The sequence below is a fragment of the Neomonachus schauinslandi genome, chromosome 1, assembly GCF_002201575.2.
Source record: "Neomonachus schauinslandi chromosome 1, ASM220157v2, whole genome shotgun sequence".
In the NCBI taxonomy this organism is placed as follows: Eukaryota; Metazoa; Chordata; class Mammalia; order Carnivora; family Phocidae; genus Neomonachus; species Neomonachus schauinslandi.
In genome coordinates, this window is record NC_058403.1 from 109,172,595 (window position 1) to 109,244,683 (window position 72,089).

Here is a 72,089-nt window from a genome sequence, read left to right on the forward strand (position 1 = left end):
AGATTTTATAAACCTCAAAGGAGAAATATAACTGACTCCAATGACATTCATTTTGTTCTCATTTGTGATAGTCACAGATGTTTTTTTTACTCTTTAGGTGTTGAGCTGAAGAAAAACAGCTCTTTGCACATACTTTCTTTCTACATTAAAAAAATATGAAAAATATGTATGAGTTTGTGGACTGTTGAAATTGTCATTTTTAATTGTCTGCTGAAAAATGTAGGTTTGATATAATGTCTGTTCTTTATTGAACAAGTTAGATATTTCAGTTGCTCTTGGGTCAACTAGCTTGTAAATTTTCACTACCCCTACCACACACATAGAGATACACAGAAATTTCTTGCTACATTTTTAACTTCTTAACTTGATTCAACTGGTTATACTTAATATCCAAGATTCATACTACTGTATTACAGGTATTTTTTTCATAGCAATAAATCTTTAGTTTTAGTTTATGATTTCACTCAACAAAAGGCTTGTAGAAGTGATTTATCATTTGGGTAAAATGACATATTTGACAGTTTTTTGAAAACCTTGTTCACTCCATACTGAGCTGGGCTATATTGTTGAATTCATATTTAGATTAGAATGAATTATAATGAATTATAATGTTGATCTGTTGCCTTTTTAAAACATAACATTTGACTGAAAATGTGAAAAAAAAGGTCTTCCAAAAGACATCTAAATCCTAATTCCTGTGAATGTTACTTTACATGGAAAAAAGACAGGTATTTGTAAATGTAATTAAATTAAGGATCTTGAGAGGGGGATATTATCTTGGATTACTTTGGTGGACCCTAAATGCAAACACATGTATCTTTCTAAAAGGGAGGCTGAGGAAAAGGCCATGTGAAGATGGAGAAGAGAAAGATTTGAAGATGCTAACTTTCAAGATAAAATAATCTGGCTACACCAAGGAATACTGGCAGCCATCAGATGAAAGAGGCAAAGAGCTCCATCTAGAGCCTCCACAGGGAGTGTGGCTCTTGCCAACACCTTGATTTTGTGACCCCCAGAACTCCTGAGAGAAAATATTTCTGTTGTCTTAAGCCACTAGATTTGTAGTAATATGCTACAACAGCCACAGGAAACTAGTACAATTACTTTGTAATTTTTTTTCTTTATTTTTCCTTTTCCCACGCACTATTGCAATTTCTGTGCCTGCCTGGAAACTATCTTCTCTAATTTGCCAGTAACCATTCTTATTTCTCAACTTTAATAGGGATCGGTCCCTAACGGGACCAACATAATTATAATCAACTATAAATGAAGGGATTAAATGCATTTTACACCTGCAGGTTCTGTGAATCAGAAAAATTAACTAGTTCGAGGACATACAGTAACTGTTATAACTGATTTAAATCTAGATTCAGAGAACACAAATGACATTGTTCTTTGCACTACAACTACAAAATATCACAAATTACAATCCATTGCCTGATGGCCATATATATTTTACATATACTATATTTATAAATTATTTTCCAGCCAACTAATATACATATCTCTTATCCTGAAACCTAGATGTAAATACATTGATGATGCCATGAATGATAAAGCTCCATGGATTCCATTCTCAATATGGTCATGAGTAACTTGAACTCCAACATTTCGAAGTCTTGAAACATACATAAATCTATCATCCTTCAAAAGATCATATTGATAAGTAAGAATATAGGTTGGTGGCAAATTCTGTAACCAGGAATCTTTGGCTAAAAAGGGTGAAGCTCTGATATCCATAAGTGCTGGAAATGAATAATTGTGTCTTCCAAAAATTGGTTCAGTATAAACATAACCCTTTCTAAACTTCTTGGGTAAGAGAGTACTCCAGTTAGCAAACTTAAACAGATGTCTTGATCCCAGAGGCATATGTTCATTTTTCTCATTGCCTGGAGAAATGCTTCATTCTTGTTGAAATATAAACTGATGAGTTTTATGGCTAAGTCCCTTGTTAGAACTATACCATTCTCATTTTCTTGGTGAGATGACACATAGGAATCAATTAGCTGTAAGCTAGGGTAAAGTAAAGCTTGTATCTTGACTTTATGTTAAAATTCAAGATCATTCTGCACCTGAAAAAACATAAGATGTCTTATAAGCAAAGACTTCCAAAACACCAGGAGGAAGAGATTGAATTCTAATAATTTAAGCAATCGTGTGATAAACAAATCTACAAAATGGATGCGATATTATAATTATTTTCACAATATTTATAATGTCTTCCAGTGGCAGGAAAAAAGGTCAAGCTCATTTCAACAGTAAAGTTTTAAAAATATTGTTTGTGTGTGTGAGAAAGGGAGAAAGAGAGATACACACTCCCAGTCATAAAATAAGTCATGGGGATGTAATGACAGCATGGTGACTATACTTCAATAATACTATATTGTATATTTGCATGTTGCTAAGATAGTGAATCTTAAAAGTTCGCATCACAAGAAAAACAATTTGTAGTCATGTGTGGTGGTAGATGTCAACTAGATTTATTGTGCTGTCAGTTTGCAATATATACATATATCAAATTATCATACTGTACATCTGAAACTAACATAATGGTATATGTCAATTATATATCTATAAATTTTTTAAAAAACAGACATATGGCAGGAGGTGAGGCACAGTTGGGCTGTACTCAAGAGCAATCTGAGAGACTGGGAGCAACAGACACAGTGAGCTCCTCAATCTGAGGCAGTGACAGGAGGAACAGCAACCTGGCTTCATAACCACTAGTCGCACAAACCCTGCTAGATTTGCTTTAGCAAGTTGATGGTTTATCATCAATTGGCTTGGTGCATAAAATGAGTTCAGTACAGTGGGCAAAGGGGAAAAAAAGAGAGAGACGGGGAGAGGGAGATACATACATATAATGATGCTTTTGTCAAAAATCACCAATGCAAATAACCTGAATAGTATATTCCCGAGGGAAATTGACAGTATATATAAATTTGTAAAAATTCTTGGCTGAAAACAACCACAATGAATGGAAGAAATACATGCAATTATTACAATAATATTTTATCTTAAAGTTTAAAAATTAAAATATTAATATTAAAATGAAAATATTTTAAAGTTTAAAATAATAATATTTGGCTATTAAGCAAGTTCCCAACATCATACTATAAATTTTAAGAAACACATTTAAATGTAAAAGTACACAAAATGATGTACTGTATGTTGGCTAATTGAACATAATAAAAATGAATAAATAAATAAATAAATAAATAAAATGTAAAAGTAGAGAGACAAAAAGAAAAAGAAAAAAAAGCCAATTGATAGGTAACTTACTTTCTGAAAGAATGGTGATATTTGGGAAACAAAGGGATGAAATTATTTTAAAAAAAAATTTGTTGATATTTACAGTTTGACGTGCAAGGAGAAAAATGTGAAATATTTGATAAGGAGCCCTTTTTTCTTTCCAGAGGTGAAGGGTGTCCTGAGGTTCACCTATGACCCTGTGGACCGTAGGAGAGAACCTCAAAATAATCTCCAATGAGCAAGTGTCTTAGCTAGAGCATCACATCTGAGACAATGACATCTAGACAAATGAAAAAACCTGCTACTGCCCCAAGTGAAAAGCTCAGGCCTGGAGGTTGTACCTATAAGTCAATCTTTCACCACAGTGGCTGGATGAACCCAAAGGATGGAATAAACTGAAATCCAAGAGGTACCTCAGAAAGGGAAATAGTATCCCACCACCTCCACGATGCTCTCTGAAGGTGCTGGAGGCTTCACAAGGTTAGAATGAAAATGAGCCAAAACAATATTCCCTGACAGAAACTCCCAAATCTTTTCCAAGTGCCCTCAGGAAGATGATTTATTGAGCAAAAGTTCACCATCAACATCCCACTGCCAAAATCCTAAACCTAGGGGCGCCTGGGTGGCTCAGTTGGTTAAGCGACTGCCTTCGGCTCAGGTCGTGTTCCTGGAGTCCCAGGATCGAGTCCCACATCGGGCTCCCTGCTCGGCGGGAGTCTGCTTCTCCCTCTGACCCTCCCCCCTCTCGTGTACTCTCTCTGTCTCTCATTCTCTCTCTCAAATAAATAAAATCTTTAAAAAAAAAAAAATCCTAAACCTAGACAAAGAAACAAGCTGCACCACAAACACAGGGACAGGGCAAAAGGAACCCACCAACATCCTGATCTGGCCCTAACTGCCCTTTCTGGAATGTCAGATGAAATAAATTATTTTCCCACAAATGTGTCACTACTTACCACCTCTAGGTCTCTATTACATCATTTGTTGCTTGGTCATTCAATGCATCTTCCTATTTCTCGGTCATCCTTTGAAGCTCATTTCAAAGTTAACCCCTTTCACAATATTGGAAGAGAACCTGCTGGTCAGATCCTCCAAGTCTGGCAGTTTTGCCCTAGTTTTAACAACTATGTTATCAGTCCGGTATGAATCTTCTCAGATGTTTTCTACACATTCTATATATATTTATAAATATGTATGTGTGATTATGCATGTGAGTACCTTTACTTCTCAGATAATGAAGTGTTCAGTTGAGCATTAAAAAAAGTAGAGAAATGAATAAATCAATATTGCTGCTCAGTTTATAATGCTCTTAAGAGGACGCTACCGTTAAACCAGAAATCACAGGATGTAAGAAGCAGTAAGAGACATATAACAAATAGGTCCCAACAGTAACACTGAATTATTGAATTATCTATAACTTTGTTCTTTCCTTCTAGACCCACATAGACTCAAAGACAGCTAACTAATCAGAGCACAAAGGTCCAAATACGCATTAATATTGATCCATAAACATTACTGCTGGAAGCCCTGAGTGGACCATCCTATAATATAAATGTGACTATCACATGAATGGATATGTATTTCTCATTTCATGGGCAACTCATATGTACCTGACTGCCAAAAATGTATAAGACATTTATTTATCTCAGGACATTATTACTCTGAAAAGAACAAGAATGAAAATACAAAGTCAAAAAAAATTTTGAGATAACACACCTTGCTTGTTATAATATCTTTGAGGTTTAAACACTGGTAACTGTTTCTGAGTTGTCATTTAAATTTTTCTTATTTTTCAGTATAATAAAGACCTTTGGGTAACCCAGTAAAAGGCTATGGAATATGTTCAACAAAGTACATCCTTATTCTTAATCCTTTTCAATAATTAACATTATTTCAATGAGAACACAATGGATATGAGGCATTTGAACTTCCCTTTTATAATTAAGTAACATTAATCCTAAATTCATGAAATCTAAAAATAGAATTCTCTCATATAAACTATTCCCTCTGCTCCTCTTTTATTAAACCATGTAATTTGAATCTCTAACTGGTTTTTCAAGTCATGCCACTATATTATTGTTATCATGAGAGTAGTTTATCCACACCATGGTAAAGATTGGTCTCCTAAATCTACATATTTGAGAATGAATCTGGAACCAGTTCATAAAAGGCTTCTGTGTCATGCTAAAAAGCTTGGAGTGACATGAGGGTCAGAACTATTTTCACTCCTACATTAATTCCTTTGTTTACAACCAACCCCCATGAGTTGGGAATGGTGGCTGAGGCTGATAGCAAAGTCAGAGAAAAGATGCTTCATGACTTTATGTCCTGCACAGAGAGGCCTGTATCAGTCTACTGACTCCACTGCTTTGAAGCCCATTCAAAGTCGTTGTCCGTCATGGATACCTGTGCCTGACATAAAGCCTGCTCCAGACAGTCTGAAGCATTACTGGATCCTCTCCCATTCCCCGGATGTCCCAAGACCATCTGTTGGGGCATGGTGCTTTCCTAGAGAGAGGTAGGTTTTGCCTGCCAAGGGCCTATATACTGCAGTTCCTGCCTTGAGTCCCTCATTATCCACTGCCCCTCTCAAACCAGTCACTGGTTCGAAGGGTCCCTACCATCTAGCCCCCCTGGTTTGGATGTGTGTTATCTAAGTTCTGCACATCCACAGCAACTTATCCATTGACTGTCATCCACAGAAGTATAGATGTATACAAAAATTAACTTATATGTAGAATTCCTACATAACTAGTGCTAAGTCTTATTCATCACACTTAGCAGATCTACTATTTTCAACCCAGGAATCCCAGCTTCATAGCAACTAGAATTGTAACTCCCACTAATTTTCCTTTTCATTGGCCACCCCACTCCACACCACACCCAATTTCACCAATATACAGATAGCCAGTGCGTATTTGGGTGAACTCTGAACCATCATGAAGGAATTCCAATATAAGAGGCCTTTTGGCCTCATCCTAGGGTGCATGTTCCAACTACACTGGAAGCTGGAGAACTCCCACATGGAGCCTTCTATAGTCTGAACATTTATGTTGCTCCAAATTCATATGTTGAAAATCTAATGACCAAGATGATGGTATTAGTCAGTGGAGTGTTTGGGAGGTGATTAGGTCACCAGAGTGTAACATTCCTGAATGGGATGAATACCCTTATGAAAGAGGGCCCAGAGAGCTAGCTTTCTCCTTCCACCACATGAGGATATAATGAGAAGCTTGCATCCTGGAAGAGGACCCTCACCAGACCATACTGACAAGCTGATGTCAGACTTCCAGCCTCCAGAACAGTGAGAAATAAATTTCTGTTGTTTATAAGCCACCCAGTACTTGCTATTATGTGATAGCAGCCCAAATGGACAAAGAAAGGGCCCTTCAAAAAGCCCAAGATGATCAACTTGCTCTCCTCCTTAAGGATTTATCCTGTTCTTTCCTGCTCCTTATTCCTTCCTTGAAATCGCACTTCCCATTTTATGTCCTAAAAGTAGGACAGTGAAACAGAGTATATGACTCAACAGTGCTGGATTCATGAGATACCATGTCCACGAACAAACCTAGTAACTGGGGAAGAAGGGCCTGAAATCAGTATTGCTCAGTGGTTAAGCTTTTCATATCCAAGTTTGAATCCTGGATTTATATTAACTCTATGACCTTGGACAAGACATTTAACTTTGTAAGGCCTCCATTTCCTGATCTCTAAAATTGATATAAATTAGTAATACGGCATATCAGTTTTGTGCGGGTGAGACAAAGCATTTATAGTATGGTTCTGGGCATTTGGTAAGCACTCAGTAAATGATAGCTATCCTTCTTATTGTCATGGAGTCAAATGTAATAGAAATCCAACAGCTTATCCTTGAAATGCTTCAGAAAATGTTTCTTGGGGGCGCCTAAGTTGCTCAGTCGGTTAAGTGTCTGCCTTCAGCTCAGGTCATGATCCCGGAGTCCTGGGATTGAGCCCCAAGCCTGGGTCCCTGCTCAGCAGGGATTCTGCTTCTCCTTCTCCCTCTGCCCTTACCCCGCTTATGCATGCTTTCTCTCTCTCAAATAAATAGATAAAATCTTTAAAAAAAAAAAAAAAGAAAGAAAGAAAGAAAATGTTTTTTGATCTTCCACTGAGCAAACCATAGGAAATATTGGCTCAGCTCCATTTTTGTTTGAGGGTGAACCAGTGGTGTCTTATCTGGACAAAAGTTGTAATAACTCTTGTGCAAACCCATGGCTCAGACCACAGAAGTCTTCGAAAAAACATACCCTCTCCCCAACCCTATTTAAGTAGTACTATACAATAGAGGAGCATTGTCATAAGCTTCTTCTTTTCACTGTTTCAGTCACTTGCTTAATCTGACCTGTTACCTAATTCTCTTCTATTTTCATTTCTCTTATTTTTTTTTTGAGTAGACATTTTTTGACCAGCCCCACCTCCACTTTTAAACACAAGCATAGCTCCCAAAGTTCATTTTATATCAGAATCTATCTACTTTTTAAGAAATCATGATTGCTAATACTCTATGAGCATTTGCTACAAGCAAGACATTCTGGGTAGTGTTTTACATTGAATTTCTTCTTGTATACATCACAAAACATTCAAACCCACTTCCCATCAACCATACTTGACTTTTTATTCATTATCCCCCAAATCCAATAGTTCCCCAGGCCTGTCAATTTCACCTCTTTTTATTTCACCAATCTAGCCACTATTCTCCATTCCCGTTGTCACTATCCTAATCCACAATACTGTCTTTGGTCATCAGTGTACTGCAATTCTTTCCCATGTTCTCCTTCCCACTCTCTCCCATCTTCTACACTACTCTCCATTTTGCAACAGTATTTTTTTTAAGTTTTTACTTAAATTCCAGTTAGTTAACACACAGTATAATGTTAGTTTCAGGTGTACAATATAGTGATTCAACACTTCCCTACAACACCTGGTGCTCAACACAGCAAGGGCACGCCTTAATCCCCACCACAGATTTAACCCATTCTCTCCACCACCACCTCTACCCTAGTAACCATCAGTTAGCACTTTATAGTTAAGAGTCTTTTTCTTGGTTTGCCTCTTTTTTTTTCTTATGATGGTTTTGTTTTGTTTCTTCAATTCCACATATGAGTGAAATCATATGTATAATGGAATACTCAGCCATTAAAAAAAAATGAAATCTTGCAATTTGCAATGATGTGGATGGACCTAGAGAGTATTACGCTAAGTGAAATAAGTCAAACAACAGTATTTTTTAAAATACAAATGTGATTAAAATTTTTCTATGACTTCACAATGCCCCTGGAGTCAAGTTAAAAAAAAAAAAAATTCAAAAGGCCCTTGTATGATTTGCCCCTGCTAAATTGTCTAACATCACTGTCCACCATACTTTCCTCTGATGTAATATCTATGAACTTCTTTCTTTTGGGAGGGGGGGTAAGATTCAAAGAAACAAAGAGTGCATAAATAGGGAGGGGACAAAAATGAATCCATCATGCTCTTCTCAGTCAAACAGCAAAATCAACTTGATTCCAAAGACGAACAATCAGTTACTGCTCATTTCAGCCATGTGCAGAACCAGTGTCTTTATTTAATCTCTAAATTTTTCCCACAAAAACATGTTGAAGATAATCTGTAAGACTGTGCTCTGTTACACAATGGGACAGATTACAGGAAGCTGCTAAGCAGGTAAAACAGGCTGAAGAGAAGCAAAAGTCAAATCTTGGAGTATTCTGAAGGGTAGAGGAAGAAGGCAGGAAGAGGACAGGTATGATGTCAGGGTTTGGATACATAATGATTTAAAAAAAATTGTTGTTTCCAGATTCCAAAATACTTAAGAGTCTAGTTGGGAAAATGCACATGCAACAAATAATAGAATAATCACTATACTCTAACTGTGTAAAACTGCTTCGGGTAATATAGAGGAGGTTTGCCTGTGGGAGTTTCTAGAGCTTATAGAATATCCAGGTGGGGAAAACTGGATATATGTGTTTTGAGCTCATGACCGTGGCCTTAGTGGGAGACATAACTTTAAGAGCCTTCAGCAGATCAATCAGAGCTGAAGCCACAAGGCCAGGCAGAGAGTAGCATAAAAGGCAGAAGGACCAAAGGTTGAGCCCCAAGGGATACCAGATGTAAAAGAGTGTACAGACCAGGGCGCCTGGGTGGCTCAGTTGGTTAAGCGACTGCCTTCGGCTCAGGTCATGATCCTGGAGTCCCGGGATCAAGTCCCGCATCGGGCTCCCTGCTTGGCAGGGAGTCTGCTTCGTCCTCTGACCCTATCCCCTCTCATGTGTTCTCTCTCTCTCATTCTCTCTCTCTCAAATAAATAAATAAAATCTTAAAAAAAAAAAGAGTGTATAGACCAAAAGTTTGTCTCACATAACACTGGTTGGAAGAGAAGTAAGATGAAGACAGAGAGAGTGCTATTACAGACCTCATGGGAAAAAGGGAGTATTCTAAGGCAAAACCCGGAAAGAGTTTTAAGTGATAAAAGCAAGTTATATAAAAAGAACAACAATAACAAAAATGCCCTTAAATAGAGAAATAATGAGATCCCTGACAAATTTAGCCACAGCAAGTTGAAGAAATGGCCAGGGGGAGAACACAAAGGTGATGAACTGAGGAAGGTATACATTACGAGTATGTAGAAGAGGAGCATAATTTGCTTTTAATTCAACGGGGTACAAAAAGAAAGCCTTGTGATAGAACAGAAGGTTGGATAAAGGATTAAGAAAGGCTCATCAACTTTGTGTTTCTTTTTGTTTTGATTTGGAGATGAGGAGGCCCAGATATGGTTATATGCTGAAGTAAAAGAGCAAATAAGGTTTGAGATTTTGAAAATACTGGAAAGGAAGAGAATACTTCTAGATAAAGATTCCTGAGGTGGCAGGAGGTGGGAGGGAAGTAATCCAGCAGAGGTGGTGGGATGCTTTTGAGCCTGAGAAATACAGGCTTCTAGTTATAGAATGAATAAGTCACAGGAACAAAAGGCACAGCACAGGGAATATAGTCAATGATATTGCAATAGTGTTTTATGGTGACAGATGACAGCTACACTGGTGGTGAGCATAGCACAATGTATAGAGAAGTTGAATTATTATGTTGTACACCTGCAACTAATGTAACATTGTGTGTCAACTATGCTCAAATTTAAAAAAAATTAAAAAATAATTATAGAGGCAACTAAATAAAGATTTCAATGATGACCATCCAAACTGGAAGAAAGAAAAAGGAAGAGAAATGATCAACACATAAAAATTAGCTTCACTAGTAATAAAAAATGGAAATTAAAATACCGTTTTTAACCATAAAAAAACAGGGGAGAAGACATGTAAACATATATAGCGGAATTTTGTTTGATGTTTGGTTGGTGGATTTGTCAGTTGGTTTTGGAGATAATACAGGATTTAAAAGAAGAACATATCTGGTGGCCATTTGCCCATTATCTCTTTAATAAAATGTGTTTCAATTCACAGACAGTAGATTTATAACTAAGCTTGTGAATCAAAACTAATTTCAAGTTGGAGATCTCTTAGAGGAGAGAAGAAAACCAGGGAAAGAGAAACAGAGACAGAGAGATAAGTAGAAATTCTTCACATAACATAAATATCTGGCTAACATAAATATATCTTACCCTTAAACTTCCTTATTAAAAATAATAATAATAAAATAAATAGATAAATAAAAAGTCTGGCTACTTAAGGAAAATAATACCTCACTAAAAGCATCCTCAACATAATCATGGACCAACTGGAATCTAAAATTCTATAGCATTGGGGGTGCCTGTGTGGCTCAGTCATTAAGCGTCTGCCTTCGGCTCAGGTCATGATCCCAGGGTCCTGGGATCGAGCCCCACATCGGGCTCCTTGCTCAGGGGGGGGGCCTGCTTCTCCCTCTACCACTCCCCCTGCTTGTGTTCCTTCTCTCACTGTGTCTCTCTCTGTCAAATAAATAAAATCTTTAAAAAATAAAATAAAATTCTATAGCACTGAAACAGATATAGATCCTTCATCTTTTGAGTTCACATCAAAAGGTAAGCATGTAAGTCAGTGTCAAATTAATTACATAATTTCAAACTATTTTTCCCACTGATGAGGAAAACAATTAACCCAAATCCAAAAAAAAAAAAACAAAATTATGATAGTTGAATATCTGATATTAGGCTGAGGCAAAACAACTTTCTTACCAACCAAATTGACCTCCATCTGTAACTCCAGAGTAAGGCAACTTTGTTGTTACAGTGTCTCAGGTAAATAGCTTTCAAATGTTGAAAGGTAATAATGTCAAAGACAGATGAATTTCAGACTTAACTTGCACTATTAATAAAGACCTTTTAGTTCTACAGACTGAAAAAGTTAGCCAATCTTTTATTTAATCTAGCAAACTTACTGAGACATTTCTTTCCCTGAGATAAAGATGTATATCCCAAGACAAGTTGCCTTTCCTAGACATATCTTCCACTTGACCAACACAGGGAAAGAAAGAGCTATTGTTAATGGACCGGTAATAGAGGAACGGAGGAATTTCTCTAACTCTTAAGCGAGGGATACTCAGTTTGAGATCTAACAAATGATGACAAAGACTCTCCTGAGACTACATAATGGCTTTTGCAATTCATCTTGATTCTGCTAGCATAGATGGATAGAGGCTCTCAGAGCAATGGTGATGCAAAATTCAAGTTAACAGAGGACAGGTATATCTGTTTCAAGGGATTTCGGGTAGTCTGTGTGACACTGAGATGTTGGGATTACATAGATAGAAATAAACATGGCAGAAACTAGTATACCTACTGCTAAAAATATCCCAGGTCCAAGGGTGCTGATTGTCAAGTTTTCTTTGAAGCATCATCATTAATTACAGTCTCTAATTAATATTTACTATTAAGACTATTTTGTAAAGAAAAATTTAAAAATATTTTTAAAGAAGTGTCAAACATACAAGACTATATATGGCCATAGAAATATGATGTAGAGATGCCATAGAAATATTGTTATAAATTGGATCACAAGGTCACATGACACCTTATGACAAATGAGACAAATTAGTAGGAAAGGTATATTTAGAAATGCCCAAACTATAAACTTCAATAAATATAGATATCTAATATTACATATTCCTTTTTTAAAAGATTTATTTATTTAAGAGAGCATGAGCAGGAGGGGCAGAGGGGGAGGGAGAGAGAATCTCAAGCAGAGTCCACACTGAATGCAGAGCCGGACATAGGGCCCAGTCTCAGGACTTAGAGATCATGACCTGAACTGAAACCAAGAGTCAGACACTTAACCAACTATGCCACCCTGGTGCCTGTATGGCTCCCTTTTCAAATTACCTATATGGAAACACATAGTTTTTAAAAATTGAGAAGAATGGAATTTAATAATTACTTCAAAATATCAAATCAATCCATATTATTTTCTAAAATTAAGAAGACATTTATGACCTAAATAAATAAAAATAATGCATAAATTACTTTAAAATAAAATTGGATGAGCTGACCATGAAATTGCATTTAGATGCTGAGATTAAATTTTTAACAATATTTGTTCCTTTAAATTAAAAATTAAGAGACTATGCCCAGAAAAGATTCCTTGACTATAGTGATTATCCAGATCATTGTGATTGGCCAGCAACATTAGTGATTTTAGGATACATTATATGATGTTGCCAGAAAGTCTCAGAATTATAGGGGAAATATATTCATTTTCTTTTCAATAATTAGAATATAATTGAAAAATAAACAAAGTCCACAAAAGAAAATTACAGGGACGCCTGGGTGGCTCAGTCGGTTAAGAGGCTGCCTTCGGCTCAGGTCATGATCCCAGGGTCCTGGGATGAAGTCCCACATCGGGCTCCTTGCTCAGTGGGGAGTCTACTTCTCCCTCTCCCTCTGCCTGCTTCTCCCCCAGCTCGTGCTCTCTCTCTCTCTGACAAATAAAATATTTTAAAAAAGGACATTACAGAAGAATTTATTTGACTTCTTAATCTATGAGAACATCTTTTATTTTGTGAATTCTGTATATTTTTTTTTTGTATCCACATAGGAAAAACAAATCTAATATAGCCTCTTGAAGTCTTCTCAGAGTATAGAACACTATTGATCTCTCAGTGATACATTCTTTTGAAACTGAGTTTTTCAGGCCATAAATCTATAACATACTATTAAACACAGGGTCATGAGACTTCGGGGGAAAAATGGGTTTATAATACTTACAAAGTAAAAGTTGATTTTGATGACCCAGATAAAAAATAAACCTAGTATGGGGAATAAAACTTTTTGATTAAAGTATAACTTATGTAGAAAGTTTAGCAGACTGTGAATAAGTAACTTAAAATATAGTCATAAAAATAAACAAGAAAGGGTAAAGGAAGTCACCTTTTTTTATGTTATTTAAGCATATTGAGTTCTGATATAGTATTTTCAGTTGTAACAATTTCTTTGATAAGGTATATCAGAAAGTTAAACAGATGTTCTTGTATAATTAACTAATTCAAGGAAAAGGATGATTGTCAAATTTTAATTCACTTCAAGACAACAACTTACACTGCCCCACAAATTCTACTGAAAATTGCATCTGTTTTTGGTGACTATGTTAATATTTAGGATTGCCCTGCTGGAAAGCAGTAAGATACGTCTTCACATTTTGATGAATCTCTATGACTACATCTGTCATCATTTCAAAAGCTTTCCTCATTTACAAAGCCTGGGAAATATTACAATATGCAAGCAGAAATTACGGGTGTAGCAAGGTGCTTCTTGATTGTTATTGGGTAATTACTGGACAATTTTCAGAATTTCTATATCCATAAAACCAGTTTTAGATAAAATTCAAGATTAGATTGCTATATGACTTGGCATAGCAATGAATATAGTAATGTAAAAGAGGGGATAGTCTCCAATTTTCATTCCCCACCATACTTCCCACCCCATCCCAGCAAGATCTTTCAAATAAGTTGGTATATTATTTCAAATACACAGCAAATTACTTCAGGTTGTAGGAGGCCTCAGGAATCAACAAGTCTAATGGTTTGCAAATTTTCTTTTTGGTAATGAAATTCTCTTTTATTTTTTTCCACTAAGAAAATTTATATAGAACTCTAAACATGAAGCGGATTAAAGTGGACCATCTTGGGTTGAACGGAAGCCCAGGGTGCAGATCAAAGGTGAAGCTTTGTTAACTGTTGCCATTCTGGCTCTACAATAGGGCTTTGTATGTGTATGTCGTATTACAGATTAGTATATATGCATATGTATATGTACACATTCATACATATGTATCTCTATATATATTTGCATGTGTGTGTATATATATATATATAAAATATAAATACATATGTGTATATACTTTTCCTGTAAGTGCTCTAACTTGAGTATTTTATTTTCATACTTAAAAGGAAATTTTTTTTTTAAATGAAGGAGATTCTGGGTTTGCAAACACATGGAAATTTGGGAAGAATGGCACACCTGGAGAGGGCATTGGAGCTCTGAGCCCTTTTCCCACACCTTGCCCTACGCATGTCTCCCATCTGGCTGTGTCTGAGTTATATCCTTTTTTAATAACATGATAATCTAGGACCTTCTCCCTCAAGGGTTGGGCATTGTAATGAGATGGCCTCTTGTGCTGCAGCTTGTTATTCCAAAGCAGAATATGCTAGATTTCTACACTACAAAGGAAAAAACAGTTACAGATTTTGATGGCATGTACCATGAAATTGAAGCAGAAACAGATTGAGTGAATCTGTTCATTCTATTACACACCCAGGTGACCAGAATGAATACAGGCATTTCCTCCGTACTCATTAATTTATGAATCTACTCCCCACATGTGTTAAATCTGTTATAAACCCACCTAGAGTTACTAAAGTGCTCACATGAGATCAGCTACCAGATATTGAGTATCAAATCAGAGAAATAATTGTGCAGTTCATCATGCAGAAGAATGGATTTTTGGCTGTTGCCCTAGCCAATACCAGTCTTAAAAACTCAGATCACTGAAGCTAGCTAAAGATGTTGATCCTCAAGGTCTGAGGACCCCTGGAGTCATCACCAAACTAGATCTTATGGATGAAGAAACAGATGTCAGGGATGTCCTAGAGAACAAGATGCTGCCTCTTCGCAGGGGTTTCGTGGGGATGATAAACAGAAGCTAGAAGAACATAAATACGAAGAAGGACATTAAGCCTGCTACACTGACAGAAGAGAAATTGCTTCTCTCACATCCAGCTTACAAACGTATTGCTGATCTAGTGGGGACCCCATTCCTGCAGAAGTCCCTTAATCAGCAACTTACCAACCACATTTGAGATACTCTGCCAAACTTCAGGAACAAACTATAAGTTTGTTGCTCTTCACAGAATATGAAGTAGAAGCCTACAATAACATTAAGCCAGAAGACCCTACCAGGAAGACGAAAGCATTGTTACAGGTAGATCAACAATTTGCTGTGGACTTTGAGAAGAGAATCAAGGGGTCAGGGGACCAAGTAGATACCCTGGAACTCTCAAGGGGTACTAAAATCAATTGTATTTTCTATGAAGGCTTTCCTTCTGAGATAGTAAAGATGGAGTTCAATGAGAAAGAATTGTGAAGAGAAATAACCTATGCAATCAAAAACATACACTGTATCACAACAGGGTTGCTTATTCCAGACATTGCAATCCAAGCAATAGTCAAAAAATGAATTGCAAAGCTGAGAGGGCCTTCTTTGAAGAGTGTAGATTTGGTAACATAAAAATTAATCAACACTATCAAGAAGTGTACCCCCCAAACTGGCAAACTTGCCCAGACCCTGAAAAGAAATGGAAAGGATTGTTGCTAACCATGTTTGACAGCAAGAAGGCAAGACAAAGCATCAGGCTGCTATTGATTGACATCCAAGTCTCCTACATCAACACCAAGCAGGAAGATTTCATTAACTTTGCAAATGCTTAGCAGAGGAGAAGTCAAGTTCATGAGAAAAACACAACTAGAAATTAGGTGATTTGCAAGGAGCAGGTAGCCATCAACATCACTGGCATCATGCAAGGAGGCTCTAAAGGATACTGGTTTGTCCTGGCCACTGAAAGTTTGTCCTCGTACAAAGATGACAAGGAAAAAGAAAAGAAGTATATACTTCCCTTGGACAACCTGGAAATTTCAGAAGTGGACAAGAGCTTTATGTCCAGCAAACACATCTTTGCATTCTTTAATAAAGAACAGAAAAATGTTTACAAACGTTGTTTTCTTGAGCTGGTGTGTGATTCACAGGAGGATGTAGGCAGCTGGAAGACCGCTCTAATAAGAACTGAGGTTTCTCCTGATGAACCTTTAACTGCAAATAATGAGAATAACCAAGCAGAAGAGCTTTCCACAAACCCAGAAGTGGAGAGTCAAGTGAAGACGATTCATAACCGAGTAAGCTCTTACATGTCTACCATCCATACATGTGTTGACATCAAATTCCAAAAATGATAATGCACCTTATAACCAATAAGGTTAAAGATTTTGTGACTTCAGAGCTCTTAGCATAGTTATATTCTTTAGAGGACCAAAACACTCTGATGGAGGAATCACCAAGATGAAATGTTTCCAATGTACCAAACTCTCACAGAAGCCTTTGTGAGTACCGATGAAATCAACACTGTCACCACCTTCACCCCAGCTCTGCTTCCTGTGGATGACTCCTGAAACAGCAGTCCTGCAGCTCACCCCCCCCGAGACTCAACCCAAAGGAGGCAGACGTTGAGTGCTCCTCCCCTGGGGCCCCCATGGCCCACAAGCAGCCAAAGGTCTGCTCCTGTCATCCTGCTCCTAGACCCCGGCCCCACTGGGGAGCTCCCCCAGTTCCATTCCAGCTGGCCCCTCACCTCTTTTTCCCAACAGCAGCAACGCACTGGAGCACCTCTACAAGTTCCCTCTCAGCCCACAAGGGCCCCTGCCAGTGTCCTGAATCATTCCCACGGATTTTGAGTGAGGACAAACCCACAATTCTTATGAGTGTCTCTTTGCATACCTAACATCACGCTTTGGTGCCACGAATGAAGAAGCTGCCAAGCCTTGAAGACTTGGGCTCAGGAAACACAGATGACTAATTGACTTGTGTGATTTCTCCACAATCACATACTGGAAACAACCTGACTTACTCCCTCTTCAACAGCCCTCGAACAGTTTGATTTTTAGAAACTGAGTGTCATTTGAACAAATGAGGAATTTGTGTTGCGATTTCTGAGTTCAGGTATGAGCTTTCTATTATCCTCACCATTCTTCTCCTTTAAAGAATAAATAAATTTATGATTCGGTATTCTGAAAAAAAAAAAATAGAGAAGTTGGAATGCTTCCCAAATGATTGAATGAGGCCAGTACAACTGTTATATCAAAACCTGACAAAGAACTTTTAAAAAATAGAAATCAATCCCTCAAATCTTTAATTTTAGCAAATGGAAACCAGTAATATATAAAAACTTAAGTCATCATGACCAAGTGAGGCTCATGTCTGGAATGCAAGCATAATTTTACATCTGAAAACAAATTCACGTAACTTAACACATTAAAAGAAAATGGGATACAGATCTGTGATTCAACAGACTTGCACAATTCACAGATCTGTACCTCTGAAACAAATAATGCAATATATGTTAAGAAAAAAAAAAGAAGAAGATAGCAGGAGGGGAAGAATGAAGGGGGGGAAATCGGAGGAGACGAACCATGACAGACTATGGACTCTGAGAAACAAACTGAGGGTTCTAGAGGGGAGGGGGTTCGGGGGATGGGTTAGCCTGGTGGTGGGTATTAAAGAAGGCACGTTCTGCATGGAGCACTGGGTGTTATGCACAAACAATGAATCATGGAACACTACATCAAAAACTAATGATGTATGGTGATTAACATAACAATAAAAAAATTTTTTTAAAAAGAAAAAGGGAGAAAAATCACATGGTCATCTCAATAGATGCATTAAAAACATTTAGCAAATTTGGGGTGCCTGAGTGGCTCAGTCAGTTAAGCATCCAGCTCTTGGTTTCAGTTCAGGTCCTGATCTCAGGGTGGCTCACCCTCAGCACGGAGTCTGCTTGTCCTTCTCCCTCCTTCTCTGCCCCTCTCCCGCCTGCTCACTTGCTGGCGATCTCTCTAAAATAAATAAATAAACAAACAAACAAACAAACAAATAAATAAAATCTTAAAAAAACATTTATCAAATTTAATACCTATTTATGGAAACACTATCTGCAAACTAGGAACAGAAAGGATTTCCTCAACCAATAAAAGCTGCAAACTAGGAATAGAAAGGACTTCCTCAACCAATAAGAACCAACTATGAAAAGTTAACATCATATTTATTTGTGAAATGTTGAGCAATTTCCTCCTAAGATTCAGAGCAAGACAATTATATTCAATATCATCCTGAAAGCCCTAGCCAGTGCACTAATTAAGAAAATTATAAAGATTGGAAAGAAAGAATTAAAACTGTCTCTAGTCATGGAAGACATGATTGTGTAGAAAATCCTAAACTATTAAAAATATACTAGAATCTATAAGTGAAACTTTTAAGGATATGATTTTTTTTAAAAAAATGATATGATTATAAAAGGTCAATGTAAAAATCAAATGTGTTTCTATATACTGTCAAAGAAACACTTGAGAAATATTATTTTACATGAAAATTTTCCAAAATAACTCAGGAATAAATTGAAGAAAGATTTGTAAGATATCTACATTGAAAAAGTAAAATACTACTTGTCAATTTAGAAATTGACAAGATATCCCAACATTTTAATGGAAAAGATCTAGAGTAGTAGGAACAATTTTGAAGAAAAGACAAAGCTGAAATCAATGAAGTATCAATGGAACAGAAGAGAGGATCAGAAATAGTCATATTATGGTCAACTGATCTTAGACTCAAGCATTGCTGTAATCCAGTGAGAAAGGATGATCTTTTCAACAAATGATGCCAGAAGAACTGATTATCTGCACAGGAAAAAAAAAAATGAGTTTTGACCTCATCCTCTCAGAATAAAGACAAAACATACCTGTTGAGTCACTCTTGTTGCCAAATTGCCCCCAGAACTGTCTCCTGAAATACAGATTTGGGTGGGATTTATTCCATATTTTGTAAGAATTTCATCTTGAAGAAAAAACTTAACTGCAGTGAGGCAATCTTCATATGGAATTGGAAAGTGGTGTTGAGGAGCTAGTCTATAGCTTTAAAAATGAACAATTCATTTAAACAATTTTTTAAAGTACCATTTACGGTTGTATCTTTCCATGTAGCTTTTAAATACCAAACAGATACAATTTAACACCAGTCTCTACTGTTTAATCTTCCAAAAATCAAACTTGAGTTTCTCCACTAACTCCTTATTATTTGAAAAAAATGAAAATTGGTATAAAGGTTTTTAACCTTGTATCTAAGTTCCCTGGATAGCATTGTGTGTGAGGAGTAGGGGATATTATGAACTCCCTAAGACTGTAAGTATAATTTTTAGGTAAAGCACATTTTGGATTGGATATACTCTACAGCTTATATCATCTTCTCAATGTAACTGATGATCCAAACATTAAATATATATATATATGAAAAGCACCATGGATTTTTGAAGGCAGCAGATCTAAGAGAATATTATAGGCAAAGTATTATATTTTTTCAAGGTCATTTAGAAAAAAATTCTACATGCTTGCAATGTACATATCTCACCATGGATAATCCCCAGGAGTTGATTTTAGATGAAAATTTTGAAGTATAAATAACATTTTGAATATGGTAGGGAGGTCGATTGTTTCTGATAAATTCATTTATAAGGCAAACTATCACACCACACTTTTAATGGATATAAATGGACTTTTCTCCCTATACATGTGGACCAGTAAAAATAGAATAATTCTATTAGCCTGTTATCTATCAGGGCTAACTTTTTCTTTTTGCTCTTTAGAATAATAAAATCTGTAAATATATGTACTTAACATTAAATGCTGGTGATATAATACTTAAAGTTTTATCATAAATTATTATTTAGAAAGTCCTAAACAAAATATAGGTTAAACTCACCCCAAAGATGTTGGTGTCTATACTTTAAATGCAGTAGATTTAGACTTTTTAGGGCAAAGAACAACACAAATCATAAGGATTTGATAGGATATATACGCCACACACAAACATATCACTATATTAAAACAGATTTAAAATGAGAAGGTTTAGATTACTTCCCAAAAAGCTATGAAGGTAATGGATGTCTGGATGGCTCAGTTAGCTAAGTGTCTGACTTCAGCTCAGGTCATGATCTCAGGGTCCTGGGATTGAGCCCAGCTTCAGGCTCCCTGCTCAGTGCAGAGTCTGCCTCTGTCTTTCCCCCTGCTCATGCTCTCTTTGTTTCTCTCTCTTTCAAATAAATAAATAAAATCTTAAAAAAAAAAAAAGCTATGAAGTTTAAAAAAAAAAGTAATGTCCTCATATTATAAATTAGAAGTATCCTTGAAAATAGGAAGTTCTAGTTATTGTAAGTAACCATAATGACAACATTGTCAATCACTCTTTAGATGATCAAACTGTCACTTTAGTTGTCTCTCTAAATTTTCATAGCTCCCTAGCTAAAAAACAAACAAACAAAAAACCTATGTCACCATGTCCTCTAAGAACTATTGGATTAGAAGTCTCTAAGTATGTTTTTGTTACTATGGACTAGGGAAGAGGGGTCAAAAAATATTCCTCTTAGGGATGTCAGCTTCAGAAATATAGACTGTACCCATCTAAGAAAATATTGAACTGTCCTGAGACATTCTGATATTTTCTAGCAAAATCCAGAATATAAGATCACTTCTCCTGAGAGTGACTTAAAATTCTTAGCTGATCCCAAACTTTATCTCCTACATTACTCTAAACAAGAATTGTTATAAAATAAAATATTTTATCCCCAACCCAAACACCACCTACCAACCCAAATGTGTAATAATTTATTTCTTCCTACCTAGCTATGTTATCTGGGACACTAGTTGGGACCTAAGTTTTATGTGTCTAGAGCAAGTGTTTCCAAAAATGCTCACTCAAGGATGTCATTCAGAGACTCACAGAATCACAGAAGAATATGAGATAGTGGACTCTTTGGAGGAATGGTCTATGTTATAATGGTGACAAATAAAATAGAGTGATTTTTAAAGAATTATATCTGAGGCATAGTTGACTTGATTTGGAAATCAAACCTCTACTTGGTGAAGGCAAAATCATAGTAACAAAAGAAAATCATCTCTTACTCCACTCCTACAACAACAGCATCGAGTTTCTTTGCAGTCCATCTATTCAGGGCATCAAAAGCCATATTCTCTGAAATGAAGAAATAAATGTCGAAGTACTCTCTGTAATTAAACAGCAACAGAAATGCATACAGCTATGAACTTGGAGAGAAATGTGATTTGTGAGTGTTATAAAGGAACCTATATTTCCCATTCCATTTTTATGCAGAGGGACCAGAATCAGCATGACACACTCTACAGGAGTGTCTCCTCAGTCACTGTCTCCAGAGATGAAAAGAGGACTTTGCAGATTGGTGGTTTTGAGGAAGAGAAACTAGGCTCAGCCCATTCTAATTTTTCTCTTTTCATCTGCTGCCTGTCCACAAGGATCCTCACTCCCACGAACCTTCTGTGGCGTGTTGCATTTTACTTTGCTTGTTCCTTCAGGCAGCAAGTTTCATAGGGAGACAGTGTGTGATTGGTCAGCAGGGCCAGCCACTACAGATGAGTTAATCTAACTCAAGAGTGTCATAACAATACCCTAAATACACATTCTCCAAAGCCTTCTTTAGAAATAATGGTTATGTTTTGACTGTCATTTCCTTGAATTTTGTGTATAATCTTCAACTGATTCAGAATTCAGGGGAGAAAGTAAGTAATAGATGTACTGACTCTCTGAAACCACAGCACTCGATAATACGGTTCTTTGAACTTCCAAATTCTTTGAATATGCCACATTATAAAATGTTGCAATAACCTTGGTATTTAAGACAGAGTCTAAGGAAAAGCAACTAATTTTGAGAGAGCCTCTGGCAAGTCAGTATGCGGACTTGGATGTACATATCCATTTTGGCACACATGGCACACAAGCCATCGTCCCTCTCCCCAGTATACACACGTATCTCATCCCAGGTACCTCTGAATCCAGTTTACCAATGCCCTAGCCACAAACCTTTGGCAACTCTGTGATATCTGCTATTACTTTATTTACCACAGGATCCTAGATATTCAGAGAATTCTAGAGCCGTGATCAAATTCCAAACATTTCCAAGATGTCGCCTGCATGTTAACAAAACTTCAAATTAAAAACTAATGATTATGTTATGTTAATCACCATACATTACATCACTAGTTTTTGATGTAGTGTTCCACGATTCATTGTTTACATATATCACCCATAACATAATAACAAAAAAATAAAAAATAAAAATAAAATAAAATAATAAAAACTAATGAAATACTGGGTGTGTGACTACCATGAAAATAGAAAAGTAAGTCAGGTAGTTTTTTAGGTAGAAAAATAATGTTTTCATTAAATATTGAGTTGATAATTTGCAAGACAAGGCAATGGGTAGATAAACACCAAAACGTACAAGACATAAGAACCGTCTAACCCTCACACTGAAAGCCCCTCAGTGATATGTTTCAAACTTGTCTTCATTTTTATTTCCCAATACTTTTCACTTGTCTCACAACAAAAGTCAGTTTAAGTTTTCTGTTTCCCATTCTTAATCTCCAGCTGTCCTAACTCATGATCTTTGCTGATATAATCTGTTGGCTCATGTTTTTCTCTATGTCCAATTATTGAATTTATATCACTTGAAGAACCCAGACAGAAACAAGAAGATATTAGGTTAGATGTCAAAAAACAACCACCACAGTTCTATGTAAAAAAGTCTACTAGAGAAATATCTTCCTATATTTCTTAGTTCTCAAAGCAACTTCAGCAAGTTTAAAGGAGAAAAAAAAAAAAGGAAGCCTAGGAAACAAAGAAAGGAAATTGAAATTAATAAATACCAGAGAATAGTTATAGTGTCTATGTCCTGATTTGTCAAAAAATAGAAGGTATCTAAGTCTTTTATAGTTTATTTATATAAGTTCTGATAGATCTATGAACAAATAATGTCCAAATATAAAGTCAAGACACAGAAAGAAGACACAACTGAAATTCAGCTGAACAAGAAATTGGAATGTGTGTCCTGAATAATAATTCACACATTTTTAGGAATTACTGATCATAATCTTTGCATTTGTCAATAAAGGGGAAATCAATCTGATAATCAGGAACACTTCTAATTTATTTTTCAAACAAAGTGATAATTTCCCATCTGTGAACATGTCTCTTGTGCTAACTGAAGTCCCAGGTAATATGTATATGGATACTTGGATATTTCATAGACCTTATAAAAACCTTAATGGCATTAATACATCTCTTTAGAGACAAATGAGGTCAAATTGGTATTTAATTTATCTTATATATCTTATCTTATAATGTATTTTATAAAGGAAGCAAAGTATTCCAACCACCCTAATGCCTGACATAAATTAAATTATAGGTGAAATCTAATTTATTGAAAAGATTAAGGAGGTAAAAAAGACATAAAAGTACTGGGAAAACATTTTGACTAGTAATCCCTCCAGAGAACAATAAAATTTCCTTTCAGTCATTCATTTGTTTTCTCAGAAGACATTTATTTGTTGAACACTCATTGTATAGAAAATGCTTTGGTAGATGCTAAGAAGTGATTCCACTTCCTGGAGAGATGCTAAACCAAACATGCAACACAATTATAAAACAAAACAAGGATTGTTGCCATCAGGTAAATACAAGTTGCAATGAACCATATAGCAACATTGCTAAAGTCTTTTAAAGCCAGAGAAGACTACACACACACACACACACACACACACACACACCCTCACCCACAAAATGATGCTTTTCATGAACATAAAAGAGTGAGGAGTTCTCTTGAAGTAAGATGGGAAGGACATTCTAGAAAAGCATAGCCAGGTATAGAAATAAGAATTCACAGAGGGTTTGGGAACTAAATATTACAGCTCAGTATGCTTGAAACAAAATCATGAAGGGAAGCATTGGCAAGAAAAGTTAAAAATGTAAGAACCTGGAAATCTGAACACCATGCTAATGGATTTAGATTTATTTTATTATGTGATGAAAGTCACTGAAAAGTTTAAACAAAGAAATCATATAACCAGATTTGCATGTTAGAAAGATCCAGTACACTAAATGTAGAAGATGAAATAGAGTTGAACAGGACACAGGCAGAGACATCAGAAAGGACCATCTTTAAAAGATCATGAAGTACTAAATTGTGTTAATGAAGTCAAAATATTCAGAAGTAGAGTGAATGGGATATGGTAATTTGATGTAAGCACTAAGGAACTATAAATAATTGACCATAATTGCTATTTACTGAGATCTTTCAGATGTTGGTTTAGATGGATGGTGGTTTTTTGGTTTGTTTTCTGAGGCCATTTGGACACAAGACAATAAATTGTGTTTGGTCCTATTGAGTTTGAGATGTGTGTGGTTTGTCCAGTTGTAAATGTCTAAGTGATAGCTGTATATATGGATCCAGGACTCAGGAATACTATCAGGGAAGCAGATTCAGGACTGGATGTCAGCAGCACATGGATATTTGGAGAAGAGAAGAGATTGGAAAAGAGAGTGTGTAAAGTCAAAACCCAAAGGTAGGGAGAGAATTCTGGGGGGCAAGAATATTTATAGGGGAAAATGAAGGGGGGGAATCGGAGGGGGAGACGAACCATGAGAGACTATGGACTCTGAGAAACAAACTGAGGGTTCTAGAGGGGAGGGGGGTGGGGGGATGGGCTAGCCTGGTGATGGGTATTAAAGAGGGCACGTACTGAATGGAGCACTGGGTGTTATATGCAAACAATGAATCATGGAACACTACATCAAAAACTAATGATGTAAATGTATGGTGATTAACATAACATAAAATAAAATTTTAAAAAAGAATAAATATGGAAAATCTGTTATTTTCTTTGGTTTGTTTTTAAAGATTTTATTTATTTATTTGTTTGTTTGTTTGTTTGTTTGAGAGAGAGAGAGCATAAGCGAGGGGAGGGAGAGGGACAAGCAGACTCCAAGATTAGCAAGGGGTCCAACTCGGGGCTTGATCTCATGACCCTGAGATCATGACCTGAGCCAAAACTAAGAATCGAAGCTTAACCAACTGAGCCATGCAGGTGGCCTTGTTTTGTTTTTAAATGAGAGATGAGAAAACAAGGAATGACAGAGGAAATCTAGGAGATACTTCTTTCATAGAAACAGGGAGGAGCAGTGCATGTCAAAAAGGAGAAAAGATTAGTCTTCATCAAATGCAGTAGACTGTAGAGATCAAAGAATTAATTAAAGGTGGGAAAAGAAAGGAGTAGGGAAGGACGAGAGCTTGTAGGGCAAAGAAATGGGTCTGAGAAGGAAGGGAAAATGAAAGGGACTGATTACAGAGAGGAATTCACGGTCAAGTGGAAAAAAAAATTTTTTAAGATGAGAATGACCATAGGGCATCTGGTTGTCAGAAAGCTAGGGAGAAGATAACTAAAAAGGCAAAATTGCAGCCTACCTATTTTAGCATTTTGTATATTAATCTGAGTTTTTGTGCCTCATTAATTTTCCATGCTAATTTTCTCTATGACTAGTCCTCATAACTTATATTTGATTAAGTGTAGCTTGCTATATTGCCCATATCTTTATAAGGTTTTCAAACTATTTAGAACAAAATGAGGCTTAGAGAAAGGCAAAAGGTAAAAAAAAAAAAAATCATTTATTACCTGTTTATCTGTCCTCGGGTCTATTCATTTGTTTAACTAAATAGAACAGTGCCTCCTCCTTATATACCAGCACCACTGGATCATCAAGTTTTTCAAAGTTCTCATAAAGGGAAATGTATTCATGTTTGTGTTTTGAATCTGTTATATATGCCTCTTAGAATCATTGCCAGAGATAAATAGGGAAACTATACCTCATAGGAAGAGTTTATTTTTTTTAAGATTTTATTTACTTACTGGACAGAGAGAGAGAGAGAGCACAAGCAGGGGGAGCAATTGGTAGGCAGGAAGTACCCTGGGATCATGACCCGAGTCGAAAACAGATGCTTAACCAACGGAGCCACCCAGTATCCCCAAATAAGACGACTTTATTATAAAATAGGTCTATTTTGTGTTTTCCTTTAAGAATCAAGACTAGCTACCATTCTAAGATTTATCACTGTTAGCATTATTGTTATCAGTAACTACAAACTTCACCTTGTAGCCACCAACAACGTAGGACTCTGATTTACCATTTAAAACATCTGCCTCACTTCAATGCTTCTGCTCCTGAATATATTCTGATCCCAAAGAAAACAAGTTATACTAATTGATTCATTCATACCCTACTTTCATTTGATATGAGTTCATTCAATATAAAAGCTGAGAAAAAAATTCTTAGCAAAACCAAACAACCAAACCAAACAAAAGCAGAAATAATGATCTCCATGATATTTTTTACCAAACATATGTCTGTGTCTCTCTCTCTACTAGATATCTAATATTTATAGCTACATTTATACCTATTATACATATAAGTATGCATATTTATATTAAAAAGTTCTTATATCAAAAATATACAGCCAGTTATAGTTTTTCCTTATATGATGAACTTACTGAGACTTCCGAAAAAAAAGGCACCACCGTGAATATAGATTACAGCTCATCTTGAGGTTTCTGACTTTCTCTTTGGCAAGTACAAACATACTGGAATGTCAACAAATTCTGTATCCATCACTGTGACATACTCATTGGAAACTGGCTGGGTATGGCCCAGCCTCAATATCATGGAAATAAGCTCTTCTCATAATACCCATACTGTCAAAATACATAGCCTATAAAAGCAAACAAAATTGAACATTTTCATCTTTAATATCAAATGCATAGAGAAAATTTAAAAAACATAAGCAAAATAAACAGAAATAGAATGTTTGTAACAATTATTTCCAAATAATACTGCATAGATCTTAGTCTACAAGCTTGTTGAAAATCTTAAGTGTTCTGTATTTCAGATTAGTAACTGTGTCATTCAACAGCTGTCAGTTTACCAGCAGTTTTTTTTTTAATGTCCATCATAATTCTTTTTTTTAAAGATTTTATTTATTTATTTGACAGAGAGAGACACAGCGAGAGAGGGAACACAAGCAGGGGGAGTGGGAGAGGGAGAAGCAGGCTTCCCGCGGAGCAGGGAGCCCGATGCGGGGCTCGATCCCAGGACCCTGGGACCATGACCTGAGCTGATGGCAGACACTTAACGACTGAGCCACCCAGGCGCCCCCATCATAATTATTTCTTAATTGTAAATTCTTATCTGAAAAATGTCCAGGTCTTGTACCATGTTTTCTTTTGTTTTGTAGGCATGCTGTCACATTTTTCTTCTTTATGGTTCATTCTATTTAATCCAAAATTTTAAATGTTGTCTTATGACCACACTATTAGTTATTTAAATGCCTTGGTTTTCAACTCCAAATAGATTTATGTCCTTCGCCCCCCAACCCCGTCCCCCAAATCCCACATTTGATATCACTGAAGAAAGCTCTCCCTGGTATTTCTGACAACTTTTCTAGGATCGTTGTGACATTTCACTGGACAGTTTACTCAAAAGAAGAACCTTAAAAATTACATGGTCAATAAATAGTACATTAAGCAACCTTTATTCCTACAATTATTTCCAAGAGTTTGAGGTAGTAAAGAACATCTAATACCTATACTTTAATGATGCGGAAGCATGCAGAAGCTCTTAAATTGCAACCAGGAAATGTCAAAGCCAAATCTGCACCCATTTTTCTAGACCAGTCTCTTAGACTATCACTTACTGACTATATGACTGGAAGCAAATTACTCTCTACTTCAATTTTTTAAATCTTAATAATAATAATAATAATAATAATAATAATAATAATAAATAAACCCCTCGGTGGGTTGTTGTAAGACTCAAGTGAGTTAGGACTCTTAATGTACATAGAAGAGTGCCTAGCACATGTATGTATTCAATAAAGCTTGTCTTTTATAAGTATACTTCGCTAATAAGGATTCTTAAAGGGGCGCCTGGGTGGCTCAGTCAGTTAAGCGTCTGCCTTCGGCTCAGGTCATGATCCCAGGGTCCTGGGATCGAGCCCCGCATCGGGCTCCCTGCTCCGTGGGAAGCCTGCTTCTCCCTCTCCCACTCCCCCTACTTGTGCTCCCTCTCTCTCTGTGTCTCTCTCTGTCAAATAAATAAATAAAATCTTTAAAAAAAATAAAAATAAGGATTCTTAAATAATTTCATGCTAATTGAATATAATCAGGTAGAGTATCCCTTAAAGCAAGTTTTTGGTAAATGGGTAAATTACACTAATATTTCATTTAGTGAATTGAATTTTAAAAGATTTTTGGCAAATTGCCTTGTTTCTCATTTCTCAGATATTTTCTGTTTCTGAGCAGATACTTAAGTATGTTTTGAACAATAACAAAAGTACCACTTTAGAGATTATTTTGTGCTCTTCTAGCATATGTGATCTGTAATTCACAGAGCAATCCTGAAAAGTATTTATGATTAGTATCCTCATTTTATAAGTATAAAAAAAGGTACAATGAAGGGCTAAGGACATTTTTCAAGGTTGGACATGCTCTTCTACCAAACTCAGCCTTCCAATTTAACATATGATAGACATAACAATGCATTTTATTTATCAAGTTTACTTTCTCAAGAACTTTGATTTTCACTTCCCTTTCATATGTTAAAGAATTAATTTTTCTTCCTGGTATCTCAGCTTTGATTTACAAAATTCAGTATTGAGAAGAATAAAACTGTTTTCTTTAGAACAGCCAACGACTGTTAATTTTACTAGCATAATCTTTAAAGTAAATACACGGATGCTTTTCTTATTATCTTTTGAAAAATAAAGAACAATCCATATACAATATCAAATCTATAAAGGGCATAATTTTATTATAGATGGGCAATGGTGAGAATAATTTGTAGTTGAAAAAGGAAAAGCCTTTATGGAGCCAGTACTTGCTTTCACGTTATGTTAACTCCAGGGGGAAGAGTGTGGCGGGAAGAGAGAGTTCCGGAGAAGGTGTACCTTGAGAAGTAACCAGAGAGATAAGTATCAGGACTTAGCAGACACAGACAGGAGCTGGCTGTGCTTTCACAGAACTGCTGGCTGCTGTACAACGTACCAGGGCACAGCCTGTCCCTCTGAAGCCATAGATTGCTCTCTCTTCTCTGATCATTCCCTGCTGCCATTGTGTCCTTTCAGCTTCGTATCGCTTCTGTCATCAAAGAACGTTTCTGGGAGCCTTTGTTTGGCAGAAAGAGTATGAACTTTGAAATGAGGTATCTGTGGATTCAAATTCTGAAGTTGTCGCTTTCTAGCTGTATGAGCCCCTCTGAACTTCTTTGTCCTCCTCTATAAAGTGATACAAATAATCAAAAGGTAGTGGGGCTGCACAGAGGTATATATTATAGAAAGCCCATGTATTCTAAAAGCTCAAAAATGCTAGTTTCTAGTCATATCTCCCCCTCACCAAGGAGCTATTTTTGCTCGAATTCATAATCGACCCACATATTTCAAGTCAGACAATCTCTGAAACCTAGCAATTTAGAATTAAAGATAAGCAGTGGAAACCATTGAGATAGTGAGAGTCCTAAATTAACATCCAGTGGGTACAAACACCAATAATGTTTATCTGTATAATATATATAAGTAAAACCTAACTGAAAACTCAAATGTGTCAAATATAACTCAAATGTAAGTTACCAAGAAAACTTCAAAACTTTTCCCTTCAGCAATACCACTTAATGCATATCACAATAGACACAATCTTTACATTTAGCTATAAACTCCTGGGCAGCAAGAATTCTACCTCACTCTGCACAGATGCAGATGCAGCAAGTTTTATTTACTTACTTTTATGTAATTGATTTATTCTAACAAACAAAGAAGCAATGGTTATTTCAAAAACAGTAACTACTAAAAAGTTCATAAGCACTGATTTTTAGTCAACAAGGCGCTCCAATATCCAGAAGAAAAAAATGTTAATCTTACCATAAATGTGCAAGTTTTAGCAAATATATCTAAGGCCCCTACTTTTCAGTATTCTTCAATGTTGCCCGGTATGGTGATATACATATGAGAGGCAAAGAGAGCACAAAACAGCCCCAAACAGAGAGCTTTGAACCCCATGATATCCCTTTCTCTAGCCTCTTCACAGTGCTGACATTAAAGTGTTTCCACAAATACTAACTAATAAGTAGCAGAACAACTGTAGATTGGGAACGCTTTTGGGTAATATATGATCATCTTAGCAGCATGAAGCTAATTTTTAATTCAAAAGTTATTGCATCAGTAATGACTCATTTTTGAAATACACAGATTCTGAGACAGATATTATAACACAACAGTTCGTGCCTATATTATAATAAGACAGTTAACAACTCCCACAGTGTTTCTTCACCCTGTCATACTGTTGTCATGTTAAAGCAACTTAGGTGTGAAATCAGAGCCTACATCAGAGCTCTTAAGATACCACAAAGTAAAATTTTGTGATTGGTTTTTGTAGGAAAAGAATTTTTAAAAACATTAGCTGATACTTAGTCAAAATGCAGGCTCATGCAACTTGCATGGATTACTATGTTAATAAACCCTGCTTGTTGTGGTGGACCAAACTTTGGGCCAAAAGATAAGGGGTGTGGAGACTTGTCCATATGCCATTATTCATCATGCTAGAACTATAATAGTCTGAAGTACCACAGGGCTCAGTATAAGTATCTCAGGAAACACTGTTTTTTAAATGATTACACAGTGACTTTGTTCTTATGGGTTAAATGGTAAATCTTTAAAACCAATCTATACCAAGTAGCCTAGTGTGACAATATCAAGTGCAAATATTGGACTTCTGCTTGCTGCACCCTGAGAGAGACCCTGTCCATAAAGCTGATCATTTTGATGTTCTTTAGAGATGCAAGGAACTGGAGATTTTCTGTCTGATATGTCAGGACCTAGGAAATAAAAGAATAGTCACAAATCAATAAACCTGTGATTCTCAAGCTCATTACCAGAGATTGGTACTTAAAGAAAGTAATTTTTAGTGATAGAATTCAATCCAATCAGGGGTCTAATATAAGTCTATATTGGGCCTCTTGAAAGCATAAGTATTAACTCCAAAGTCTATCCTAAATTTCATTATTAAAATTTTTATTTTTATCCACTTACATTGCAGTCTTCCCTGAATCCCCCAGGGCATAACTTAGTAATATCATTTGTTATTCAAACTACAATACTATTGCAAGTGAAAGAGACACTATTAATAATGCACATAAACTGGAACTGTCCTGGACAAACTGATACTAACAGACTTACCCTAATCATATAACTCTTTTATCAAATTTAATTTGTGTGCCTGCCTTTCTCAGTGTACTGTAAGACATCATACATTTTTTTTTTTGTCTTTGCAACCTCTAAGAAATCAATGCTTTGCAGGTAAAGGTGCTAAATACATATTTTGAATAAATTAATGGAAACCAAGTTAATTGATTAATTAATGCTTAAGGATATTAGTAAGGGGGAAATCTCAAATCTCAAATCCACCATGAAGTTTGAAAACTAAAATCAGGAGTGGTCACTGATGACAAAGACTGAGAGAAAATTAGAGTTAAGATAAAGATAAGCAGAGGTATCTTATGTATTTGGAAAGATAAACATATTTGGAAAGATAAGCCGAGGTATCTGGCATAATGACTCAGTTTCTCTAATCAGATCCTAGCAGTTTGCCTAACCCGTGGTAAGCAATCACGAAAAATTACCTGTTGTTGTTGTCGTCATTATTACTAACTGTATTATTTTCAACATTATTGCTGGGATCAAAGAAAAGAGACAACTTAAAAGTATGGAATCCTTCAAGAAGATCCAGGTCTATGTAGTGAGGTTACAGGGGGACGTTAGACCTCTGACTGGAGTCAAAGGTTAAAACATCTGAAGAGCTAGAGAGAGGGGTACAGATAAAGAGAAAATAGCCCAAAAATTTGTCTCACTTTGCAGTTCCTTAGGTTCAGCCCTAGGTTTCTGAAGATCTCCAACTTTTGCAATTTTCCATGTCCCTTGGGTCACCATTGTTAAGCATAGAAGGAGAACAGATCAGATGTATGACATGAACCCGGAATAAAACTGAGACCATCTTTTCCCAGACTCAATGACTGTGGGTCTTTTCTTACTTTACAGAGCTGTCAACACCATTGCTTTATGTCTCTTTAAACTTTACCTTGTTTTACTCACTAAATGAAAGAAAGGTAAGCCTTTTGTGCACACCATAGTGTTTGTTTGGCAGTTTTTGGCCTTTTGCTTGAGAGGTTATGAAACACCGTGCACTCAGTTCAGAGCAAAGTTTACTTGTTTTATTTTCCCCACAGTTTTCCACCACATGATATCATTATCAGTCAACTAATATTTGTGGAGTCTTGGATGCGCCTTCCCACACCTCACTTCTATCCAGATCAGACAATCTCAAACATCTTTATATCTTTCCCATTCCCTCCAAGATAAAAATCCAAATTTCTCAGTAGTGCACTATATGTTTCCAGTCATCTTCAGAGTCTCTCCTTTGACCCTACAAGCCAGGCCAACTTCAACTGCTGGAAGTTACCCTATAGCAAAAAGCCATTAAGCCCTCTGGAGCTTTCATCATATCTCTTCTCCCAGAATGAGCCCCTCAAGTTCTCTCTGATCCTACCTGCTTATCACACACTTTTCCGGCTTTTAATTTCCAGCTAAATCACTTCCGTGTTTCTTTTTGTGATCTCTAACATAGAAGGTTGATCGATTTCCCTTTCTTTACACCCTCCTAAAGAAGTATAGACTTGTGCCATCATCCCAGTAAGACCAAACTGAATTTACATAGTGGGTATGAATCTTGATCTCTTAATGGTATGTGGCATACAAATATTTCTTTAAATCCTATAATGGACTGAATGTGTTTTCCCAAAATTCATAGGTTGAAAACTTAATGATCAAAGTGACTGTGTTAGAAAATGAGCTCTGGAGAAGGGATTAGGGCATGAGAGCAGAGACCTCATGAGTGGGACGGTGCCCTTATAAGAGAAACCCCAGACGGCTCCTTTGCCCCTTCTGCCAGGTGAGGACACAGCAAGGAGATGGCTGTCTATGAACCAGGAAGAAGGCCCTCACCAAACAGTAAACCCGCTGAACCTTGATCTTAGACTTTCCTGACTCCAGAATGTTTGGTGTTTAAACTATTTAGTCTATAGTTTGTTTTTTTTTTACAGCAGACTAAAACAAACCCCAAACAACATTAACATTAATGCATTATGCCAGTTAGGCATTACCAATAAAACACAAATAAATCAGTGACAAGACAAGGATCCTACTTTCACTGCTAGTACCTATCATTGTACTGGAAGTTCTACCACTATAGTGGTAGTAGCACTACCAGATAAGAAACAAAAATTAAAGTCGACCAGATTAAAAGGAAGAGGTAAACTATCTTGATTTGCAATTGACATGATCTGATGTATAGAAAACCCAATACGGGAATATGTAAGTTGAGCCTGGAAAATACTGATACAGCAGATTGCAAGGAAGATCTCAATGACTTTCAGAGTAATATCAAGAGGACTGAAAGGAGCTTCCACTGGCCCAAAGAGGGACTACTGAACTACTTTAATAAGAAATTAGTCCAGGGCACTTCAGTGGCTCAGTTGGTTAAGCATCCAACTCTAGATTTCTGCTCAGGTCATGATCTCAGGGTGGTGAGATCGAGCCCCTCGTCGGGCTCTGTGCTGGGCATGGAGCCCCTCCCCTGCAGTTGCTCATGTGTATGCTCTTCCTAAAAAAAAAAAAAAATCAATAAAATAGGCTTGAATTCTCAAGCCTGTACTGATATATTATTTTTTAATTAATTGGTTACATTCTGAAGATAACAGGGAATTATTTCATTATCTTGAAAAGTGGAATTAATAAAAGGACATAATAAACATTTTATCTTGCCTTTCTTATATGAAGTATGCCATTGTTTAACTAAATAATATATGATGGTAACCATCTTGTATAAAATTTTCCAGGTAATATATAAAAGCAAAATTATCAAATTAAAATATCATTTTTCAATCTCCATTGAATTAATGAATCTGTATTTACAGCCTCAATGGCTTTTAACCTCACATAAAGTGATAAATATGTGCTTCATGATCAAATAAAGTCCCATCATGTATATTCTTGTCAAACAGATTGAACCTAAGTCTGATCAAACCTCTGGATTCCAACTGATAATTCACAGGAAACACAGAGGACAGAGGAGCATGGTAAACTGCAAAGAAATGTGCAATCAGAAAACGTAGACTTTAGGAAACCCTGCAAGCCCAGATCTTCAACAGATAAATTAGGAATAAAGTGTATTGTAGATGAAAAGAAATTTTAAAAAGACATACCATGTTTTAAACTGTGAAGGAATAGGGGTGCCTGGGTGGCTCAGTCATTAAGTGTCTGCCTTTGGCTCAGGTAATGATCCCAGGGTCCTGGGATCGTGCCCTGCATCAGGCTCCAGGCTCAGTGGGGAGTCTGCTTCTCCCTCCTCTCCCACTCCCCCCGCTTGTGTTCTCTCTCCCTGTCTCTTTAAATAAAAATAAATAAATTGTGAAGGAATAAACCAGAGTTTCTAGAGATTCATAGATGGGTGATAATATTATACAGAAATGCAGTGAAGTTATTACTATAAAATTCAGGACAGTGGTTCCATTTGGAAAGAGAGGAAAGCTGTGATTTAATTTTGGCACAAGGATGAGTACATGGGTGACTTGGCAAAGTTGAATTTCTTAACCAGTGTGGTGGTTAACATGGGTCTTCACAGTATCATATTTCATTAGCTATGCACTTGTTTAATGTGTTTATTATATTTGTATTTGATTTTACAGTAAAATGTTATTTTTAAATAAACATAGTCTGACATCATATACAAAAATTAACTCAAAAACCTAAATGTAAAACCTAAAACTATTAAACTAGAAGAAAACATAGTGGAAAAGCTTTAGGACATTGGATTTGGCAATGATTTCTTAAATATACACGATAAGCATAGTCAATGAAAACAAAATAGATAAATAGGAATACTTTAAACGTAAAAATTTCAGGGAATCAAAGGAGAGAATCAACAGAGTGAAAAGGCAACCAATGAGAAAATATTTGCAAATTATATATCTGATAAGAAGTTAATATCTAGAATATATAAAGAACTTCTACAACTCAACAACAAAAAGCAAACAACCTTGGAACACATGGGTGGTGAGTCAGTTAAGCATCTGCCTTCAGCTCAGGTCATGATCCTGGAGTCCTGGGATTAACCTTGCATTGGGCTCTCCTGCTTGGCGGGTAGTCTGCTTTTCCCTCTGCGCCCCCCACCCCCTCTCATGCACTCTCTCTCACTCATAAATAAATAAAATCTTTAAAACAAGCAAACAACCTCATTAAAAATTGGGCAAAGAACTTGAATAAACAATTCTCCAAATAAGACATACAAATGGCCAAAAAGCACATGAAAAGATGTACATCACTCTTCATAGACAAATGTCAATCAAAACCACAGTGAGACATCACTTTACAGCATTTCAATGGTTACGATTCAGAAAAACAAAAAGTAACAAGTGTTTGTGAGGATGTGGAGAAACTGCAACTGGTGTAAATGTAAGATGGTGCAGCCATTATGGAAAATAGTATGAAGATTACTCATAAAATTAAAAGGTAGAAGCAACCCAAATGTCAACAGTAGATAAATGGAAAATGAAAATATACATATATTCGAATATTATGCACCCTTTAAAAAGAAGGAAATCCTGTCACATGCTACAACATGGATGAAACTTGACATTATGCTAAGCAAAATAAGTCAGTCACAGAAGAGCAAATTTTGTCAGATTATACTCATATGAAGGATCTAAGAAACAGAAAGTAGAAAGCTATTACCAAGGACTGAGGGAAGGGAAGAGAGGGCATTAGTAGTTAGTTGGTATAGAATTTCACTGCTGCAAAAGAAAACAGTCTAGTGATCTATTGCACAACAGTGTAAAGATATTTAACACTACTACTGAACTGTACACTTAAAAATGGTTAAGAGAGTAAATTTAATGTTACGTATTTTTGCCACATTTTTAAAAATGGGAAGTAGTTCTTACGAATATAACCACAATAAAAGTTGTTTAACTATAGCTTCAAAATAGGGGTGCCTGGGTGGCTCAGTCACCCAGGTTGAGCATCTGATTCGTGATTTTGGCTGAGGTCATAATCTCAAGGTTGTGAGATCAAGCTCTGTGTCAGACTCCACGCTGGGTGTGGATCCTGCTTAAGATTCTCTCTCTTCCTCTGCCCTTGCTACCCCCTCCCCCTTCTTACAAGTGCTCTCTCTCTCTCTCTCTCTCAAAAAAAAAAAAAAATACAGATAGATATAGATAGCTTCAAAATAAAATAAATATAGTCTGATAGGATTGTTAAATATCTATCCATGTATTTGTCACAAATATCAAATAAAATATAGTACACAAAAATATTGGCATTTGGTATATGACAAAGATATTTCAAGAAATTACTAACTAAGCTGGCATGGATATATTGCTGTTAATCAAAATAGACTCAAGGCAAAAATCATTTCTATACATAAAATCACTAAATAATGATAAATTTTATGCACCTAGAGGACAATCAATTCCATACTCTAATAAACTAACCTCAAAATAGGAAAGAAAAAAACAGAACCACAACTCAAAAAGAAATTGACAAATTTATTGCATTAATAGAATTTGAATACATCTTTCCTATAATTAAGGGATCAAGTTGAGAAAAGTCTCAGAAAAAAATGTGGAAGATTTATAGAGCACACTAATAAGCTCAAGCTAATGGTATAAGTAGACTGTTTTATCCAACAATTAAAGAATACATATTCTTTTGAAGTGTATATGGACATATACACAAATTGATCACATGCTATGCAATAACCCTAATCTCAAGAAATTTTATAAGATTGTAACATACTGACCATATTCTCAGGCCACATCACAATTAGGTCAAAAATTAAAAAAAAAAATCTCTAAACAACTCAGATATCAAAGAAGACAAAAAAATGAAATAGAAAATATTTAGAACTAAGAAGATATCAACAAGTGTAGAAAGTCTTTTAGGGGCGCCTGGGTGGCTCAGTCGGTTATGCGTCTGCCTTCGTCTCAGGTCATGATCTCGGAGTCCTGGGATTGAGCCCCACATCGAGCCCCCGCATCGAGCCCCGCATCAGGCTTCCCACTCAGTGGGGAGTCTGCTTCTCCCTCTGCCTGTGGTTCCCCCAGCTTGTGCTCACACTCTGTCAAATAAATAAATAAAATCTTAAAAAAAAAAAAAAGAAAAGAAAGAAAGCCTTTCAAACAACAGGGAAAAATGAAAAAGAAAATCTTAAAATTTATGAGTTATGCATATACAGTAAACTCTCCCTTTTTCCTAGCCACTAAGGCAATATTAAGGCATTATTAAGGCAATAAATGAAGAAACAGCTATAAAGAGACAATCTATGCATATGAATGTACATGCATGTGCATTTGGATGCGCTTTTTTTCTCTTTATTTCAGTGGCGAATTCTACTGCGAAAGGGTCACAAAAATGTATCAAAGAGCAGTTGAGTATTTCTTAAGAAGTGGATTGAAAGCTGAATGTGTGCTTCTCTGGTGTTTGGGGAGTGTAAGAGTAGCACCTTCCTGGCAGAAGGAAATCAGGCATACGAAACATTTTGGTTTGGTTGCCTAATTACATACGGCAGCTAAGGATACCAAGAGAGATAGGCCTGGAGACAAAGACAGGTTTCATAAGCCAAATATAGGAGTTTGAGCTTTAGGGAGGGAACTGGGGAAATGCTCCATGCTATATAGAGTGATCCTACATTCCTCTTGCCTGAGATCATCACAGCTTATTTCCCTTCACCTTCACAATTACCTTGTTTTGTACAATAAATTATTTGGTCATCCATCTACAAAGGTGTTCAGGATAAACACAAGTCTGACCTGATAAATAGGGGAGAGGTATTAGAAAAAAATGCCCAAACACCCACAGAAGATCTGATGACACAGAATTGTGTGTGATGCAAACCTCAGCAAGTACAGTAATTGCTCTCCTGTTGCTTCATAAACTTGAGACCAGAAGGCAGAAATTCACAAACTAAATCCCCAGAGTCATGATCTTTTTTTTCTTAAGGTTTTATTTATTTGACAGAGAGAGCACAAACAGGGGGATCAGCAGGCAGAGGCAGAGTGAGAAGCAAGCTCCCCGCTGAGCAAGGAGCCCGATGCGGGACTCAATCCCAGGACCCTGAGATCATGACCTGAGCCGAAGGCAGACGCTTAACCGACTGAGCCACCCAGGCGCCCAAGTCATGATCTTTTACTTGGAACTATAGAACCATACCTGGAAATTTCAGCAAAGAGGAGAAACAAGGAGGAGAAAGCTAAAGCCTTAGCTTGATGAGAGAAAAATTCTCTAAAGGCCTGATATTTAAGAGAAACCATTTAGATTTCTTTCCAAGCCAGCATGACTGTACATAAACTTTGTTCAAACTGAAAGCCTGATTTATGGCCATATGTTTTGTGTATTTGCTTTGTGAATGAGTAACCTGAAGGAAAACCATCTTGTCCTTACGATACCGATCAATGCTCCAACTCCCTGCATTCCTTGATGTTAAAACTCATGATTCCTGTCTATAGGTTAATCTAAATTCTTCTGAACTTTTCCAAAATGTACAAACTGTACATTCTCTGTACAAATTCTTCATTCTTTGGAACACTTTCTTCCTTGTGAAGATCGTATTTCCTGGGCAGCTGTCCTAACGGGCTCAAATTAAACTCTCTTTCTTTTAGAGATTCTAAAAAGTTTGTTCATTTTGCGTCAACAAGCCCATCAGAAAGCAAAGTGGCCAAAAGCTTGTGCCAATAGGAAAAATGCTCTTACCCACTGAGTCTGGAATGAGGAGAGGTCTGCTCTATGTCCTTCTCTAAAATTGGCAAAAGCTCCCTGAGGGACCATAATAGCACCCAGGGCTGAGCCATGGAGAACTACAAAGTTGGTCGAACTCTTCAGGTGTCCTCTATCCCACTTTCGGCAGCTTCTCCCCCAGTCACCTTCAAAGGTCTGAATCCCCCCTGTGGCCGCCCCTTCTCAGATCTTCCCTTCCCTGTAGGGCTTCCATGCTACCTAACTCAGGTCTCATTCTCTCCTTCTAATCACAACTTCTTTTCCTTTAGAGAAGCTGATTTGATGTGTTATGAAAACATTAACAACAACGACAAACTAAAATCAAATGAACATGTACATGTATCAGGTAAACCCGCACGTTTGGATTAAAGCAAACACAATATTACTTTGCACAACTCCCAGCCTTCTAAATATCTGATCGTTAAGTCTCAAAAATATGATATCCCATTTTTGAAATACTTCACTTCCGATTGCTATTTCATTGTTGTTGTTGCTTTAACAAAATATCTCCTAGAGCTCTTCAATTAGCTCATCTATCCACCTCTATCTACCTACAGATACATTTTACCTTGTGGTTTGAAGAGTAGAGAACTTTATCTTCTACCCTGTCTTTCCTTTCACTATAGAAAAAAATGTACCTCAATTAAAAAAAAAACAAACCTCTTATATTGCCTAAAAGACACTCTTTAGGTCATCTGTATACATGTCTAGGTTACCTGAGCCTAGTCTTGAATTGTTTTTGAAATATTTTACAACTATGCATTGCCTACATTAAGCACACTCTCTACTGCTCATTGTCTTTGAGCTGGTTTTATTATATTGGTCCTTTGGGTTCTCTTCTAAAGAGGTTATAACGTCTGCCTGGTTTCTTCACTGAATGAATTAAAATACAGTTTTTAATACGTATTCATTTTTCTATCTGCATGAGTCATAACTTTAAGATATCTAAAAGTTATCTTTAATAGCACAGACCTTTCCATGTTCTGGTTAATCACTGTAGTATTTACACATCAATATGGTGGTTTATAATATTCATAGCTGTAGTACTTTGATTTTATTTTATATTAAGCTTTGTAATTCTGATGTTTTAAAGAGGTTTATTAAATTCTTATAATACCAACTTCATTCTGACCCTACCAGTAGTTTCATATGCTGAATATTACCTTTTATATAGATATTGTTACATTAATACTCATGATGGTATAAGTTTGAAAATGATGGGCCAATGAATATATTTCCTAGGTTTTGAAACTTGGTCCATAAGTTTAGGACATGGCCAGTAGCTTTGGTATCTGAAGAGATTCTGGGAAGTGACTATGGGGGAAGCGTCTCTCTCTCTCTCTCATTCTGTCTGGCTCCAAAAAGAATAAGTATTGGAATAAGATGTTTGTCATCTGCCATCTTATATTAACATCATTTGGTGCATTAGTTTTAAAGTTTTATCCCTAAGCCAGATGAGCTAAATCAGCATGTATTTCATCCTGAAACCGTATTGCTTTCTACCAGCTTTGTTCTTAAGCCCTCAGAACTCCATACAGCACTACAAGAATGATTTGAAATTGGCTCCAAGAATTCAGCAATATTTTAAAATCCTTGAATAAGAAACTGAAGTCCTTTCCCTAATATCCATTTTCTTGCTATGATTTTCCTCAGTTCAGAGTCAGTCTTCTCTGCTCCCTCACTCCTAAATATAAGAGACTGAGAATTTGCTTAGTACTGCTGAGTTGATGGCTTTTGGGGACATCACACAAAGTATCCTTCCCTCTGGCCCAAGCTCTTAACCAGATCCCCTTATAAATACAGCTTGTGTCTTTGCAATAGACATTGCACTAATACATTGGAAAGGTTCAATGACCCGAACGTTGAAAGAGATTTCCATCTTTGACACATTCTAAAATTATAGTCAACAAACATGACCAATCACCATTCATTCCCTATAGCATCTATTTGATGATTTTTAGTTTGTTATTTAAAACCTTCTGTTACTCAGATTCCTAAAACTTTCCATTGCTGGTGCCATTTCAGGCTAGAAACTCTAATATGTGATTAGGGCATTGGTCTCACTGTGACAAACTTCAGCTGATGAACATTATTAGCCTGCCTTCCCTTTCCCAGGCCCTGAATTCCTCCCTAGGAGCCTAGGACAGGTTGCAAAGTATGTCACCCTCAGTGGTATAAGGAAAAAAACGATGATCACATAAACCCCTAAAAACAAAAAGAGGAGAGAAGATTCCACCACACCTTTCTCAGGGTAACACCAGAAATAGATACCCCTAATCCAAAGATGAGTCGGCAGATTCTGCTTGTTCTGAGGGAATGCAGAGTCCATTATTCAGCCTTGTCCCTTGTCCAATTATACTGAAATACAGAAATTTGGAAACTAAATCCATAGCAGTGTTTTTTTTTTTTTTTTAAGGCAACAAGACTAGTTTTCCTAGTAGGAATTGCAAAATACCCGCCCTCACCAAAGTAGCTGACATACCAAATGAAAGAATTAATTGAAGTATCAGTGGCACCTCACAAGAGGAAATGATATCCAGCCAACTCTCAAATGTACATTCAAGGTATAGTAGGTGCCATGAGCTCAAAAAGAAAATGAGGAAAGAGAAATTTCCCTAACAGAATCTCTCCTAGGACCTTGATCCCTCCCTAGTACCCTCAAACAGATAATTTGCCAGAAAAAAAAAAATGGATCATCCCATAAGATGAGTGGAAGAAACAACAGTGATCACATAAACAAAAATGAGGTAGGGGTGCCTGGGTGGCTCAGTCAGTTAAGTGTCTGCCTGTGGCTCAGGTCATGATCCCAGGGTCCTGGGGTCAAGCCCTGCATCGGGCTCCCTGCTCTTCAGGGACTCTGCTTCACCCTCTCTCTCTGCCCCTGCTTGTGTGCTCTCTCTCTCTCTCTCTCTCTAATAAATAAATAAAATCCTTTAAAAAAATGAGGCAGAGAGATTGAATGGATACTTTCTCAAGCTAGCAGAGGTGATCCCACAAAATGAGTTAGCAGTTTCTGCTGATTCTAAATGTATGTATCCCTCTGCTTATGCTAATTTTGTTCCATAAAGGAAAAATTATGCAAAAGGACAGTAGGTTGATTTTTTATATATGCCACTTCATAGTTTAAAACATAAGGCCAACAAAAATATTATAACTGAAATAAAATGATTCTTTTGTGTTAGGATTATAGTATATATGTACTATAAACATATATAATGCATTAAACATACCAGTTGAGTCACTTTTGCTGCTACCATACCTCCAGAACTATCACCTGAAATACAGATTTGGGAAGGATCCACTATATATTTTGTAAGAATTTTATCCTGTTGAAGAAATTTGACCACAGAAATGACATCTTCATAGGAAAGAGGGAATTGATATTGAGGAGCTAGTCTATAGCTTAAGAAAAAAAGAGAAAGTGACCAGACATATATGATTATACTTCGGTTGCATGTATCCAAGTGTCTCTCAATTTAACCAACAGGTCCAGTGAGCCAAATTGGCCCTACTTGGAATCTTTTATTTCACCAATCAAGCTTAGATTTACTACCAACTTCCATCTTTAAAATAAAAAGTAGATTCTGGTATAAAGATTTTAAAATGTTGACTCTATGGGGAGATGAGAGAGATAAGGATTATGTCTTCATCCTTGTAAAATTATATGTAAAATTTTCAGCAAAAAAACAGTTAGTAAGGGAGATGCTCTGTAGTGTTCATCAGATTCTTGATGGAATTAGTGACTCAAAGTTTTCACAACCATTGTTGAGAGTGCACAAGAGATTTAAAAGCAGCTCATCTGAGAGCAGATGATTTGTGGGTATATTAGAAATTTATTTAGGTAGAAAATCTTCAAGATGGCATATCCTATCTTATATCATGAGCACTACCTGAATTCTTGATTCAAAATAAAAGCTTTGAGGGGCGCCTGGGTGGCTCAGTTGGTTAAGCAACTGCATTCAGCTCAGGTCATGATCCTGGAGTCCCGGGATCGAGTCCCGCATCGGGCTCCCTGCTCAGCGAGGAGCCTGCTTCTCCCTCTGACCCTCCCCCCTCTCATGTACTCTCTCTCATTCTCACTCTCTCAAATAAATAAATAAATCTTTAAAAAAAAAAAAGAAATGAATATATATGGGGCGCCTGGGTGGCTCAGTCGTTAAGCGACTGCCTTCGGCTCAGGTCATGATCCTGGAGTCCCGGGATCAAGTCCCGCATTGGGCTCCCTGCTCGGCGGGGAGTCTGCTTCTCCCTCTGACCCTCCCCCCTCTCATGCTTTCTCTCTCTCATTCTCTCTCTCATTCTCTCTCTCAAATAAATAAATAAAATCTTAAAAAAAAAAACGAAAACAAAATAAAAGCTTTGAAATATAAATATTTAAGTATAGTAAGGGATTTGGCTCAATGGTCAGAAAGACATTTGTAAAGCAAATTATCACACTACCCATTAATGCATACGTATATGTATATGTGTACAGATATGTATGTGTGTGTGTATATATATATTTTTTCTTTGAATATAAGAGCAACCTCTATTGGATTGTCTTATTTTTTTTTAAAGATTTTATTTATTTATTTGACAGAGAGAGACACAGCGAGAGAGGGAACAGAAGCAGGGGGAGTAGGAGAGGGAGAAGCAGGCTTCCCGTCGAGCAGGGAGCCCGATGCGGGACTCGATCCCAGGATCCTGGGATCATGACCTGAGCCGAAGGCAGACACTTAACGACTGAGCCACCCACGTGCCCCTGGATTGTCTTATTTTTTTATTTCTACCTATACTAGTAATCTTACTCTCCATAAAAATTGGTGAATTAACAATGTCAATACTAAACATTAAATACTGACCATATGGCCCTTGCATGTTTGTCATATTGTAATCTATAGCTAAAATATCTGAAATATAATAAGATACAAACAAAGTAACATATCAGAATGTAACTGTTACTTTAAATGCTCTTCAGGGCAAAGAACAAATATCATAAGTAACTGATGGAGTTCTCAAGCCAGATACAATACAGACCACCATTTCAGAAGTATATTTAAAATGATAAGGTGGTCTATTAGGTTAAAATTATAGCGTGAAAGGAAGACTATCCTTTTAAATGATAAATAATAAATATCTGTGAAAACACAGGGATTCTTCTAGTTGCGCTAAAGCAGCAACTATGACTAGGGTAGCACTGGTTCCACTTGCTTAAGTTCTCACTTTACCAAGAAACCCCACCATGTACTGGGTCGAAGTCTCCAGGTATATTCTGTACTATGTAATGGATAAGAGAGATGGGAAAAGAAAATTCTTCGTACTGACGATGAAGTACAGAGTACCTCTGAATAGGTCAGAAAGTCCTTGGCATTTACTAGTCTTTCTGGTATATTGTTGAAAATTCAGGCAAAAATCATGAGCAACTAAGATCTCTCCTTTTGACAATCACTTAAGATTCCGAGATGCTCCCAACATTTGCCACCCAATGTTCCTCCAACCAAGAATATCTATAAAATGAATCTTTTTATTACCAGCTCAAACAAGACCCAACAGCTCAAATGTATAGTGGGTAATTAAGCACTTAGACAGTCCTAGAATTATCACAGCTGTGTTGCCAAAAATGCTCACCCAGCAGCTCTGAGAGGTCACTACGCTGGCAGAGACAAGAAGCTGGGCCCCCTTGGGAAGGGGTGGATGATACAACAGTAATAAAAGGTATTGACTTGAACCCCAAATACCTATCCCGGTTTTTCTGAGGGTTGGGTGCCTTCTCTGGAAATCAGTCAATAAAATATACCGTCAATAAAAAAAATGGAAAACCATCGACACTTGTGAAATGTGATCGAAATATGATTAACTGGTGGAATCCCTATATTCTCACTTTTTCTGTTGCCATGTGGAGATATTCAAAGATAAAAGATTTGATGACTGCCACCAAATGGAGAACGTCACTGCAGAAGACAATATATTCAAAGACAACGACTCATGACAAAGCATAAAAAGCTCAGGGAAATAAATGTTAAATACAATTGAAATAAGAATTTGAAGAGGAGTAGGGGTATAAAGCAAAACCACAAAGGAAAATAGTTGGTGATACAAATCTGGAGGTCCACAGGTGGGTAGAGATGAGTAAGGTTGAAAAGTTTGGAGGACTAAATAAAAGAGCATGAATGTCAAAAACTACAGAAAGGAATACTGAGAAACATGAACACTTACAAAGAGTAAAGACAGAGAACTTGTTTTTGTGTGTTGGTGTTTGTGTTGTTTTGAAGAGGGAGGTGCAGATGAAGGGAAAGGGGAGGGGCAAAAGGAAGTTTGAAGAAATTTGTTTCATAGAACGAAGGGAGCAGAGAGTTTCAGTGAAGTAGAGGGGAATGGCCATTCTCAAATTACACAGCTTAAAGAATTATTCAAAAGAGGAAAACAGAGTTCACAGTGTATAGAAATGAGTCTGAGAAAGAAAAGAGAACTACCTAGAGAGAGGGACTTAGGAACAAAGTACAAGTGGTAACATGTTAGGAGTCAATTGGGAGGACATGTTTGTAGGTAGAAAAATGAAAGAGAAAAACTGGTAAAACCAAATAGTAGGAGGAAATAGCACAAGTGAAGTGGAGAGATTCAACTTTGCCCAAAGATAAAAATGACTTTTCCAAGGACATAAATAGAAAGAAGTAAAGCTAAAGGACTAATATGGTGCAAATAATTTTTTAAAGATTATTTATTTATTTGAGAGAAAGAGAGAGAGAGCACGAGTGGCGGATAGGGACAAAGGGAGAGGGAGAAGCAGATTTCCTGCTGAGCTGGACTCAGGGCTCCACAAGGGGCTCTGTCCCAGGACTCCAGGGTCAAGACCTGAGCAGTAGGCAGATGTTTAACCGACTGAACAACCTAGGCGCCCCTAGTGCTAATAATTTTTAAGGGCATGTGAGGTGGGCCGGGGGAGGGGAACAGTGTCGGATTATGGACATATGTCCTTGATAGCTCAGGGAGGATGAACTGAGTCTTAGAAAGTGTGCCGAAGGTTAAGAAGAGTCATCGGCATGAAGGAGAGGAACCAACTACATGTAAGGCACAGCATCTTAAAGCCACATGGGGGGCACCGATGGGGCTGTTCACCAGTGGTGTGAGGGTGAGTCCTGTGGGTCCTGCTGGCAAGGCTAGTTTTGGCTACTGGTTCCACCACTTACTAATAGTAAGACTTTGAATAAGTTACTTAACCATTCTGTGTCTACTTCTTTCTCTCTAAAACTGTGAAAATAATACCCACCCTAAGAACATGCTTACCTATGAAAATAGCCAAAAATGTAGTAAAAAAACAAAATGGAATTAAAAATATTCAAATAATCCAAAAGAAGGTAGGAAACAGAGGAACAAAAAGTAAAGGGGCTAAACAGAAAACAATTATACACTTTAGATCTAATTCTAACATATCAAAGATTATATCAACTACAAACACATCAATTAGGAATTTTCAAAGGATTTTTTAAAACCTCAAATATAAGGGCGCCTGGGTGGCTCAGTCAGTAGAGTGTCCAACTCTTGATTTCAGCTCAGGTCATGATCTCAGGGTTTGGGGTCGAGCCCCACATCCGGCTCCACACTCAGTAGGGGGTCTGCTTGAGATTCTCTCTCTCCCTCTCCTTCTGCCCCCTCTGCACTTGCATGCTCTCTCTCTCTAAAATAAAATCTTTAAAATAAAACTCAAATATATGCTATGTATAAGAAACTCACAAATATAAAAATATAATGATATAGATAGTTGAAAGTAAAGGGACAAAAAATATATAGCATGCAAACAATAATTAAGAGAAAACTATAGTGCTTATGCTTATATCAGAAAAAGTGGACTTCAGACCAGGAAAAACTACTCAGGTTAAAGACATACATTCCATAATTATAAAAATCAATTCACCAAGACAATAATGCAAAATGAGTAAGTGCTTATTAATAGAGCTCAAAAATGCATGAAACAAAACTGATGGAATTGCAAAGAGAAATAGATAATCCACATAATTATAAACATCAAAACTTTTCACTTGGTAATTGATGGAAAAAATAGAGAGAAACTCATTAAAGTTATAAAAAGCCTGAATGACTTTATGTGACATTTGTAGCATACACAAAAATGGAAGAATATACAACCTTTTTGAATGCATATGGAATTGTCACTAAAATACACCACATTCTGAGCTTTTAAACAAACTTGAAGAAATTGAAGTCACGGAAACTATGTTGTCTGACCATAATAGAATTAAACTAGGAATCAAGAATAGAAGATGGAAAAATTGTCAGATATTACAAAATTAAAAAAATATTTTTAATAAAAATCACATATATTTAAGGTATACTACATACTGATTTGATATGCATATAGTGAAATTATTACTATAGTCAAGCTAATTAACATATCTATCTCCTTACAGTTATCTTTTCTTGTGTATGTAGTGAGAGTACTTGAAATCTACCCTCTTAGCAAATTTCCGGTATCCAATATGGTATTATTAACTATAGTCATCTTATGGAACATTAGATTCTACATAACCAACATCTCTTCATTTCTACCACCCCACCTCTTTCAACCACCATTCTACTCTCTGCTTCTGTGTATTAGACTTTGTTAGATTCCATATATAATTGAAATCCTGTAGTACTTGTTTTTTTCTGTGTCTGGCTTATTTTACTTAGCATAACACCCTCTGGGTTCATCTATGTTGTTGCAAATGGCAGGATCTCCTTTTTTAAGGCTCAGTGATATTCCACTGTATATTTGCACATTTGATTATTCACTCATCCACTTATGGACATTTAAGTTGTTTCCATGTTTTGGCTATTGTGAATAATGCTGCAATCAACCTGAAAGGGCATATATCTCTTTCATGTTCTTTGGGTATATACACAGAATAGTGATTGCTGGATCATAGGATAGTTCTATTTTTAGTTTCTTGAGGAATCTCCATACTGTTTTCCACAGTTGATATACCAACTTACATTCCCACCCACAGTGCACAAGGGTTCCTTTCTCTCCACATCCTCACCAACACTTGTTATTTTTTATCTTTTTGATAACAGCCATCCTAACAGGTGTGAGATGATACCTCTTTGTGGTTTTGATTTGCATTTCTCCAATGATTAGTGATGTCAAGCACCTTTTCATATACCTGTTGACCATTTATAGGTCTTCTTTGGGAAAAAAAAAAGTCTATTCAGGACCTTTTTCCTCTTTTTACATTAAAAAAAAATTTTTGCCATTGAGTTGTATGAGTTCCTTATGTATTTTAGATATTAGCTCTTATCAGATATTTGCAAATATTTTCTCCCATTCTGTAGATTGCACTTTCATTTTATTGTTTCTTTTGCTGTGCAAACACTTTTTAGTTTGATGTAATGCCACCTATTTTTGCTTTTTGTTAGTTGTGCTTTGGTGTCATCTCAAAATATCATTGCTAATGCCAATGTCGAGGAGTTTTTTCCTTACATTTTCTTCCAGGATTTTTCATGGTTTCAGATCTTACATTTAAGTCTTTCATCCATTTGAAGTTTATTTTTATGTATAGTATAAAATAGGAGTCCAGTTTCATTCTTTTACATATGGATATCCAGTTTTCCCAACACTATGGAAGAGATTACCTTTTTTCCATTGTATATTCTTGGTAACTTTATCAAAAATTAATGGAGTATATATGCCTTGGTTTATTTATGGATTTTCTGTTCTGTTCCATTGGTCTATGTGTCTTTTTATGCCAATACTATATTGTTTTGATTACTATACTTTGTAATACAGTTTGAAATCAGGAAGGGTGATGCCTCCAACTCTGTTTTTCTCTCCCAAGATTGCTTTGACTATTCAGGATCTTTTGTGGTTCATTGAATCTTAGAATTGTTTCTTCTATCTCTGTGAACAATTTCATTGGAATTTTGACAGGGATTGCATTGAATCTGTATATTGCTTTGGGTGGAAGTCCTAGTTAGTGCAACAAAGCAGAGAAAGAATAGTTTATGTGGATCAGAAAGAAAGGAATAACAGTCTCTCTCTGTTTTCAGTCAACAGGTTATCTAAGTAGAAAATATTATGGGATTTATAAAAAATAATAAAAAGCCCTTAAAATGAGTAGGTAGGTTTAGCTAAACCAAAGGATACAAAGTCAATATAAAAAATCAATTTTATTTCAAAATTAGCAATGAGCAAATGCAAATCAAAATTTAAAAATATCAATTGCAACAGCACCAAGAACTGAAATACTTAGTTATAAATATAACAAAATACATCCAGTATTCATTTGCTGACAAGCATAGAACACTGACGGAAGAAACCAAAGACCTAATTAAATTGAGAATTATATGTTAATTGATCAGATGACTTAATATTGTTAAATGCCAATTCTTTCTAAATTAGTTTATAGAGTTAATCTAATCCCAGTCAAAATCTCATCAGAATTTTTGTCACCAATAAGATAAACTTAAATATTTTATGGAAAGGAAGATTAATTATAATAGCCAAAGTGATTTTGAAAATTAAGAACAAATTTAGAAGACTCACACAACCTGGTTTCAAGATTACTAAAAAGCAGGGGCGCCTGGGTGGCTCAGTTGGTTAAGCGACTGCCTTCGGCTCAGGTCATGATCCTGGAGTCCCAGGATCGAGTCCCGCATCAGGCTCCCTGCTCAGCAGGGAGTCTGCTTCTCCCTCTGACCCTCCTCCCTCTCATGCTCTCTGTCTCTCATTCTCTCTCTCTCAAATAAATAAATAAAATCTTTAAAAAAAATGATTAAAAAAAAGATTACTAAAAAGCTATCACAGTTAATACAGTATAGTATTGGGAAATGCTGGGCTCACAGATCCAAGGAGGAAAATAGTATCTGTCCAGAAATAAACCAAAATCAATTTGTCCAATTTATTTTTGACATATCAGTACAGACAATTCAATGAAGAAAAGTAGCTGTTTCAACAAATTGGAACAATTGGACATATCCATATGCAAAAAGAATGTATCTTGACCTGCTCCTCACACCTAATACAGAATTAACTCACAATGAGCTCAATACTTAAATGTAAAATGTAAAACTACAAAACTCTCAGAAGACAACATAGAAGAACATCCTTGTGATCTTAGGTTAGGTAAAAGTTCTTAGATATGATACTAAAAAATAATACATAAAAGTTCTTTTAAAAAAAGATAAATTGGATTTCAACAAAATTAAAAGCTCTTGTTGTATAATGTAAGACAATAAAAAGAGAAGCAACAGACTAAGAGAAAATGTTGGCAAATCAAATATCTGCCAAATGACTTGTGTCCAGAATAAGACACTCTCAATACTCAACAAAAATAAAGAGCAAATTTTTCTTGAAATAAAGATAAGATTTGAACATACACATCACCACAAAAATATGAAATAGCAAATAAGTACATGAAAAAACACTTGTCATCTTTAGTAACTAAGGGAATGCAAATGTATATTAATGAGATATTTCTATACACTTATTCGAGTGGTTTTTAAAGAGGGGCACCTGGGTGGCTCAGTTGGTTGAGCATCAGACTCTCCATTTAGGCTCAGGTCATGATCTCAGGATTGTGAGATGGAGGCCCAAGTTGGGCTCCATGCTCACCTGAGAGACTGCTTGAGATTCTCCCTCTCCCTTTGCCCCTCCCCCAGTCACTCTCTCTGTCTCTGTCTCTGTCTCTCACTCTCTCACAAATAAATAAATCTTTAAAAAATTGTTAGAAGGGCTTTTAAAGAAAAACAGAAAATACTAAGTGATGATCATGATGCAGAACTGCTAGAACTTTCATACATTGTTGATGTGAATGCAAGACAGGATAGGCTCTTTGGAAAACAATTTGGCAGTTTTATATAAAGTTAAATATATAATATCTATATAATATCACCCAATACATCTAGTTCTAGGTATTTACCCAACAGAAAATGGAATTTTTGTTCAAACAAAAGCCTATATATGAATGATTTATCAGGTGAGGACGTGTTTACTCAAAAGAGCAGCATAAAGGTGATTTTGAAGGGCTGTGTTTGTTGATTATTGTGGTGGTTACTTGAATTGATTTTAACATGTGTTAAATAATTTTAACACACGTTAAACCCCATAAAACTGTATGACAAACAGAACAAATTTTGCTATACACAAAGTTAAAATTAAATGTAAAATGTGATACAATGATAAAAATTAGAGTCTGAATCAAGACGGTCTGGGTTTGATTCCCAATTCCACAAATGATTAACTGTAAGTCTGCGGTTTACTTATTCCCTGTGCCTCATTTTCCTCATCTTTAAAATGAGGATAATGGGGGCACCTGGGTGGCTCAGTCGTTAAGTATCTGCCTTCAGCTCAGGTCATGATCCCAGGGTCCTGGGATCAAGCCCTGCGTCGGTCTCCCTGCTCTGCGGGAAGCCTGCTTCTCCCACTCCCACTCCCCCTGCTTGTGTTCCCTCTCTCGCTGTCTCTCTCTGTCACATAAATAAATAAAACCTTTAAATAAATAAATAAATAAATAAATAAAATGAGGATAATGATAGTGACTTCTTCAAAATGCAGTTGTAAATGTTAAATAATACTTTTAAGAAAAGTAAAGTTGGTCAGGGTATATTGTAAATGTTCAACACATTTTAACTTTTTTCATTATGAATGTATATTAAAAATATTCTTAAATATTTTCATTGCTAGTTAAAAATGATACAGTGAAGATCTTTTCAATTTAGTAAATATGTCATTTTAAAACTAACTTTTATAGAGTTTTGGCTTCTCATCTCCACACCTCCAAGGAGTAGATACTGACTAGCTCTCTAACTAGAGAATGAATGATAACCAGCCACCATTTAGACATTACTAAGTGATGCTTAAAACACAGAACCTTTTATTATTAGAGTCAAGCTGCAACATGTGGATTACATTTCTTATTTTACCATGGAAGAAACTGAGCCACAAAAGGATTAAGTAGACTCTTTAAGATCTGATTGGCTTTGAAGCTCATGCTCTTTCTTCTACTTTATGCTATCTATAATTTGAATGTGTAACTTCACAGCCTCACATTTATTCTGCACCAATTTATCAAGAACTGTGATGTTTGCTTTCCTGGCATTTATTAAAAAATTAAACTTCTCTCTGGGAATCTCCTGAGTTACTATAATTCAGATATGACAGAGACAACATGGTTATTCATTTAACAGGTAGAAGCTGATCAATTACTACCATAATTCATATGTCTGTGTGTACATTATTTGTAGTCGGTTCTATTTTAGATGTGCAATGTCAATTCTATTTTGCATTTGGTAGAGTAGAAGTTGAATTCTACAGCTGCATGCTTTCAGAATGTGCTACCATTGATGAGGAAATAAGCTTTAGTTAGTTCCCTCTGAAGTTTAAAGAATAAATGAGCTATTTGGGAAGGTAACACAGTAGTTTCTCTATAGGGGCTGGCACTTGCTCATGTACCTATTCCTCTATTATCCAGTGAATGAAAAGGTGAATCATTAGCAATAAAAGGGGGGAAATGGGGCCAGGGGTGACTCAGCATACTTTGGATTTTGAGCAGGAGATATCTCAACTATCTAGTTGGACAGATCTCTCATCTTCTGTGTAGCACCCAAGGCAGCATACACCATGCATTGCTCTCCTCTGAACACTTATTGCCTGTTGATGCATTCTCCCTAAACTTCCTATTGTCACTGTCATCCACAAGCCTCAGGACAGCAGCATGTTTTCACAGGGGAGCAAATATTTTTAATGAGGCAGATCTGAGTTCAAATTCTGTCATGTCACAAAAAATCCAAAATCCAGCAATTTAGGACTCAAGATAGACAAAAGAAGTGGTTTTCAATGGGGCATCTGGGTGGCTCAGTCAGTTAAGCATCTGCCTTAGACTCAGGTCATGATTCCGGAGTCTCAGGATCAAGCCCTGCATCAGACTCCCCACTCAGCAGGGAGTCTGCTTCTCCTTCTGACCCTCCCCCATCTTGCGCACGCTCTCTCTCTCTCTCAAAAAAAAAAGTGGTTTTCAAGGTGTGGTGTTGGAATCCCTGTGGTACTCTAAAACATGTTCAGGGAGTGTGCATAATACTGACACACCCTGCCTTTTCTTTTCAATCTAACTCCCTCATGAGTAAGCAGTGGGGTTGTCCAGAGGCTATGACATGTGATATTGCAACTGACTAAATGTAAAAGCAGGTATGAGAATCCCGCTATATTTCATAAAGTGAGACATTAAAAAGATTAGCAAAAATGGAAAATAATGTCACTATCATAGCTAATTTATCTTGTCTTAAAAATATACTTAATTTTAATAAAACTATTATCTATCTTAACGTTTAATGAGATTATTATCACCATCATTAAGTGAATTTTTAATGAGGTCAGTTTCTAATGCAGTAAATATTGATAAGTATTATAAATAGAAAAAAAGCTCTTTGGGGTCCATAATAACTTATACAGTTCCTGCAATCAAAAAGTTTGATAACCACTGAGAAAGAGAAAGACGTTAAAACAAAAAAGGTACTAAAAATACATCAAAATATAAACATAATCAAGGCATACATGTAAATTTTAAGAGAATGTATGAGACCAGGTTCCCTCAGAAATGTCAGATATAATCAAGTTACTTGACAACCTTCCAAATTTTCCACTTAGATAATACAATTTTTTATTCTTATCACAACATACAGTGTATTTATCTTTAGATATAGACTCTTATCAGCAAGAATTTTCTCTCCCTCTGCTTTGTACTAGAGATTAAATTGGTTTGTTAATAATTAATTTAATTAAATTAGCATTATTTGACTGATTTGTCCTAAAAGAAAACCAAAGTCTCTTTCAAAGAAAGTTGACATGTACTTGCAACAAAGCATCCCAATTCTCTGGGGAAAAGAATTCCTATAAGCGAAGTTTTTATGAAAGCCTGCACAACCCCCACCTGCCTAGATTTTTCAGCGTTTTCTGGTATCGGTGCATAAGCATAACACGCAAAGAGAATACAAGTCAGTCCAAAGCACTGAGTTTTGTACCCCATGATATGCTTTTCACAATCTTTTTTAAAGATTTTATTTATTCATTTGAGAGAGAGAGAATGAGAGACAGAGAGCACGAGAGGGAGGAAGGTCAGAGGGAGAAGCAGACCCCCCGCCGAGCAGGGAGCCCAATGCGGGACTCGATCCCGGGACTCCAGGATCATGACCTGAGCCGAAGGCAGTCGCCCAACCAACTGAGCCACCCAGGCGCCCCTGCTTTTCACAATCTTATATAGCAATAATTTAATGCCACTCTACATACTAAATGCTAAGTAGTAGGACAAAGGAAAATGGCTCTCTCAAGTGATCTGACCATTTTAGCAACATCCACCTAACAGTGTCAACATTAACAGTGACAGTAGCAATTGTTTTAACAATTACACACTGTATCTGAAACACAATTCACAATATATCCCATCAAGTATCCTGATAGAGTAGTAAATAATTTAAAATGCTGGCCAAAGTTCTTTCACCCTCTGACAGCATAATCATCCCAGCACAATAAGTTTTACTGAGAGTCTTGGGAGAGTAAAGATAGGCTATGAAGTCTGTTTCTCCCATTAGTTTTTTGCAAGGATTAGTGAAAAGAAGCTTAAAAAAGGGAACTGTCAGGTAATATTTAGTCAACCTCATGGCTAATGCTTGTGGCATAGATCACTAACAAAGTTAAAATCCAAGGTGAACCAATTGAGTGTACATAAGAAAAGAAGAAACTGGTATTCTCATCCAAGTTCCAAAATTAATTCATCCAGTAGAGAAATATTTATGGAGTGTTTACCCAATGTTGCATATGAAAAATTTCAACCTGTATTATTGTATAATCATGGGAAAGGTATTCATTAAGCAAATATTTATTGCATGCCTTATAAATACTAATCAGTATTTGATAAAATGGATACAAAATTGAGCAAAACCTGGCATTTGTCCATTCCTTTGTGGAGCTTTCTCAATCTTTCTGATTTCCATTTCCTAAGACCATTTTTGAAATTTTATCATAGAAGAGTTAATTTGGGGCCCCTTCTGTTTCTCCACACATGTTGCAGCAGAAGTTGTTATTGTTACTATAGTTGCTGTATTATCTCCATGCCATAATTCCTTATTGTAACCCTGATTTATTATATTTCTTAGCACCAGACTGACAGGAAAAAAGATCATTCTAAAACATTTGAGCAATAAAAACCACATGGGTGGAAGAGGAAGAAAAGGCTAAAAATAGGCTAAATATGAACATCCCAACATGTGCATAATGAAAAAGTCAACATTTTAAAATATCAATTTCATTTTGCAAGCCTTCTTTCCTACAAATGTTAAAAGAAACTAAGGGGGAAGGGGACATCATTTTATTAAAGAAAACAATAGTAAGAAAGATGGATGATATTACACACCAAGCAACAAAGCAACAGATACCAGAAGACAATAAAATGATATCTTTAAAATACTGAGGGGAAAAAAAGAAAGTAGCTGCCAATATAAAATCTGTATATCTAAAAAATATCCTTCAATGAAGGAAAAATAAAGATAAACAAAGCTAATTTGTCACCAGCAGATTCACAGTGCAAGAAAGACTGATAAAAGAAAAACCAAAATAATACCAGAAAATCCAAAAATAATCCCAGAGAATAATACCAGCTGGCAAGAAGAAACCAAAATGGGTTTGAAACATGTTAAGTATATCCATTCCCACTAATTCTATTCTACCTTTTATTGGTTATTTACTCACTTAATCCAATGAAATAAGTCAAGAAGAAGTAATATGAGGCATAAAGACAGAAAACAATAAATCTCTCTTTGCTCTCAGGTGATACACTCATACATACAAAAAATCCTGAAGACTACATGTAAACAAGCCATTAGAACTGAAATGTAAATTTAGCAACATCACTGAATAAAATATAAATATTACAAATCTAATATATGTTCACATGCTAGTAACAAAGAATTCGAATATAAATTTTAAAAGTGAACATTTAAAAATCTCTTAGTTTCCTGGCCAAAATACAATAATAGGCAGGTCTACCCTCCCTAACACATGTAGACAGAAAACCTAATACACACAAAAACAATTGAAAATATATGAAGCAATAGTTTTCAAGACACTGAACATCAGGAAAAGAAAGAGTATAATTCCTGAAAGGTGAAAAATCAGCCAAATGAGTCCAATTATTGCCCTAGCTTACTGCCTTGGGAGAGTTTCCTGTGCCATACAGAAGGGAAACCAGGAGAAGCCTGGTGATTCCCTAAGATGAAGAAACAAAGCTAGGTATCCTTAGACACCACTTGGCTGCAGTTCATTAGGACAGAAGACCATAGCTGAGAGCTGCACAGAAAAAGAATTTTTGAGATCTGCAGCAGGTCCTCCTCGAGTACTAACTGACACATGCATATGGGGAAAATACCTGGGGCAAAGGAAAGAACCAGTTGAAAAAATTAGAGTGAACAATGATTAGTATTCACAGAGGGCCAGGACTCGTGGCTGTTCTAAGAGTCATACTGGAAAATGTGAAGATTCATGGGGCGAAACTGAAAACACAGAAAGGCCTTACCTCAGGAGTGGGGACTGATTAGCCCTACATTGAATACTGCTCTTGTTCTGCCTACAAATCTTCAAAGCAAGAACTAAAAGAGTCCAATTATTAAAAATATCCAGCACACAGAAAGGAAAAATTCATAACTCCCAGCATCCAATAAAAACAACCTAGCATGCAAATAAACTGAGGAAAGAAACACATAATGAATAAATCAATCAATGAATCAAAACTGAACAGACTGGCACAAATGTCAGCGTTATGAGCCACAAACATTAAGAGAGTGTTCATAACTGTATACCAAAATGTTCTATAGGTTATATAGAAACATGGAAAGTATAAAAATGAGCCAAATTGACCTTCCAGTCTGAACAAAATGGCATAGACTCATTTATTCCTGCTTCTTTTAGGTACAACTATAAACTCTAAAACAGTGCAAGAGGTAAATAAACGAAAACTCTAAAAGTTGGAAACAAGAGGGTGGACAGATTAGGGACCCCAAGACAAGAGAAAAAAACATAGAAACATGGCAACAAGGTGATGCAGGTAGGTTCATTCCAACCCCAGCTCAAACAGTACACCTTAAAAACAGTCTGTCCCCTCCTTCCTTCCTTCCTTCCTTCCTTCCTTCCTTCTTTCCTTCCTTCCCTCCTTCCCTCTTTCCCTCCTTCCTTCCTCTTTTCTGTAAGGAATACTCCTATGACTCTGAAAAGCATCAAAAAATACATTTTCATAAAGGTAGGGGAAACTGAGTTTCCTGGGATGGGGTCTCAGTCTTCCAGCTGTGCTTTGGGTGTTGTGTGGATTGGCCCATATACCAAGTGGATCCTCAATCCAGGTCCCAGGGGAGGGAAACCTCAGTTCACACAGCAAGGGGAGGGTACAAGTTGGTCTGTGCCTCCACAGATTCCATTCATTCATGACCCACCTTTTCCCTGTCCTGTTTCCAGTGGAACAGGTGATCAAAAACCACATCCTCAAACTCTTCCAGAGCAACCTGGAAGATACACTCAAAAATTTTATCAATTTACCAAGACGGGAACTTAAAATAAAATTCTTTTTAGAATAAGCTCCAACACGTAAAGAGTTTATAAGTCATCACACAATCTTCACAAGAAGACAAAATCCAAGCAATCATAAAACCAATAACTTTTTTCTTAGATCCATCAGAGAATTGAGGTCACAGGGCAAAAAACCTCCCCAAATCTGGACAGACATGCAAGTACAAAGAATCACAGCCAAGATCAAATTATCTGAAGCAAAACCACTGGAACCAGGAACTGGTAAAAGACTTAAATGATAATTTTGACAAATGGCTGGATGCTGAGTGTGGGCAAACTGGGGAGTTAAAAGCTTCTGGAGACCTAGACATAAGGGGTTCACCACACTTTCATGGGTGTTACATCAAGGACCTCCACTCAGTAGGTTGTCATGGTGAAGAATGGAGAAAAAGCCTTCCTATCCTGAGTAGGGGGAGAGGAAAAAAAAATTTTTGAAATTTTCTCAGATTATTCTTTATAAGAAAGGCCTCCTCTCCAGGGAAAAAGCTCTCTCACCTGGGGAAGAGTAATTAGCCAATTCCAGCCCCTTCTAATCTTCCTGTCTCATGTTAAGTATAAAGGGAGAAAAAAGAAAAGGCTAAGAAGTATTTTAAAAGGTCACAGCTCAAAGACTCAGAGCCACTAAAACAAAAACAAACAAACAAATAAAATCCAACACTACAGTCTAAAGAGACAAAGCAAGCATCAAAACCTGCTTCAGATACAACACTAATTCTGGAATTATCAGGGAATTTGAAATAACTGTGATCAATATATTTAGGATTCTAAAGGAAAAGTAGGCAATATGGAAAAACATGGGTAATATTAAACAGAGAAATGGAAGCACTAAAAGAGAAATAAAAGGAAATTCAAGAAATAAAACATAATGTAAAAGAAATAAAAAGTATGGGGCGCCTGGGTGTCTCAGTCAGTTAAGTGTCTGCCTTTGGCTAGGGTCATGATCCCAGGGTCCTGGGATCAAAACTCACATCAGGCTCCCTGCTCCATGGGGGACCTGCTTCTCCCTCTTCCTCTGCCTGCTGCTCTGCCTACTTGTGCTCTCTCTCTGTCAAATAAATAAAATCTTAAAAAATAATAATAAAATAAATAAAGGAAGAGAATACTGAAGCCCTGTGGGACGATTATAAAAGCTGGAACATATACCTAATGGGAATACAAAGAGAAGAAAAGAGAAAGGAGCCAGAAAAAAAGTTTGAAGTAATAATGGCTGACAATTTTCCAAAATTAATAGCAGACACAAAACCACATATCCAGAAGGCTCAGCAAACATCAAGCAGGAAAAATATTTTTAAAAATTCTATTTAAAGAATAAATTTTGAAAGAAGCCAGAGGAAAAAACACCATACAAAGAGGAACAAGGATAAGAATTCCATTAGACTTCTCTTTACAAACCATGAAAGCAAGAAGAAAGTTGTGTGAAATATTTAAAACATTGAAGGACAAAACCAACAAAGTAGAATACTGTATTCAGCAAAAGTATCCTTCAAAAGTAAAGAAAAATTAAAGAATTCATCAGACAAACAAAACCTGAGGGTATTTATCATCTGTAGACCTTCCTTGAAAGAGATGTTCAAAGTTCTCCAAAGATAAAGAAAATTATATAGGTGAGGAATATAGATTTACATAAAGAAAGGAAGAGTATCAGAGAAAGAATAAACAAAGTTAATACCAAACTTTTTTCTTCTTATTCTTAGTCGATCAATAGATGACTGTTCAGATTAATAAGAGCAACAATGTACTGTATCATTTTAACATTTGGATAAGTGAGATTAATGACACTAATGTTATGAGGGATGGGAGGGAATCATTGAGAACACTGTTATAAGGCGCCTATGCTAAGAGTGAAATGCTATAATGTTATTTGAAAACATATAAATAGTTGTGAATATATATTCTACCACTAAAAAATTTTGTGAAAGAAGTGTGATTGATATGCTAAGAGAAGAGAGGAAAGGGAATAATATAACATGTTCAATTAAATCCAAGAACAGAGAAAAGAGGGAAAGACATGAAGAAACAAAGAACAAGTGTAATGAATAGCAAATGATTATGAACATGGTAGATATTAATACAACTATGCCAATGATCACTTCAAATATCAATAGTCTAAATAACAAAAGAGCTGTCAGAATGGATAAATAAACAAGACTTGGTTTTTTGTTATCTACAAAAAACCCACTTTAACTATAAAGGCACAGATAAATTCAAAGTAAAGAGACAGAGATACACCATGCTAACACTGAATCAAAAGAAACATGGATTTATTATGATAATTTTAGACAAAGCAGATTTCAGAACAAGGAAACTTATCAGGGACAAGAAGCATTATGTAATGATAAAGGGGTTAGTTTCCAAAAAGACATCAGAATCCTGAACATGTACGGACCTAACAATAAAGAATCAAAATATGTGATGCAAAAAATGATAGAAATATAAGGCAAAATACACAAATCAACTATTATAAACGAAGCCTTTAAAACCTCTCTTAGTAATTGACAGATCTAGCGGCAGAAAATCAGTTAAGATATAGTTGAACTGAACAGCCCCATCACACAAATGAATCTCATTGATATTTATAGAATACTTCATCCAACAGCAGCAAAATACATTCTTCTCAAGCTCACAAGGAATGAGATAGACCTCGATGGGGGCCATAAAAACACCTTAATGAACTTAAAAGAGTAGGAATCATTCAAAACATGCTACTATGTTGAATAATACACAACTGAAGAGAATAAATTTGAGATTCAAGTAATCTGTGCAGTGTAATATGTGTACAGTAACGGATCGTGTAGGTGAGCTGCTCAGAACTTCTTAGATACCTTTTAAACTATTTTGTTTATCCTGGGTTGTGTATCCTGTATTCCATGAAGTCTGAACAGACATCCACCTGTCTCGTTTTGAAGACCTTCCCTGGGATGCTAAACCAGTACATACTGACAAACATCAAATCTAAACAATCACAGTGCCTTGGACTTCATAGCACAACAACCACCACTCATGCCTTAGCTGTATTGTGTCAAGTAATGTAGTATGGAAGCCCCAGCTCTCCTTCCTAGGGTCCAGACAGCTTTGCAGTGCAAACTGCACTCCAGAAATTTTGTGGGGAATCAGGCTTAAGCTACATTCTGAGGGTCCTAGCCGGACACCATATACTTACATGGCTTCATCACCCTCTTTTTCCTACTTCCTATATTATCTTACAGATTTCTCTAAGAACACTTCCTTAAGAAATTATTGGGACATGTCCCTTTGTCTGTGGATCTGCTTCTGGACAACGCTACTTATGATAACATGTGCCAACAACCAACATTTCAGTAAGAAAGAACAACAATGCTACCCCAATTCTTTCACACGTTTTAAAGAGAAGAAATTCATGAGTTCAGTTTAACCTTACAATCAAATCCTGACAATGACATTCCAAAGAACATTATACAAAATTACCACTCATGAACATAGATGCAAAAATGTTAAATTGTTGGCAATCAAATCAAGATGCATGTAAAATACACAAAATAGTTGGATCTTGGTCATGATGTTTTATTAGTTGCTTAAACCTACAAAAAATTTTAAGGACCCTTGGAAATATCTTGAGCATGATTCAAATGTTTTCAAAACATTCATTTGCAGAAGATGTTAATTCACATGCAATACAGCTTGAAAGATAAAAGGGGGTAAATGGCACACTCACCCTCCCTCTCTGCCACTAGCATTGAAAGAATTAATGAAACCCCAGATATAAAGAAACAGTCTATGCCTATAAATATGTAAGTTTGTGAATTTGTGTACTTTCCCCCTTTATGATAGTGGTAGGACAAAAGGGGGAAGGCTAATTCTACCCAGAAAATATCACAAAAATGCATCACAGAGTTGGTAAGTACCTCTTAGGATGTGAAATGAAAGCTGAGCAAGTGGTCCCCGTGTATTTGTGTGGAGAGAGGGTAAGAAATAGCACCTTCTACAGAGAAGGAAAAACTCAAACAAATTAAAGTTTCTTTGATTGCCTAACTCTAGGCAATTACAAGTATAATTCTGGATGCAGAGAGAGATAAATTGGCCTGAGGCACAGAAACTGTATAGGCCATGAGTAAGAGTTTATGTTTTATCTTGAGGGAACTGGGGGAATGGTACCTGCCATACAGGGTTACCGTATGTTTTTCTTTGCCTGAGGTCATCACAATTTCTTCCTGCTGTGTTTGCATCCATGTTCATAACAACGCTTCCTCTTCACAATTATGTTGGTTTGTACAATAAATTATTTGGTCATGCATCTATAGAGGTCGTCAGAATAACCACGTCTGATTTCATGTAGCTAGGCTGATGGGGGAAATGTACTGAAAAAAAAAAAACAAAACACCCAAACACCCACAGAAGATCTGATGACACTGAATTGTGCATGATGCAAACCCTGGGAGAGAGTGCAATAACCATCCTCCTGTTGCTCCATAAGCTTAAAGTCAAAGGGCAGAGATTCACAAACTAGGCTCCCAGACTCATAAAAGCCTGACTTTGTATTTAGAACTGCAGAGTCATATCCTGATATTTCAGCAAGAAGGAGAAACGATAAAAGCTAAAGCCCATCATAAAGCAAAGCGGCCGACGGCTTAGGTCAATAGGAAAAAAGCTCCTACCCACTAAGTCTGGAATGAGGAGAGGTCTGCTCTATGTCCTTCTCTAAAATTGGCAAAAGCTCCCTGAGGGACCATAATAGCACCCAGGGCTGAGCCATGGAGAACTACAAAGTTGGTCGAACTCTTCAGGTGTCCTCTATCCCACTTTCGGCAGCTTCTCCCCCAGTCACCTTCAAAGGTCTGAATCCCCCCTGTGGCCGCCCCTTCTCAGATCTTCCCTTCCCTGTAGGGCTTCCATGCTACCTAATTCACGTCTCATTCTCTCCTTCTAATCACAACTTCTTTTCCTTTAGAGAAGCTGATTTGATGTGTTATGAAAACATTAATAACAACGACAAACTAAAATCAAATGAATATGTACATGTATCAGGCAAACCCGCACGTTTGGATTAAAGCAAACACAATCATTACTTAGCACGTCTCCCAGCCTTCTAAATATCCTATCATTAAGCCTCAAAAACATGATATCCCATTTTGAAATAGTACACACCTCTGTCTACGATCTCTGCAAAGGAGGTACACTTCGAAACGGGTTTTGGAGGACTCTGCATCCAGATGCAGATAGCACAGCCAATCAGAGAGCATGACATCTGCAAAGGCAAGACAAGGTCACAGAGAAGTACCACTACTGATTCCCACTGGAGTAGACCTTCAACCATCTCATTCAGCTAAGTCATAAAAGCATTAGGATTCACCATTTCCATATTTTTATATACCGATATAAAAGAAAGTGGTTCCATTTAGAACCTGAACCATATCTAAATAGGGTATTTTACTATAACCAGATCTAACCATCCAGGCTGAAAGACCCAGCCCTCTGGTTTACGCCAGAACCTAATGAAAGCCTTTACACTGAGAATTAAATAAGAAAACTCATTTTAACCAACCACAAACAGATTTTGCAATCTATCCCAGGTGCAAATTTCACAGCCCAATTAATGTAACTACAGGATACATCCTTTTCCTGACACATAAAATTACATGATTTTCCTTCTCAATCACCTAGCAAGTGCACAGAATTTAGCTGGAACACAGCTAGATCAATGTCCAACTATTTTGAACAACTAGGAATGTGATCTGAGGATTAAGAAAACAATCTGCACAGTTGGAGGGAGAGAACATGGTAGATGTGAGGTTTGGAGCCATGAACCAGGGGAGAGGAAAACCCCACAGCCGCTAAGGGCCAGGAACCCATTCTGCAGAGCAAAGTCAAGGGGAGGGAGAGAGCAGGAGAGAGCACAGCAAGCAGGGCTTGCACAATTAGCCCGGTGAGGAGAACCCCTGGGTTGCACTGGGAGAGATCTCTCCCCTTCCCTGAGTACATTTGGAAGAGTGTATTTTGCCTCTCCAAGGGCAAAAGGCCAGCAGGGACAGAGTGTGCTCAGAGGGCAGATAACCTTGTAGCAGCTTTTCCCTGTGAGCCACAATAGACTTAAACCACCACATGCACGCGGAGCAGCTGCTTTTCTGGGACGGAACTGAGCAGAGAGCAGACACGGGCAGACAGCAGATAATCTGGCCACTGCTTTTCACTCTCTGCCACAATAGATTCAAGCCTCTGTGAGACTGCTTTTCTGGGACAGCATGGAGCAGGGGACTGAGTCAAGCACAGATGTCTGATAACCTGATTCCAGCATTTTGCTGAGCCTTACAATAAACTCCAGCCTCTGTGCACAAACTGTGCAACTGCTTTTCTGGGACAGGATGGTGCTGGGAGAGCCGGAAGGCTATCCTCTGGGGGGAGAGGAGTGGGTTCACACCTTGCCAGGCCATTTAAAACTTGGAGTCTTGAATTGCAGCCACCTGCCAGAGAAAAAATACAGGAGATCAATGGCCCCAGGAGTGCGGATGGCCCGGGCACAGGCAGGTTAAGGGCAAGGATCTGAAGAAAGCCTGGGATACAGGAAATTGTTTGCTTTCCTGAGAGGGTCTCCTGAATAGCAGTGGCCAAGAGTTCCCCTCCCCAGGGACAGAAGGTGGGCTGATGCCACATTCTCCTTCCACCACCCCTCCCTCTCCCCCTCCCACCAGCACAGTCTGACTTCAGAGAGAAACATAGCGCCTCCAGTGGAGACTGGAGTCCCCTACACTAAACCCCACCCCCCTGCATCTGGCAGGGGCATCTTTACAAATACAAGTCAGCTTGTGAGCCAGCCCAGCAGGCCTCTCCCTCAGAAGATCAACACAGGAATCCCTACAGGTACCAAGTCTACTGATTAAAGAATGGTCCAAAACGACAGCTTCTGGTGGAAATAGGACCAGGCTTGCTTCTCTTTCTTCTTCTTTTTTTTATTCTTTTCTTAATTTTTTAAATTTTTAAATTTTTTATTTTTCTATTTATTTTTAATTTTTTTAAAAAGATTTTATTTATTTATTTGACAGAGAGAGACAGCAAGAGAGGGAACACAAGCAGGGGGAGTGGGAGAGGGAGAAGCAGGCTTCCCGCCGAGCAGGGAGCCCAACGCGGGGCTCGATCCCAGGACCCCGGGGTCATGACCAGAGCCGAAGGCAGACGCTTAACTGACTGAGCCACCCAGGTGCCCCTATTTTTAATTTTCTTATCTTTTATATATTTTTTCTTTTTTTCCCTTTCTCTTTATTTTTTTTGGTACTAGGCATAATTTTTTGTTCATTTGTTGGTTTGTTTCCTTTTCTTATTTTTCAGATCAGGGTTTTTTCTCTCTTTTCTTCTTTCCTTACTCTTTTTTTCCTTCTTTCTTTCTTATTCTTTGGAATCAGGCTGATGGTTTTTTGTTTGTCTGTTAGTTTGCATTTTTGTTCCTTTTCCTTTTGTCCTGGATTAGGCTTTTTTTTTTTTTTCTCTCTCTCTCTTTTACAGGTTTATCAACAAACGAATCAAAGCACACCTACTTAAAGGTCCGAACACTCCCCACTACAAGCAAGGAGGAACTCAGTAGAGGATGGACCAATGGGAAACAGCAGCCAAAATGCAACAGCAGAGTGTATACACACCAGAAACACTTCCTGAAGTTGTTGTTGTTGTTTTCATATGGGGAAGATAAGGAAAATTCTTTAGATTCAGGTCTGATGTCTGTGATTTTTTTATTCTGGCAATGGCACACATCCCTGTAAATAACATTGTTAAGAAGTGAAGGGAAAAAAGATCCCATGCAAAACTTACAGAAGGTTTAAAACTCATCCCAGCTTCTCCCAGGTCCCCAAAATGTGAACATTTTCTCCAACTCACTCAGGAGCTCCCTGCATCATTGTTCTTCAGCTGTATTAACAATTAACTTGTTTTTCTCACTGAAAATGAGAAGGTCAAGAGTTTTCTGGAACATGTAGACAGTTTTTTTTCTTTTGGTTTGTGAGTAAATGAGGCAGCATGAAAACCATTCAGGGCAGTATGCTTATTATATCTTCTCTGTGACATTTCCATCACATGGAAACTGTGTTAAACAAATATCCATGCAGATTTGGCAGCTTTTCTGAGACAGACATGTGTTCTCAAACAAGTATATAATAAATAATATTCTCCCAATTTTCTCCATGATAAGTATATCAGAGCAGGGCATTATATGTGTCTGGCCTCAAGGGAGTCCTCTCTTGACTCTATAACCCAGGCCAGCCTCAACTACTGAAGGTTCCCTAAGGCATCAACCACATAAGGCCACTGGAACTTTTGTCACATTTCTCTCTCCCCTGTGGAATAGCTTTTAATTTCTCAGCTCAAGCCTTACCTACCTCCATGTTGCCTTTTTGAACCCTCACAAGAAGGATTGACCACTTTATCCTTTTGCGTTCCCTCCTAAAGCAGTAGAGACTTCCAGTACAGTACCAAAAGCACAGTACCCTACTTGCTTATGCAGCAGGCACAGATCTCATTTTCTCAGTGATACAGGCAAGAAATGCTAAGTTCCTTATTTTCTGTCAAAATTTATTTCTCACTATAAATAAATTCATCTCTGTGTTTTATGTTATTTGCAGCTCCAGAATTTCTACTTTTTAAATAATTTCCAGTTATGTGCCAATTTTTCTGAACTGTGCCTTTGTATCTCTGAACTAAGCATAGAAAATTTTAAAGCTGTCTCTGATATTATCTGGATTCCTATGGATCCGTTTCTATGGTCTCTGTTTCCTTTGGATTTTTATCAAGTGACATTGCGTCTTCATGTGCCCGGGCATACATTTCATTTCTGAGTATCTGACACTGTACTGGAAAAAGTCGAAATAATTTTGAGACTTAGGATCATGTTCTGTTCCTCTTCACTTTCATTCTGATAAATTCCTCAATCACCTTAATCCAAATATACCAATTGAGAAAAAGTTGTGAGTTTCAATACCTATTGGAACCATTGTAGGTCATATTTACTCAAGGGGTCCCAAACCAAACTTTCGGGATTCCCACAAGCGCCGCACCTTCGTAACAAAATATGGGCTTCAATTTTTGTCTTTTTACACCCATGAGCAATGCAAAAGATCTGCTCAGCCTCCCAGTCTCTCAGAATGAGCTCAAGTAGAATGAGCTCTAGGGGAAAAGAGCAACTTTCAGGTTACTGTTGGGTTTCTTCTTTACCTGGATATTGGCCTTGAAATTTGTCAATGCCATGTTGACTCCACAATTCCTTCAGGTAGGTTTTGTTTGTTTGTTTGTTTGTTTTAAATACCATATGTTGTTTTTCCAACGTTTGCAACCAAAGAGTTTGTTTTATTACTTGGTTCACTATTAGTGGAAGTAGAAATCCCACTTTAATTCAATAACACATCAAAGTTACAGGCTTAGAAAATTTTTTTGTGGTCAGTAGGGGAGGAGGGACATTGAAGCTCTCTATTTGAGTTAAAAGACCTTATAGTTAGAAGTAGTTAGTACACATAGTCTTAGGTTGAGAGTTCCTTAAGGCCTATATGAAACCCATATAGATAATGCATTTTAGAATGGAAACAAAGTCTCTACTAACAGGTAGATTTTTAATTTTGTTCAAATATTAAAACTGCGGATATTTACTACTGTCTTTAACATGAGATGTTGATTTCATCAATAAGAGGGAAGGAAATGATTGCAAATACAAGTCCTCACTATTTGCTACTTTAATACTTAAACACCAATGTACTCTAGTCAAAATATAACCTTTTTAAATAAGAAACTTTTTTAAACACATGGGTAAATTTGAGTCTAGTATATATCTGAGATTTGTGATTTTGTTTCACATATTTAAAAGGTGAATTATTTCTTTGTTATATGAATACCCATCACAGAGTCCCACCCTGTGGCTCATCTTTTTTTATTTTATATGGTATCTTTTGCTTTAAAAAAAAGTTTCAGGGGCGCCTGGGTGGCTCAGTTGGTTAAGCGACTGCCTTCGGCTCAGGTCATGATCCTGGAGTCCCTGGATCGAGTCCCGCATTGGGCTCCCTGCTCGGCAGGGAGTCTGCTTCTCCCTCTGACCCTCCTCCCTCTCATGCTCTCTGTCTCTCATTCTCTCTCTCTCAAATAAATAAAAAAAATCTTAAAAAAAAAAGTTACAATTTTTTCCTTGATTTATATATTTTATGCCTTGTCTCAGAAATCCACCTAGATGCCCTAAAAATATTCTATAATTATTTCTTGAAGTTGTGATTTCACTTACATTAACTCATCTAAAAATGGATTTTATATATAGTGTGAATCATGGGTCCAATTTTCAAAATTTTTTATATTTTTAAATTTATATTAAATTTTTATAAATTTATATTCTATAATTTTTAATATAGAAATGTTATTAGCCCTACACCATATAGTAAATATTTTTGCTACTTATCTTTATTTCTACACTGTCATATTTCATACTTTCAATTCTTTTCTGTACTCTCAACTCTTTTCCATGGGTCTGTATGTCTAACCTCAAATCAATATCACTCTTTTTTCATTAACATAGCTTCATTTGTCTTAATAGCTCAGGAAAATCTCCAAAACTTGTTCTTAACTACATAACATAATCTTTTTCAGTCTTAACCCTCTGTCTTCCATTTAAATTTGGAAACAGATTGTCAAGTTTCATCATAGGTACTGAAATCTTACATGTAATTTCATTGAAATCATAAGTTATTTTGAGTTATACTGACAACTCTATGCTATTAGGTCTTCTAATCCATGAACATGGTATACCTCTTCATTTATTTAGGATTATTTAATGTCTTTCAGTCAGTAGTATTTAATTACTTTTCCCATAGAGTTCAGTTTTAGATTTTTTATTGTTGTTACATTTATTTTTGGATATCTTTATAAGGTATATAAGAAATTATATTTCCTGTCACTATTAAAATGATAGCCTTTTTGTTCGGGTAAGGAAAATGCAACTGATTTTTATTACTAGCTTTAAATTATTATATTATGTCATCAGAAGATCCTTTTGAATTTTTTTATAATAATCATATTATTAAAAAAGTGTTCTTTCTTTCTTTTTTTTTTTTTAAGATTTTATTTATTTATTTGACACAGAGAGAGAGAGAGGAATCACAAGTAGGCAGAGTGGCAGGGAGTGGCAGAGGGAGAAGCAGGCTCCCCGCTGAGCAAGGAGCCCGATGTGGGACTCGATCCCAGGACCCTGGGATCATGACCTGAGCCGAAGGCAGACGCTTAACGACTGAGCCACCCAGGCGCCCCTGTTATTTCTTTCTTAATTCATATTATTTTTATTTCATTTTCTTGACTTACTATACTTTTTAGCTTTTACTCTCAGTAAAATGTTGAATACAAATGGCGATAGTAGACAATCTTGCCTCATTCCTGAAATCAAAGGAAAGAATTTGACACAATATATAAATACTAGAAAAATATATCTACTTACTAGGGCTGCCATTAAAAAGTACCACAAACTAGGTGGCTTAAACAACAGAAATTCATTGTCTTGTAGTAGTGAAAGATATAAGTTCACAATGTTGGCAGGGTTGGTTCCCCCTGAGCTTTGAGGGAAAGATCTGTTCCAGTCCTCTCATTTTGGATTACAGATGGCCATCTGCTGGTTCACATAGTGTTGTCCTATATCTTCACATTACCTTACCTCTGTATGCGTATCTCCATGTCCAAATATCTCTTTTTTATAAGGCTACCAGTCATATTGGATTAGAGCCCACCCTAATAGCCTCACTTTAACCTGACTAACTCTGTGAAGATTTTTATCTCCAAATAAGGTCACACTGAGGTAGTGAGGGTTAGGACTTCAATGTATGAATTGTGGGTGGGGTGGGGTACAATTCAACCCATAACAAGGAGGGAACAGCTCCAAATTCATTTTATGCAGCCAACATTATCCTATCCTACAAAGACATTACAGAAACAAGTAAACTAGAGACCAACAACCCTCAGAAACTTAGATACAAAAATTCTAAACAAAATATTATGATCTAGAATTATGATCTAGAACAATACAGAAAAGATAATATATCTCAACTAAGCAGGTTCACTCCAAGAAGGTAAGCCTGGTTCAACATTTAAAAATCAATCAATGTAATTCATTATATTAATAAATGATAAAGAAAAAAACAGGTGATTATCTAAATAAGGCACAGAAAATGCATTTGACATAATTCAACATTGATTAATGATAAAAACATTCAGTAAAGGAATTGAAGGAAATTTCCTTAATCTGATAAAAAGACCTCTAACAACTCTATACAGCTAACTTAATGGTGAAAGACCAAATTACTCCCCCCTAAAATTTGGAATAAGACAAAGATGTTCTCTCTCATAACTATTCATCATTGTACCTGGAGTTTTGTTATTGCAATAAGATGAGAAAAAGAAATAAAAGGCATCAAATTGGAAAGGTAAAAGTGAAATTGTCTCTATTCACACACAACATTATTGTCTACATAGAAAATTGAAAAGAATCATTTTTTTTATTTTTTTTTTATTTTTTTATTTTTTTATTTTTTTTTAAAGATTTTATTTATTTATTTGACAGAGAGAGAGATAGCGAGAGCAGGAACACAAGCAGGGGGAGTGGGAAGGGGAGAAGCAGGCTTCCCGCAGAGCAGGGAGCCCGATGTGGGACTCGATCCCAGGACCCTGGGATCATGACCTGAGCCGAAGGCAGACGCTTAACGACTGAGCCACCCAGGCGCCCATTTTTTTTAAATCTCTCAAGAATAAGTGAAACTTAGCAAGGTCAAAGACTACAAAATCAATGTATAAAAGTCAATCTTCAGGGCACCTGGGTGGCTCAGTTGGTTAAGTGTCTGCCTTCAGCTCAGGTCATGATCCCAGGATCCTGGGATTGAGCCCCACATTGGGCTCCCTGCTTAGTGGGGAGTTTGTTTTTCCCTCTCCCTCTGCCTGCCAATCTCCCTGCTATGCTCTCTCTCTGTCAAGTAAATAAATAAAATCTTTTTTTAAAAAAAAGTCCATCTTCTATATAATAGCAATAAACGATTGGAATTTGAAATTTGAAAAAATGTCCTTACAATAGCAGCAAAAGCTTAAATACTTCAGTATAAATTTAACTAAATGTGTTCAATAAAAAATTTTAAAAATGTGTTCAGGATATATATTGAAACTTCTGAAAACTATTAAACACTGATGAAAATAATCAAGAATAACCAAATAAATGGAGAAATATACCATGTTTATTTACTAGAATACTCAATATTGTTAAGATGTCATTGTAGCCCCAGTAAAGATCAGCAACTAACTCCCATTCTTGAGTGATATCACAGTCCAGAGATTCTAAGTAATACAATAACAATGATTACTGTCACGACTAAGAAACATTCTTAAAATAATAATCTGTACATGGCAGTTCCTGCAGGACACTCATATTTTTACAGTTGATGTTGCAAGAGGAAATCAGACTCCCACAAGAAACCAACACATTTTAAATCAAATCTTGTTTGCATTAAAGCTGATGAAATATGCTATCACAAACTAACTTAAGTACATCAGACTATTCCATGAACCCAAGTTGAATTAAAAGTATGCAATAGTTTTCTCTCCCTACATACAAATGTCCTTATAATTTTCATTTAACTTACACTTTCCCACTCATTTCCATCCTTGCCACTTCCCGAAAAGTATAATCACTTCACTTATTCTCTTAATACAGTTGGCCTATATTAACATCTATTCCATCAGAATGAATTAAAACTAAGAGAAAGAATACACACAGTTGTCTTCATTTTATAGATGAAGGATTTAAGATCAGAAATATAATTTTCTCAAGGAATACAATAATTGTTATAGCTCTTATTCAAACCTAGTTTGGCCAACATTAATTTTATAATTCTTTCCACTATACTCCCAGACATCATAAATTAACCTTTGAACTACAATCCACTAAATACTGAGCTACATGTACATATTAAATAGTTATAAATTTTCATCTAGCCTAGTAATGTATTTATCTTTTATCCTGGACTTAGGTGGAAATGGAAAGGTAATACTATGAATGTCAGAATTCCATAAAATTCAATTCTATGTGCTCATGGCAACCTGAACTCCCACATTTTGAAGGCTTTTAACCTAGAACTCCCACATTTTGAAGGCTTTTAACCTAAGGCCAATAGCTATTTTGAAATCATATTGGCAGGTGAGAAAGTAGGTCGATGTCAAATTCTGTAGCTGGGAATCATTGGTTAACTAAAGTGATACC

At 36.6% G+C, this 72,089-nt stretch overlaps 1 protein-coding gene and 1 pseudogene across 1 annotated transcript; one reads left to right on the forward strand and one right to left on the reverse strand.

Annotated features, from left to right (window-relative positions):
• Positions 1–1,470: 1,470 nt before the first annotated feature.
• AADACL2 (arylacetamide deacetylase like 2) lies at positions 1,471–30,471 on the reverse strand. The gene is given in 7 exon segments (XM_021685967.1): positions 1,471–1,880; positions 1,883–2,072; positions 19,252–19,423; positions 21,467–21,536; positions 26,918–27,105; positions 27,107–27,135; positions 30,334–30,471. Coding segments are annotated over 7 exon segments (1,197 nt in total).
• Positions 14,350–17,285, forward strand: LOC110576728 (annotated as a pseudogene).
• Positions 30,472–72,089: the final 41,618 nt, after the last annotated feature.